Genomic DNA, 72,089 nt, shown 5'->3' on the forward strand with positions numbered 1-72,089 from the left:
TACAGCCTGTTGCATAGCCTTGCATCATTAATGAGAGAGTGAGAGAAAGAGAGAGGAGAGAGAGAGAGAGAGAGAGAGAGAGAGAGAGAGAGAGAGAGAGCTGTTCACCCACTGTAAAACGGAAATGTTCAGTGTGATGAGAACAGCTTTCATGTCTCACTCTAACAACTCACTATCTTATTTTTCAACATGGTAGTGGTTTGGTAATTCTGAAAATTTTACCTGCCTTTTTTCCCTTTAGCTTTCATCATTTTTTATCTTTTTTGCTCTCTTCTCTCTCTCTGTTTTTTCTCTCTCTTCTCTCTCTGTCCCCCCTCTCTTTCTCTCTCTCTCTTTCTGTCTGTCTCTCTCTCTCTGCCCCTCTCCCTTCTCTGTCCTTCATTACTTTTTTGGGGAAGTGAATGAGGATTGGACTGGTTGTTTTCAGAAAAAGGAACTGTATCAATACACAGATCAGTAGCAGTAGCATCCTTGTTGGAGTGGCTGTCACATGAATTCTTCGGAGACTTATGAAGAAAAGAGAAAGAAACTGAAACGGTAGGTTCAAAATTGTTAATGTATAATTAGTTCTCACATGTGCCTTTCACCCTTGGTATCCAGAATTGAACTGTTGGCATCAGGTTCTAGCAATCTGTCAGATCTAAATAGTTACAAGTAGAACGAACTTGAACCATCCACAAAGGTAATTTCCTTGGAGTTTGCACATGCACAAATAATCATATGGTTTTCTGCTTCAGGTGGGAGGAGGAATATTACCTTGAACTTGGCAAAATGTAAGTTGGTATTGGAATGTTTCTTTTTATTGTAATGTATTTAGCTCAACTGATATCAAACAAAATAGAACAGTGAATATTTGTAATTTAGCCTAACTTGCATTAAGGAAGGTTACTGGGTGATTTTTTATCTACACTTTGCTATAATATTTTGGTGATAATATTTCTAAAACTGTTGAATGATTAAAATAGTTGGTCCCTTTCAAAATGCTTTACAAAATGAGAACTACAATATTTCAAGACTTTAATGAGTGTGAATTCATTTTCCTTTGTGTATGAGTTATGTGTTTTTATTGCAAAAGTGAATTGTAGTTAATAGTAACTATAAAGATTCTACTATCAAAAAGGCAGTCTGGAAGAGAAAGCATGCATGCTTATGTGTGAGAGGAAGAAAATAAGACAAGCAGGCACAGCTTTTCTGATTCTCTTAGATAAGCTATGTTTATCAGAGCAAGCAATCAGTACAATAAAAAACAATAGAGAATATAATTTGGGGTTTAATTTACATTTCTGATCACTATAATTGACTTAATATGTTTCTACAAAATGTAAGGGGGATTGTTTTAAGCTCTGTGTCCTTTTTTCTTTTATGGGAATATTAAGAAAGATGCCATAAATTTAAGCAAATAAAAAGCTGTCACTGCCATGTAACTCCTAGGAGCTGTGTTTAAAGATTAAAAGAGGTAAGGGCAGGGATGAAGAGGGATTTGCTTTTATACTTGGATAATTTTCCATGGAAGGAAAGATATAATTATATTGAACAAGAAGAAATGGCTACTTCAGAGAGCTTGGGTCATTCAGCAAAGAGTATTTCTTTCCTCCAGCTGCTGTAAAGTTGAGATAGGCAAGAAATACATTAATTTTATAAGATCTTGTAGCCTAAGCAGATGATATGTTAGTCTCATAGCCAAATATTTACATTATATAAAAGCCAACCTTCAAGAAGTCTGTGGTGATTGTAGAAAATTTGTTTTGTTCTTGGGCATACATGACCTTTCCCTTTTTGCCTATATGTTTGCAGTAATTTTATTTGATGAATGCATCTAATGTATCCTCTCTGGTGGAGACTGTGTAATATGGTAGTATAAAAGCAGAAAAAGAACTTTAGGAAACATGAAGTAGGACATTACCTGTTCTAAATTTCTCTAGAAGACTTTTAAGAATGAATGGATTTAGTGCCTTTTCTGCTAAGTAGCTGAAATGCATGGGAAAAAAGAATATGTCTTTTCTCTTCTTTTGATATAGTACTGTCTCCTTTCATATAGTACTGTCTCCTTTCATATCAATCAAATGACTTACAAGCAGAAATAGAATTTAACTCCTTTCTATGTCTGCTATGCAGTCCCGAGAAATGTAGTACAGACAGTCCTATTTCCTTTGCCTATTAAAATAAATTTCCTTTTAAGGCTGGTCTCTCAAAAATCAGTCTCCTAGGAAGAAAATAAAAAATTCATGGGAATGTTCCCTTGGCCATTTGTGGGAACGAGTGGGGCTTCTTGTTGTTTTTGAGAAGGAAAACTGCTTACATTTTACAATTGGAAAAACTCATGCTCAAAGAACTGAAGTGACTAGGCCAAGTACTTCTTTTCTTTGACAGAGAAAATGCTAAATTCTAGGTCTCTTGGCAGCTTATCTAGTGTTCATTTTACTTCCTCCTGCTGCCTAACAAAGCTAGTGGATTAAGTTTCATGCATTATTCATTGGAAATGTTAAAAGATGTGATTTTGAAATCACTCAAGAACCTCTCAATATCATGAAGCACTTCAAGTTTCCCCAAGGGCTTCGTGATGTAACAGACTGATTTTCTGGGCTTTCCCAGTATTTCTTTGTGAAATAGTAAAGAACTATCCCTACTCTGCCTGTATAGAAAATTATAATAAAATGCAAATCGATACTAAGTGCTTTAATAAAATAATAATATTGTGTGGAAATTGTGTGGTCAACACAGAAGGGAAATAAAGTATTAAGGAAGTTTTGAGATATAGGCATTCCAGATATGGAAAGGCAGTGGAGACTTCAGTATGTCTACCTGGTTAAGACAAGAGTGTGACAAGGCTGGATAATGAGGGTAATTGTTAGGGAGTGGATCCAAAAGTGGACATTCTAGTTAGTTGTTGGATTATTATTAACATTTATCATATACCCAGGCACCATTTGGGATTTGAAAATTGAAGTGAATGTTGTTAGTATAGTCTTTGTAAGCCAAGTGAAAGAGGGCAGTGTACTTCTCTGGCAGAGTTTACATGTACACCACAGCTACACTTGCATTAGCCAACAACCAAGATGCAAACAGAGTGTCCCTGAAGTAGGACTGTAAGATATTAACCAAAATCAACTCTGTACAGATGCTAGAAACTGGGAGCTAGATAAGGAACCCCATTAACTCACATTATTTAGTATGGAAGTTTAAGTTGATTTATTGCCCCAGGCAGTTGTGAGTTACATAGAATCACTCTCTATACTCAGAACAGAAACATGGGCTTCTAATTCAAGGTCAGCTTGAATCCTGTACAGTACAGTCACTTTCTTACTGGGAACAAATCTATACGTCAGCGTCTACAACCAAGTAAAAGAAAAAAATTCACTCATTGCTTTTTTATGCTTTTATAAATTTTTTAAAAATATTTTTTCATACAACAAGAATATGATAGAATCATATTCTTTTCCCTCCCCAGCTCTTGTTCCTCCCTGCCTCCCTACCCACCCAACTCATTTTTTAATTTCAGACAATGCATTTGCTTCTTCAAAAGACATATGTTCAGTGTATAATAGGTACAGGAGACACTATCAGAATTCAGCCACAGATGGATGTCTTTAATATAATAATTACAAACATTTACCTAAAATTATTTTTTGTTTAATTTGACAGATCAGATCCAAATCGTTTTTAAAAGCTGGTGGTGGTTTGCAGCGAGATATTTCTTATAAGTAAGTGATTTGTTTATTACGTTATAAAATAATTCTTATCAAAAGACAAAAGCAATGACAATGACTTACTACTTGGTGCAGTTTTCTTCTCTTAGGTAATGCTAGGTGGTTTATAAGGTTGTATTTTCCTAAAGGTCTTATCTCTTTGGAGGGATAGGCTAAACAGTGTGCTCAAAATGCAAACAGTGTGGGAAGAATAGACTTAGATGTGATTTTGCAGTTAAATATTGTTACAAGTTTGAATAAACGAAGAAAATGCTCATAGAGAGGAGTTTTCAAACATCTGCTTTATTTTAATCTGTATCTGTCTAGATCCCTTTAATTCTTATATCAAGGGTCTTCTTATTTAATCTTGTAAAATACACCCATACTTGTCTGTGATGATAGCACCTTAATTCTACATTCTCAAGTGTGCTTTCAGTTGGAATCTTTCCTTTCACTCATTTTATCTTTTTAACCCTAAAATATTCTGATTCTGAAGTCATTTCTCTTTCTTCCAAGATAACTGTAGATAAAGCCAAGACAGGTTTATTTTTCTACATGCCATAGGATTCTGTATAGTGAAAACTTCAGCCACTTTGTATAGTAGTACCAGCTTCTCTGAGGAAGAGCTACTAAGAATGGTTGGTTTTTTTATCGAGTAGGTATAGCCCACATCAAGGTTGTATGACTTCTGCTCTCAAACACTATGACCTCCAAACATTCACAAAACTTAAAAGAAAAATCTATCTAGATGCAGCAGTACAAATAATGCTACTCTTAGTTTTGAATTGGAAGGTCTAGATAACTAATGTAGGACTGGAACCAATAGTATTCTGAGTGCTTCCCATACCTTGGGGTTGGAGCTCCTCTTGTCTCTGGCCACCTGGCAAAAAGATCCTTTTAGTTGTGGGCACTAGTGTTAACACCCCTCAATGTAAACTCTAAGAAGATAGTTATGACTCTGCAGAGGGAACTAAACTGTTTTTCCAAACACAATTTGACATGTTCATAGTTGATGTAGAATTCATTCTTAATACCCTCTGTAGTTCTACATTTCAGTATTAAAAAATCACACATTGCAAAAAATCTCTGTGTCTGTTTTAGCCTTACCTAGAGAAAAATCAGAGCAAATTTAAAACTGCCTGGCTTTGGGGAATCATTAAATTAGAAAATTCTGTGATGTAGTCCAATAGGCAAGAGATATTAAATTTGATTACCTTAGGTTATAAGTTACTGTCGGACTGGGATGTGGGCCAGTCACATATGGCTACAGTAAAACCACAGGCTAAGTGAATACCTGGATATGTGATATGTGTATGATAGATGTGCATGATGGCTTGGTTATGCTGAATACAGACACTGTCTTTCTTCTTTTCATTTACTGACATTTGGTTATAGACATGAGTAGGAAATTGGAACTATTTGTACACACATTCAAATTCAGTGCTAAGTCATCCTAGTACATAGTACTGTATGATGCTACCTTGACAATTTAAAGTCTAATATTAACAACTTCATGCATTAGCTCATGTGTCATGTTTGGTCAAAGGATAAGAAATGCTGTTTTAAAGAAGTGGTGAGTAGTCCATTTTATTTTTCTGTAAAACTTCAGTGTATTAGTCAAGAGGTTTATTTTATTTTCATATCTAGAAGTTGGTTCACAACAAACAATTTTAATTTCACACAGGCTTTTTTTTTATTGATGTGGAGTTAAAATTACACTTGAAAAAATGGGTAGGAAGTAATGAGGTTTGACTTGATCATTTTCAATCCTAATTGTACTAACTTCATGGTGTTTATGAAGATTCCCAAGTCATTGCTCATTGTCTCTTCCCTTGGCTCTAGGAGTCTATCTGTTTCTTTAACAAAGGGAAAACATTCAGAGCTTTGCCAAAGTAGCTTAGGGTTTTGGAAGCATCTGTGACTTCTCAGTTCCTAATGGTTCAGGATACTGGCTTCAAAGGAAGGCAAAAATTTCACCAGGTTCACACAGTTTCCAAGCTTTGATTGTTCTCATACAAAATGTATCTCCATGGTAACATATGTTCTTAACAACAATTTTAAGTTAAATTAGTAAATATTTAAGCAGCTACCGAGAATCCGGATTTAGCAGATCATTAGTACCTATCTACTACTAACCCTAAATTTTATCTTGAATTTTTAATCATCAAAACCTATTACAACCCTTCCTTATTGTGGAGTATAATGTACTAAAACATTGGGGAAAATATATTACATGTTTGCATCCAATTATTTTCCTTCATTTTAGAAATGAAGAAATTTATACTGGCCAGGTGTTGGTGGCACATGCCTTTAATCCCAGCACTTGGTAGGCAGAGGCAGGGTGATTTCTGTGAGTTCAAAGCCAGCCTGGTCTACACAGTGAGTTCCAGCACAGGATACAAAGCAATACAGAGAAACCCTGTTTCAAAAAAGAAAGGACGGAAGGAAGGTAGAAAGAAATTTATACTAAAGAAGTGAAAAAAACTTGCTCAAGTTATACCAGTTGTCTTGGTTCTGCTGCCTTTTCTGAAAAACTACCTCATTAAAGTATGATTGCTATTTGAAAGTTTTGTGCATTTTTAATTCAAACCAAGTTATTTTGCAGGTTAGAGTTCTTTCCATTACTCTGTTGTCTCCATATATGAAAAAGCCAAAATTTACTATCTTGTTTGAACCTTTTCACTTAGGGATCAAGAAGATTTATAATAATAGAGAGAGTCTAAATGTATAAACAATTTCAAAACAGTCAATTTATGCTTATTGAACTTGGGAAGGGTCGATACTACCTATATAAAGGGCACCAATAAATAAAATGGGGGATTATATGATAAGCATTATTTCAATTTTTTCAATCAAACTTGATAGTGTATTTATGTTTCCTGGGTAAAATGAGTAACAAAAGGAGGCATATAAAAAAAAACTCTTATTTCAATGAAGCAAATTTGAGTGGGGAAGATAAGCCACACATATGACTATAAAAATGTAATATATGATACTCTTTGCCAAAAAAGAGATTTAATACACTGCTTTTTAAATATTTAATATTTGTTTTTAATTGTTTTGAAACTACTGCCTTCAATGAAGCTGGTATGATCTGAAAGGTAGATTATGTCAGGGACACTAGAAATTTCATAAAGTTTGCTTGGTTGTGCCTAAGCTATGACATCACCAGGGTTTAAGTGCAATGACATTACTAGGGTTTAAATGCAAAGGTCCTATATTATATCTTTAAGGCTCTGTGAGATATTAAAACAAAATATGTGATTCTATATGTAATACAAACATAAGGGAAAGGCCTGGAAAAAATTCTACCTAAATCTCCTCTAAATAGAGCTTAGAGACTAATTTTATTTTTGTATGTGTTTGATTTATGACCTCTCATTGAACTATGTGCATTATGATGCTCAAGAATTGGTGGGAGGAAGTGGACATTATCTTCCATGAAGAAAACCATGGAGAAACGGAAACTGTGAAAGGAGATAATTGAGCAAGTTTTGTGCCTTTGAGTAAATTGTTGCATTAGCAATAAGGAAGGGAGTTCCCTGTTTCAGGTGCATATAACAGTCTATGACTACATTAGAAAAAATAACTGGACTCTGACATTCTTTAGTTTAGGAGGTCATTGTTGGAGTAATCTTGTCATCTCTGAGCTCAGATGTTAACACAATATTATACAATACATGAAGAAGATCTTAGATCATCTTCTCTCAGTATAAATTAGTCTGAATCATTTACTCCTGCTCACATTGTACTTAATTACATGTTGACATTTCCTATCTAAGAAAAAAACAGAGAAATAGAGGAATCATCTCTGTTTCTGAACACTGTTATAAATCATAAAAAAAACATTGCTGGAGTTTTAAGTCATGTTCCTTTATGGGTTATAAAAATGAACAAAAAAACTAAGCTTCCTCATGTCCCAGTATAGAAAACAGTATGAGTGAGAACACTTCCCTTTGGTAAATGAACAGACATTTAAAAAAAAAAAAAAAAACTGGTCTGAGTTCCTCTGTACACTTTCCAAAATACCATGTTATTGCCTTGCTCACACTGGGAAAACTGAGTCTCACCTAACTTTTCCTTGATAGATTTTCATCAGCACACAGAAGCAATATGCTCGGTTAAGCTTGCAGCTTGAAATGCTTATGCACAGCAATAGTTGCACCTGAATAAATGGAAAAGAGTAACATGAGGATTATGGATCAGGGAAATCACTGACTTTGGACATGCCTTGTGATTGTTTAACTGCCTTGAAATTTATTGTGGGTGTGTATCCCAAATCTGTGGCCCTCTTCTATAGGTCTTCACATTTTACCTATTCAATTTAGAAATTGATTTTGTATATTTCTTGTGACTGGCAGGTTATTGCTGTGAGGCAATACATTTTTCTGGACAGGGCATACATAATTTTTGCATGAGATCTAATGGGCTGACTTGGTTTGTAAACAAAGTGTTATTTATTTTACCGCTGTACCCCTTGTTTTGTGGTCACTTGTTTATCCCATTGTGACATTAGAAAAACAGTTAAAGAATCGCATTTCCAGTTTTGAATGCCAATGAAAATGGATAAACTAATGTAAAGAATGTGCATATGTCTGTGATCCTCTATGGGGGCAGAGAGAACAGGATGTTGATGAAAGAAGTGCGAATGTGTAGCTGTTTCTTCTGCACATCCTAAGGCAGTGTCCAGGATATTGAAGAAAGTGTGGTGATACTGAGTTTGCTGATTTGTATGTGGTTGTCTGATTTACAGAATTAATATCTCTTAATAATGTAATAATGTAAACCCCACCTTCAAATGATGTGACTGTATGAAAGGGGAATTATCTACACATAGATAATGTAGGAATAATAGAAGGAAAAAAATAGGCTTTTGCAGTAAGACAGGTTTCAGGCCCAGCAATGAATTAACTTATATAGTAAAGAATTAATCCTTTAAGATAACTACTTCAGTGATCTTGTTTTTAAAGCCAAATTATTAATGGATTCTAACACCCTATCAGCAGAGTTTTAATAAAGGGTTAATAAAGTCTAAAGTTTACTATCTGTTTTGATAGTAAATTGGAAGTCACGATAATATTTGCGAGTTATTGTCACCATCAGATATCAGATATACAATTTAATCATCATGCTATCCCAAGTGCTGCCTGTACATGAATTGACTTCAGTTGTAGAGTCTTCCTGGGAAGGTTTCATTTATTATACAAAGCATTGGGAGCTGGCTATAACCTATCTACCCATGGAGATGGGCCTGAATCCATAATGGCTCCCGTAGTTTTTGCAAGTAACTGGTAAAAATATGCTTCCTGTGAAGATCATGGAGATTGCCTTCAGTTCTATCCTTAATGCATTAGTTTAAATTCACTTATGAATTACAGTAGATTTTACTTTCAAAGTAAAAGCATCAGTTCGAAGGAGATGAAAAAGCAATTAGAAACCAACAAAAGCTCTGATCTCTGTTTATATTAGTGATGTGAAAAGGGCAAACCAACCCTGCTTAGCTCAGTGAAGTAGTTAAGTGTCTTCCTATCTATCCCTTAGGACTGATAACTTTGAATTCTGAAGTCTCTGGTGATGCCTTTTTATAACTCATCCTCTTTGGGAGTCCTTTTATTCCACTTTTTTTTTGAGACAGGTTTTCTCTGTATTGCTTTGTAGGCTGTCTTGGAACTAGCTCTGTAGACCACGCTGGCCTCGAACTCAAAGAGGTCTGCCTGCCTCTACCTCCCAAATGCTGGGGTGCTGGGGTGCTGGGGTTAAAGGTGTGCACCACCAATGCCTGGCTTATTCTGTGTTTTTGTTTGTTTGTTTGTTTTGTTTTGTTGGCTGCTCACTGTACAGCTCAGGTGTTCCTCAAACTTCTGATTCTCCCGCCTCTACCTCCCGACTGTTAGATTCTGTTCCTGTGTCACCACAGCCAGTAGAACAAAATAATCAAAACAAACCTGCAATCAGTTTTTCTGAAGCATTTGTTGAGATTCTCCTGTGTTTCTTGAGCATAGAGGCAAAACAAAGCATTGACAGTATTTACTGAGCACCTATTAATGATAAGCCCCATTAATCTCACTGAGTTTTACTTGAAAGATCTCTTGTAATCTTGATGGTGCATCTAAAAGTGGGCTTCATCTATTCTACTAACTTCCTAAGATGAAGAAATTGAGAATATGAGACCAGGTGACATGGGGAGAACAAAAGAGGAAAGGGTGATTGATTTAAGCTTCTCCTAGAGAAAGTTTCAATCCATGACTTCAGTAGGAAGAGTTTTCAGTATATATGATGTTAAAAGGACAAACCTGAGGCTCGTTGCGTAGGTGGGGACTATCACATTGTTTGCTTTCCTGCTATATTTCATTCATGCCCTCTCCTCCCAATTGTAAGGGCCTTCACAACACCCATGGTGCAATATAATGGCTATCAGGTAACTCTACTGCTAGCCCAGGAAATATTGTCTCCCACCATGTTCTTTTCTTTCTTTCTTTCTTTCTTTCTTTCTTTCTTTCTTTCTTTCTTTCTTCCTTTCTTTCTTTCTTTCTTTCTTTCTTTCTTTTGTGTTTTTTTATTTAGTATTTTTTTCTTATTTTACATATCGATCCCAGTTCCCTCTCCCTCTCTCCTTCCCTCCCTCTATCCCATGCCCCCCAACCCCCTCCCATCCCATTCCCTCCCCCTCAGCAGGAAGGGTGATATCTTCCAGGAGGAATCATCAAAATCTGTCAAGTCATGTGGAGTAGGGTTTAGGCCCTACCTTCTGCCTCTAGGCTACGGGGGTAACCCTCCATTGATCTCTCTGTGTTCTTTTACTTCATTCTTTTAACAAGTAAGGTATACCTCTTTAGATTCTATCCCCTTGAATTTCTAAATAAAATTTTGTACTTGCCCTTTATTGTAGTTAAAAGTATGCTGTCTAGCTTGGCAGTGGAGGTGTATATCTTTAATCTCTGCACTTGGGAGGAAGAGTTAGGTGGATCTTTATGGGTTTGAGGCCAGCCTGATCTACTGAGTGAGTTCCAGGACAGCCAGGGCTATTATACAAAGAAACCCTGTTTCAAACAACAACAACAACAAAAGTGTAATGTCTAACAAACCCTTGCAGATCTCACTTTATTAGGAGAATCTTGGAAACACGGTGCCTATAAGGACTGGATGTGTAACAGGTTATTTCAGACAAGTTGGCATGCCTTAGCAAGTGATCACAATATAAAAGTTAAATTCAGAAAGATGAGGTGTAATCATTGGTTTCCATACTCACCTTACATAGAAGCAACATACAAGCATGTCAAGGGCACATGTAAGGCAGCTCAGGGAAAGAAATATGACTTCTAGCAACAGCAAGGCTTATAATCAGTGGCCAGCTCAGTCTCCTTCCTTGTGTGTTACTAGGAAGTAAGACAACTGCAGTGAGTAGAACCTCTCAGAAACTGCTGACAGAGGAAAAGAAAACTGCTTCCCTCCAATCATGCTGTGAGTTTGACTAGAGAATGTGGGATTTTTCTAGGATAACTCATCAATGTTGAGAGCACCTTGTGACCAGGGAGTGACTTGTGAAGCCTGCCAGTGGCATTCCTATCTTCTCTTACTCTTTTCATAGGCTGCCAGGTCCAACGAAATGTCAGATGGTAAAAGGACTGCTACACACTCTACTTTGCAACCACTAAAGGCCAGATGTAATCATCTGTTCATTCCCTTTTGCCTCTGGTAATCCATTTTGATGTCTCATTATGCATGGCCTCTAAAACTTCCTAGTTCTCCATGCTGCGTTTGATCACTACTTTTTTTTTCCTTTAGGCATGCATGAATTAATCATCGCAGTTATCACAGCATCTGCAAGGGACCTCATTGGAGTGATTAAGAGCTTCTATCAGCACTGGATAAAACAGTAGGTACTTAAACATTATTTTGACTTTTGTTTCGGCATCCCTCCCCCAAGGTTACTCTTTTACCCAGATGTAACCAGGCAGGTACTGAGAGCCTCTACTAGATATCTGCTGCAGGTTTGCTGTTCTGTATAGTAAATCATCATGTAGTGTAAAGGCAACAACAGTTCAATGATGTAGCCTTGCATCACATGAAAGAATTTGTAGGATTTGGTAAAGCATGGTTTTTAATTTTTGCTTTTTGGGACAATGTAAGAGCCTGGCAAAACTAAAATTCATAATTATCCAATTTTTAATTGCTATTTAGATATATTATGTCCATTTTCAATATTTTTGATATTGTAAAACATATTACATTATATTACTGCTTACATTTGTTACTGGTTTTTCCAGCCACTTAAATCAAAGGGATTACTTAAGTCATTCCATTATAATCCTGTCTCTATTTGTCTGAACTGTTTATTTCATAGTGTTAAAAAAGAAACTAGAAATCAGGGTACCTAGTCTTTACTTATATTTGAAATTAAATTTGTAATGATTATGTAAACATTTTCAACATTACACACATACACATATGCCACACACTTGCCTCTGTGCATACACAAAATAAATGTTGAGAAAGAATATGACATTTTCTAAAAGGTAAACTTATAGTGAGCATAAACAAATTATGTAAATATTATACGAGTATTTACTCATTTGCTGACAAGTCTATGGTTGGACACATAATAAAAAAAGGTATAGAATTCAGAATGAGAAGTGTAGGTACTTTTTCCCTCTTCTTATTCCAGTGCTGATCTCAGAATTATATTACTCAAGCACCAATATAGATATATAATCACTATTAGGAGATATGCATAGTGCTTACAGCTTGAAATGTAGACATTTTTAAGTTAAGAAAAGGAGCAAAATAGAAAGTGGCTTTTGGATAGATGGAGGCCTGAGAAAGGGTAATAAGAGCTGGGAGTGATCAAAAATTGGTATACAGGTGTATGTATGAAGTGGCCACGGAATAATAAATAAATAATGAGCAAAATAATTGCATAGATAAATTGAATGTGGTTGTACCCCTGCTGATATACCCTGATAAAACAAATTATATCCTTAACCAGGACATTACCTGTTTAATAACCACTTTTTCTACTGTAGTACACATGTCCTCTGTAGGGGAATTTGATTATATTTATCGGAATGTATTTCAATAGTATTCAATTTTTGCATCTGGAAGCCACATTCAAGTTATTGAACCAGTTGTTTATTTTTCTTTTTAAATTTCATTTTACATTCCAACAACAGTTCTCCCCTCCCACCACTTCATCCCACCCTCCCCTAAACTGATCCTACCTGCCTTCACCACACTGCAGCACCCCTGCTGCCTCACCCCACCCCTGTCCACTCCCACTCCTCCTAACATGTAAGGGCTCCCATGAGGAGTCAAAGTCTGGCACAATAGGTCTGGTCAGGCCCCCCTCCCATCCATTAAGGCTGAGCATGGCAGCCCACCATGGGGAATGGGCTCCAACAAGTTACCAGGTTTGTAGTTTCTTTCTAGTTGCATATTATCCTAGAAGAGGAAAGATTTTTTTTTCTTGAGACTTTTTTTCTAATATAGTGAGTAACAAGAGACAGGATAAATAAAGTCAGCCATCTGTTCACAACATATTATATATTACTGATACATGATAAAATAGTCTATATAGCAAATGGCATGTATCTATCATCAAAAATGACCATCTATTAGCTTAAATAATGTACTATACATGTATTGAAAGTATTAATGGATGAAGGTAATATGTGATCTTTGTGGTTTTGTGGCAATATGAAACAGGGACAAATTTGAATTTATTAATTTCATACAGTGTGTTTTAATCATGTTCACACACACCCCAACTCTTCCCTGATTTCCTTCCCTTCCTTACCCACCCAACTTTGTGTTCTTCAAAAAAAAAATTTCAAGATAATTTTGCAGGTCAAATATGCTTGATTGTGTGATGTGTGGTGTTTCATTGGAAACTTACCAGGGTACACTCTGAGAGAAAACTATCTTTCTCTCTTCCAGCAGCTAATAGTTTTATGGCTTCTCATGGAATTGTGTGTCAAACTCTGTTATCCATGATAGAATTGTATCATGATAGAATTGTATAGGTTTTGTGGGTGCTGTTGAAAACCACTGTTTGTATGTGCAGTTGTCCTGCTGTGTCTAGAAAATAATGTTTCCTTGTGTTCACCTACTCCAGGCTCTTATACCCTTTCCTCCTACTACTCTATAATTATTACTGAGCCTGTGCAGGGGGATATGCTCCCTTTATGGCTGAGAATTATATACTCTGTTATTTTATGCATGTTGACAAGTTATGGTTTTCTGTGTTATTCACTATCTACTGCAGATAAAAGCTTCTCTGATGACTGTTGGGAGATGTATTAATCTATGGGTATAAAGATAAGTCATTGGGAGTCAGTTTAACAATGTGCCCAATTAACAGCTAAAAGTAGTAGGCTCTCCCATACAGTCTATGACCTGTCTAACCATAAGTTCTTAGTCTGATAATAGTGCCAGGTATGGGTTTTATCTCATGGTACAGGCCGTACATCCTATCAGAAAGTTGGTGGTTGCTCCATGATGTTTATATTATGTCTGTGGGTATGTCTCCCCCATTCAGTCATTATTGCAGTTCACAGTGTTCACAGTTGGGTAAGACTGATTATTACATCTCTTTCTGGTAGCAAGCACAGCATCATCTAGCATTATGAAAGATAGACAGTGGAGGTGATGTTTCCAGGTCTATACCAGCTTGATATCTTCATGTCCTGTGATTCAGTCATGTGATATCTTCAGCAAAATAGTCTTACTGTTAAGTTCTGGAGAGTGACAAGGAGCAATAGCAAAAGCTTGCAATGTTTGTTGGTCTATTGGACCTCAGTGGTCAACATTTATCCTCTAGTAGGGATATTAATAGAGAGAGAGAGAGAGAGAGGAGAGAGAGAAGATAACAAAAACAAAACAAAACAAAAAAACACCAATGATAGATACTTTTTTTTTTTTTTTTACAATTGCTGGCATATATATAGGTGTGTGTGTGTGTGTGCATGTATGTGTTCAAAACTTTTCCCGCACTCCCTCTTCTGTCCTATCTCCCAAACCCAGGTTAACATTTTCTCTTCCACTATTCCATTTAACCCTTTATAGATGGAAATTCTATCCCCCTCCCTTAAAAGCCCTTCTCCATAGCCCCTTAATATTTTCCTGGCCTCTATGGGCAGTCCTAGTGAAACACACATGTCTGAAAAAGAGTTCAATATTTGAATTTCTGGGTCAGGGTTACCTCACTTATTAGGATTGTTTCCAGTTCCATTCATTTACTTGAAATTTCACAATTTCATTTTCTTAATAGCTGAATAATAGTCAAATGTGTAAACATACCATAGTTTTATTATCCATTCATCACTTGATAGACCTCTAGACTCTCTCCATTTCATGGTGATTCTGAATACAGCAGCAATAAACTCGGACAAGCTGGCATCTATACAGTATGATGTGGAGTCTTTTGGGTATATGTCTAAGAATGGTATAGCTGTGTCATGTATTTTTAACTTTTTGAGACTTCACACTAATTTGTATAGACCAGTGTGTAATCCCATCAGCAGCGAATCACTGTACCCCTTTCCCCACATCTGGACCACCATTTGTCATTGTTTTGTGTGTGTGTGTGTGTGTGTGTGTGTGTGTGTGTGTATACTAAATGTTAAGCTTATGTATTGTTGATTTTAGATACTTTGTCTATATCATAATGAAAAGAGGTTTTTTATTTTATTAATGTAATATTTTCATATGTTCTTCAATATTTACATACATGTACATACATGTATACATATATTTTTATCTTATCCATACTCACCTCTCCAACTCCCCCCACATCAATAACCCCCTTTTAACACTGAAGAAAATTGACTGTCCCTCCCACCATAGACATCAATTGCAAATAGTTCCTCATCTAGGTGGCCTCACTCTGATCCATGCTAGAATTGTGATTGGCTTGATCTTGTGCAAGTCTTGCATTGACAACTACCCAGATGCTGTGAGTACATGAGTCCTGTTACATCCAGAAGATAACTACTTTTCAGACATCTCGCATATCCAAAGTCTGGCTATTGCAATCTTTCAATCCTTGTTCTGCATAGTTAGTCCCCTTGATCTGTGGAGGAGGATGTGGGATATAAATGTCTCATTGAGTACTGAGAACCATCTAGTTATTGATTCTTTGCACTTTATCAGTTGTCAGTTCCTGTATCAGCCACTATCAACTGAAAAGAGAAGCTTTGCTGATGAGCTTAAAGTTAGCCATCCTGACTGGGGTGAGATGAAAACTCAAAGTGCTTTTAACTTGCATTTCCCTAATGGCTAAAGGTGTTGAACATTTTAAAAATGTTTCTCAGTTTCATCTTTTCAGAACTCTCTGTTTAGATCTATGCCCTAATTTTTAAACCAGTTACTTGTTTACTCATTCTTTCCTTTTTTGAGTACTTCATATATTCTAGATACTAACTTTCTGTTCAATGTATAACTGGTAAGTTTTTTTTTTACCTGTTCTATAAGCTGTCTTATCACTCATTTGCTGTACAGCTATTTTTGTTTCATGAAGTTCCATTTATTGATTTATTACCAATAATTGAACAGAAAACAAATAAAGCCATCCAACAAACAAAACTCTTAAGAAACCATTTTGAATGGAGAGTTAGTTGAAATGCATGACAAAAAAGATAATGTTTATATTTCTAAAGCCATATCAAATCCGATATTAAGACTATCAGTGGCCTTCTGAGTTCAAGGACTTTCAAGGGAGGGGAGAAAAAATGTAGGCCTATAAAGGGTTAAAAGGAAGTAACAGGACAGGAAGGGCAAAACTGGGGTAAGTGAATGGAGGGTAGAGCAGGGAGTAAAAGGAGGGATAAACAACACTTGTATGGAAGATAATTATCACGATTTTAAATAAATTTACTCTTAGGGTTGCTTCCTTTTTAATATTATGGTAATCCCATCAGTAAATACTTATATAAATGATGGCTAGAAAGATATAGAAATAGATTAATTGATCAGGGGCCAATTGTAGAGCAAATAATAGGTATACCTAACCACTGTTTATTTTAAAATAAACACAGTCAGACTTCTCAAATCTGGAATTACATGGTCTCTGACATAATCGCTGAAATAATTAATTGTACCCCAAGTTCTCAATGAGCTATGTATCCAATATTTTCTCATCTAATATATAACTAAGATGGTAAGTATATAGATGCTATATGAATTCAAACATTTGCTGCAAATTAGAAATGTCATTAAAATGTTATAAAGTATAAAGGTAGAAATTTTAATGAACTCCTTCTAAATGAGTCTCAAAATGTGATTAATCAGTTTTCATTCCAATGAAATTGGTGTCTCATATTAAACAAATATAAATAATAGCCTTCACTGAAAATACCTTGTTTTAGTTCCACACTTTTGTTTAATAATCTTTTCTTTCTTTAGTATCTCATAACTTGTATTTAAGAGACTAAAACTTTAAATTAACAAATGGGAAGTGAGTGCCCAAATTATATATAAAACTCACCCTAATCTAAATTAAATCCACAAGCTTACTGTGGTAACTCAGAGTCCTGGTTTGCATTCGGAATGGACAAGGTATAGAATTAAATATTTATATTTATTCTATGGAATAATTTTAGAAAGTAAGTCAACATTTGAGCTAAATTAAGAGACAGAAATATGCATTCTGGAATGCTTTGTAATAGCATAGTCTTGCATGGTAGAAGCCTAGGTGAGCAGAAAGAGATCAGGCTGAAAGAAAAGAGATCAGTGTTTTCTTTCTCTCTCTCTTTCTTTCTTCTTCCCTTCCTTTCTACCTTTCTGTTTTTTCTTCTTTTGGTTTTCTGAAACAGGGTTTCTCTGTATTGCTTTGGAGCCTATCCTGGAACTAGCTCTGTAGACCAAGCTGGGCTCAAACTCACAGAGATACACCTGCCTCTGCCTCCCCAGTGCTGAGATTAAAGGTGTGCATCACCAATACCCGGCCAAGATCAGTGTTTTTAATGTTGTATTTTCAGGCCTTTGCAGTATAGATATGTGAAACATTTTCAAATTGCAAGGAGATATTTTAGCTTGAATCTGATAAAAAAAAACTGTAGGCAAGTCACTCTAAAATTAGAAAGTCATATTATTTGGCAAAACAAAAGGGAAGCAGGGTTAATACACTTGTAAAAATGTTGTAAATAGATAAAATACGAATATTTGCTCACTTCTGAAATCCAGTTGAGTATTACTGGGCATGTTGCTTCAAAATCATAAAAAGTTGTATTTGTCAGTGATGATCCTTTATTTTCTTGTTGTTCATCTTAGGTAGAAGAGATCCTTAATTATTTGAGCCATTGAGTCTCTACTCTGTATTTGATATAAATGCTATTGGCCAGTTACTTGTTTCTTATTGGCTAGCTCTGTCTTAAATATTAACCTATTTCTATTAATCTAAGTATTTCCACACGGTCTCATTTTACCGGAGAGAGGGGCTGGCATTCTTCTCTCCGTCCTCCATCTTGGATCTCCTCCCTACTACTTCCTCTCTCCTCCTTGTCTCCTAGTCCAGCTTATCTTGCTTTCCTATTGGCCAACAGTGCTTTATTCATTAACCAATACGAAAAACATATTTACAGAATGACATCTCCCATCACTGAATGATAAGTTACTTGAACTATACAAATGTCATAATCATTGCCACCTATTGAAAACTTATTCAGTAACACAACATTATTCAATACATAAATATGTAAAATTCCAGTCAAAGATTGCCTTTGCATCAAATTCTGAGACCTGGCCTGACTCCTAGCAGTAATTGTGATGACCTCTATGATCCTTTAGGAAACATCATCTCTGCCCTGCCTAAAAGATCAATTGTGTAAAGGACACATCTGACACAGTTTATCATTAATGGATCATTTTTTTGTTGGATGCGTTCTCATGCAAATTTATCAAAAATTTCACTGAAGATCTACAGTTTTATTTGGTGACAGATATTTTATATATGGGTGTACCCATTACAGACCTGGAGTGGGATAGCATCCAAGAGAGTATGCCATTATTTGGATATTTGAAAAGTGGTTACAATGTATGTGTAATGAGAGTCTTTGTTGTAAGGTTAATCTTGTATTCTCTTCATCTTACTTCTGTATCTTTCTTTGTAGATGGATCAGGGCAATGAGTCATCATTTTTTATTTGACTTATTTTACTGGATTTTAAATGAAAATTGCTTGGTAGGAAGTACACTAGAGATGGTGAACTGCTCTATTCTTCTACCTAAGTCAAGGATATTGTTCTCCACACAGAACTATTACTGGTGGAAAGTCAATCAACTAACCTACTCATCTTTATTTTTTTGAGGCAGTTTCTATGTACCTGAGACTATCCTCATATTTACAATCTTCCTGTGTCTACCTCCAAGTGCTAGAACCATAGGCATATAAGCCATACACAGCTTCCCATCTTGAACTTTAATTACTGTCAGTTTAGTGGCAGGAAACAAAAGATGATAGTGAGAACCAAGATCTGATAAAAAAAAAACAAAAACCAACAATCAAAAAACAAAACACTTTTATTTGATTTAATGCTGCTATAAAGGAGTATGTATGATCACAATATTGTTTTCTGGTGTGTTGTCCCACCCAAGGAGACTAGGAGTTTTGCCTTAGTTATTTTTCTATTGAAATAAAAGCAAAATGATCAATGCAACTTGTAAAATAAATAATTGAGCTATGATTTAAAAAAGTTAAAGTAAATGATGACAGAGTGAATGCATGCAAGCAGAAACAGCTGACAACTCACATTTTAAAAGAGAGAGAGAGAGAGAGAGAGAGAGAGAGAGAGAGAGAGAGAGAGAGAACTGAAAATGGCTGAAAGCTTTTGAAGTCTCAAGCTTGCCCCAGTGACACATTTCCAAAACAAGGCCACAACTAACCCTTCCTAATTTCACCAACTGAGGATGAAGTATTCAAACATATGAGCCTATAGGGGCCAGTCTCTCCAGACTTTCTGAAGTATGTTCATCTGAACTCTTATTTAGTTGGTAGTACTCACTCTGAAACCACAGAAATAATGGTATTAGGGCAGGAGAGATGGCTCAGTCACTAAAGGCTAGGCTCACAACCAAAAATACAAGGAATCATGGTATTCGATAAAATACTAGAATACCTTTCTCTTGGTGTATCAGAGAGGCCATGCCACCAAGATCCAGAAAATTACATTTAGTTCAGCAAAGGCAAAGCTGTGTCACTGGGGAAAACTGAAGCTCTTTTAAAATGGCAGTATTCTCTGTTGTGTACCTCCCTCCTTTACTTCTCTTAAAGCCTATATAAAAGCATCATCTGCCATTTAAAATACAAGAATGGTAAGATCGTCATATTTTAAATGGATGCCATGATCTTGGGGTACAGTTTTCTTTCCCTTACAAAAATTTGAGTGCAATTACTGAGCAGTATATATTTTGTTGGTGGTGGTAGTATTAACCTTAAACTTTAAGTCACTTTCCATGACCACTCCTCTTTCTGGAATAACTGAAGACATCAGTGTCTGTCTCTGAAGCAGTGGTCCTCAACTTTCCTAGTGCTACAACTCTTTAATGCAGTTTTGTTTTGGTGACCTTTCACCTATAAAATTATTTTTTCTGCTACTTCATAACTGTAACTTTGTTACTCTTATGAATTGTAATCGAAATATCTGATATGTAGGATGTGTTATTCAATGCCTGTGAAAACATCATTTGGCCTCCAAAGTGGTTGAGAACCTTTGCCTTAGAGACTTCTCCATTATTCTTTGCTATTTAAAACAAAATCCTATAAAGTTTGGACAAAATGGAAAATAGTACCCCAAATCTAAATGAACCACAAATAACCACAGAGGAGAAAACATACTAATAAAGAAGACAGGGACATGCTGATATAGTGAATGAGCTGTAACGCAAAGGCTACAAAAGCTTTGGGACCTATAACATACATCCAGAAATTGTGAGCTTGTTAAGGTGTCAACATTCCTTTGAGAAAGTTGTCAGGTTTGAATTCTTGAATGCAGTTCCTAAAGGTGGGAGTCTGACATTTCCAGCCTAAATGTTTTCCACAGAGAAGATAGCTTACCCTTATGAAGAAGGAAGATTAGGTCCCAGTCAAAAAATAGGAAATAGTTTTCTTTTTCTTTTTGGTCCCTTAAAAGTCATACCACGTAGATAGCCACCTACACACAAATCATGGCCAATCCTCGGGTGAGGCCCTGGGGACTGGTTTATTTTCCACTCTACCCTTGCTCTTTCTACCAGACCCCATAAGATTGGTTTCCTCTTTTACTTTCACAGGCTATTAATCCTGTGAAGCAGTGGATAGGGCACACACTCAAAGAGAAAATTTTGAGAAGGACGTCAAAAATATGAAAAGAGCCAGAAGGATGTGATTATGTTGGATGTTAGTTTATTTTATGTAAGCTTGGAAGCTCATAACTTTCCTATAAAAAAAATCCTCTCTTCTTGTACAAATGCTCATGTCTGGTCTGAGACACAAGGTGAACATTCAGAAACGCTGAGGAAAATCCCCACAGCCCCGTCAGCACTGAGAACAGGAAATGCATACAGTTTTCCCACTGCAGTGTAACTTGTGATTGCCTCATCACTTCTACAAAGTCAAAGTATTCAAGAATTAATGTGTAAAATGTGACTTTGTGGAGTAGTGGCTTGTCCTTTAAAAGAAAAGAGTTGGGGAACACAAACACAGAGTTGCAAATACCCAAGACAATGATAGCTGTATTTGGGCTAAACGTAATTTGAAATTGTTTCTTTATTATTTTAGAGTACCATTCAAAAAGCAAGTTAATACTTTCACTACTGTTTTAATCATGCATCAGTATAAAAGTGCTTGAGTTCCACTTTAAATGAATTCCAAGTTAAACAGCAGTCAAGAAATGGAGAGTTGTCAAATTGTTTACAAAAGATTGTAGTTTACAAGAAAGATAAATGAATCTTAACAGGAGATTATCGTTTGGTCTAGATGTTCAATAAACTTTCATACTTTTGAGATTCAGATACACAAAAATACAGCTGGGCCTTGAAAGATACTATACTTCGGTAGATAAAGATGGACTAGAAGTAGAGCTATTGAAACAAAATGGTACTCCAGAATACAAAAGTAAAAGAGACAGGGACGATTTTATGGAAAATCAATCAAACAAACAAACAAACGACTTTGAGCTTTATGTTATTGCTTTTATGCTCAGGACATTCTCAAATTTGCTTGTATATTGAACTTGTAGGTACCTTCTTTCAACTTTTTGTTGACTATTATTCATTTCATGCAAGATTATATACTTTAAACACACACTGTAGTTATTCTGGGAACTAGAATTTTAGAGAATTCACAGAACTGGGAAATAATAAAGATAGATTAGCAAAATGATAAGAAGCTCTTTAAGAACAATTGGCCTTATCATTTATGTATAGAAAAGGCAAGGGGTTCTGATATTGTTAGTGGTCAGTACAGACAGGCTTGAAAAGTCATTGGGAGTTTGCATTCTCCATGAAAATTGATATGTACTCTCCAAAATAAAAAGTAATTACAAACTAGTATGTCTAAGGTAATAGCAATGTGGCTGGGCTTTAGTCACTGATAATGTGAGGCTGATTGACCCTTTCCATGCTCTGTCCAAGTACCTGAGGTTCTTCTAGAGCTGAGAAACAGGATGAGTTATCTGCTGCAGAGAAAGCGGCCTTCAAATCTCAGCAGAGACATGTGTCTCAGCTCAGTGAAGGAATGACATTGCTCACAAAGATTCCACTGTCTGACTGTGGGCATTTTTCCTCCTTTCATGAACTTTCATGAACATGTCCTAATATGTGGTGAAGCTTCTAGAAATGGCACTCTGGCAGAATACACTTCTTTATAATAAAAAGGCTAGTGTAACATATAGTGGGCCTGACCAAATTAGCAAACTCTCTAGGATAATTAACCACAGAATCATTTTTCCAAAATATTTGCTTTTCCCCATGTAGCATTAACCAAACAGCTTTCCCATGGAATTTATGAGATATTTAACTTTGAAAAGTTTTCAGAAATCAAAAGACTTGGAGATTCTCAGTGCATGCTGACCAGAATCTATAAGAAACTTTTCTGCTCTTTTCTCCCTAGAGATGTATCATACTCATGTATCATAATGTTATAAGTGTTTCCAATACACAGGCACACAGCTGCTCAGTCTCACATGGTTTGCAGGTGCTTGTGGAGGCAGTCTATATTATCTTGGCTGGTTAGTATGCATCTAACTAGAACTCTAAAATTAAATTGGCTTTTCTGCATGCGATTGTGTATAACTTGGTATTAAAAGGTTTGGTTTTTTTTGTTTGTTTGTTTGCTGTTGTTTTGCAAAACTCACACCACAAAATAGCATCTATTGAAAATATATCTTAAAAACTACAATTTGTAATTAGATCATTTGATTTCTTTGTATGTCATAATGCTAACTCTCTTCAATGGCTGTAGGAAATATTTTCTGACCTGCATAGGGCCTTCTCTCTCTACCCTTCCCCCCCCCTTTGAGGAAGGATAGGCTCCTAAAATAAGGAAAAGGGGTTTTGAAAAGTCTGGCATGGTGCTTCAAATATCTCATTTAAATTCAGGGTGTTTGTTTATATACATGTTACAGTGTGGGTTCATTCTTGTGAAAGGATCATTGCTATGAAAAATTTCATGTGTTGAAACAAATGTCCCTTTTCATTTCTGTCCATACAACCCTACATGAGTAATACTTGTGTTTAGAATAGAACAGATGACTTAAGGTTTTCCAGTGATTAGAAGTTTCATTCAACTTTTGCCACTAGAAAATAATGATGACTAGTGAAGGGAAAAGTATCATCGGCTGTGCTGTGGGGAATATCAATAAGAGAGATACTCAAGAACATTCTTGGGTTTTAGGATGAAATGTAGAGATGGAAATTCATCAGATATAATTAGCTTATATAATGTACCAAAGTATCATAATTAGATACACTGTTTTGTACAACAGTTACACACTAATAAAAATTGTAGCCAGTGGTGCAAGAATAAAGACAGAAGGAGTATAGACTTTAGGAGTATGTAGTCTTGACTTTCAGTTTAATTTACTTCAGAAAACAGCAAATATGTCCTTTCTTATTTACAATTTTAAATGTTGGGATTGTAAATTTAAGTACATTTCTCCCTTCCCTTTCTTTCATCCAAAGACCACCTGTCCCACCCAAAGCTTTCCTTAGTTGCCTGTAGTTTTTCTGTGTAGGATTGAAGCCACATGGGCTTTTTTCAGTCCAGTTTAGCTTTGTCCAATTTTGTTGTCCTTGTTCAGCTCATGTTGGGTGGTTCTGTTGGTGAAACTTTATGGATATAACTTCTGACATTACTAGGAGACACACTCTCACAGCAAACTTCCAGATCTTCTGTCTCTTACAATCTTCCCTTCCTCTCATTGAAAATGCCACATGGGCCTTATGTGTGGAAGTATTTTGTAGATCTATCCATTGGGGCTGAGCTCAACACCTCTGCATTTTGATGGGGTGTGGTCTCTTTAGTGGTTTTTGTTGCAAAGTGCAGTTTCCTTAGTGAGGGCTGAAGAGTGCACTTATTTGTAGGTATAAGGGCAAACATTTATAGTTTGTTGTCAGATATTATGCTGGTTTAGTTAATTCGTAATTATAAGTTCTCCTCTATTACATGTTTCCCTTCTTACATGTAATATGTTTATTATCTATGAGCACATTCTTACACACTGTATGATGACTCTTATTCTTTTCCATTGGATTTTAGGTTTAACAAGAGAAAGGTCACACAGATTTTTATGTTGTCTATCAATACAGCACCTGGCAAGCTGTAGGTGCTGAGTAAATATTGGGTCAGTAAATATTTGATGAATATACCAAGCCAGGGTCTTAGAACCTAGAGGACTCAAAAGTACACAAAACTCAGTTGATAATTTCAAGGAATTTTGGGGTGAGTTGGAGTTGGGTATAAAGGGCAGGAGGACAAGAGCATAAATAATGCACACATAATTAGCAAATGAAAGAGGAAGTTGGGTTTTATAAAAAGTTACAAAAGAGATTAGAAGATGGCAGCTAGCATAACAGTGTTGTTTTAACCACAAAATGTGTCAAGATGAACAGGAAACTTGAGAAAGGAAAGAAAGAAAGAAAGAAAGAGGGAAGGAGGGAGGGAGGGAGGGAAGAAGGGAGGGAGAGCAGGAGGGAGGGAGGAAGGAGGGAAAGAAGGAAGGAAGGAAAGGGAGGAAGAAAGAAAGAAAGAAGAAAGACAAAATAGACAAAGAGACGCTGCAGGCTAAGGCAACATCACTGTCACTGCTGTCTTTGAAAACAAAGATGTCGTTCTGAAGATTATGACCATTAGAATTGTGTTTTCAGCCTGCTAGAAAATAGCAGAAAATTAATCTTTACAAAGGTACATGAAACTGTTGTAAAGACTGATTTCCATGCCATACAGCTTCTGATTTGTAGATAACATATAGCTTTAGAGAGCTAATCTAGAAAAAATAATGAAAACCTTATGTAAAATGGAGAAGAATAAAAATGGACAAGGAAATTAAGTAATGAAGACCTAAACTGGGATAAAAGTTGCATATTTTAAAATGGGTGGTAATAAGACTGCCTTAGCAGAAAAGTCACTTAAAATAACTAATGTTCATTGAGTACTTATTGCATACTCACAATGTACTAAATGTATTATACATATTAGCGCTGTAAATTCTTTTGTTTTATAAGAGAAACATATTTACAGAATGACATCTCATACCATTGTGATCACATAACATGTAAAAAGATCTTGCAGATTTGAAAAGAAAACTTGAGAAGAATCATGTTTATAAAACAATATCAATGAGATATATTTTCATGGACTTAAAGATATATTCAAAAGTAAAGTCATGGGAATGGTTTGAAGTGCTATTTGAATGCAGTAAAAGTACAGAAATAAAATAAATCTTTACCTCATATTGTGAATTCATAATAAAAGTATTTATATAAGAGTTTCACTTTCAAAAATTAATTGCATTTATTTATTTTTCTTATTTTACATATCGATCCAAGTTCCCTCTCCCTCCTTCCCTCCTTCCCTCCCTCTCTCCCACTCTCCCATGTCCCCTGAGCACTCTCCCATCCCACCCCCCCAATCCATAAGTGGAGTGATGCCTTCAAGGAGGGGTCATGTAAATCTGTCAAGTCATTTGGAGTAGTGACTAGGCCCTCCCTCCTGCCTCTAGGTTAAGGGAGTATCCCTCCATGGGGAATGTGCTCCCAAAGTCCTTTTGTAGCACTGTAAATTCTTATACTGACTCTTCAAGTTTGGTATCATGATAGTTGTCATTTTTAATGTACATGAGCTCCTATTCTATGTATCTGTGCCTGGCTTCATAACTTGCTTAACATATTTCCCCCCTGATTAATCAGTTTTGTTGCAAATGACAGCATTTCCTTTTTTCCAAATGCTGAATAATAGTCAGTTGTGTGCATGCATCAATGTGTCTTTTATATACTCATTGTTGATGACTACATAGATTCATTCTGTATGTTCTCTCAAAGAAATGATGCTGAAATGAACATGGGAGGGGAAAGGTTTCTTGAAAATACTGATTTTATTTCATTTAGATAGATACACAGAGTAGGGATATTGAATCATGTGGTGGATATATTTTTTATTTTTTAGGAACCACAATCCACCTTTTGCAATGTGGTACCAATTTATGTTCTTAAGATAGAAAAGATTACATTTCCCTACATCTTCACCAGCACTTGTTTTCTTTTGAATTGTTATAAAGGGCCTTCTTAATAGTGTGAGTGATAGTCAATAGTGGCTTATAATTAAGCCTGGTTATTAGTAATGTTATCATCTCTTCATATACTCCTTATTTGTCTCCTAAATTTCTCTATTGCCGAATCAAAATCACCATCTCTTTTCAGAATTGGACTATCAATAGTGTTCTTTAAGACTAATACATAAATGTTATAATGTTGTAATACCAAGTTTCTGTACCTTCCTTATTTGAGAAATGTCAAATATTTAACATCCTCAAACTAAATACCTTTTAAAGAAAGTGGGATCCACATTTTTAGACAAAACGTGATATTTTACTTACCCGGAAATTTACTAACCAGGCAAAATAACAATAATTCCTTCAAGGGCTGAATCATGCACACTTCAAACCACATGGAGTTGATAATCCAAACCAGGATGTTTCATAATTCTCTTTTCATTTTTATTCTTCCCACGTATCTTTAAAGTTAGTTAAATCCTTCTAGATTTCAGCAGCCTTGAGGCAACTATCCAAGTCCCTAAGCTAAAATTTGTTTACCTCAGAAGAAGGGTCATGGACCCAGCTGAGTCAGCCTTTGGGGGATTTGATTCTCTGTTCTGGTGCTCTGCTCTCTTGTCTTGGATAATTAAGAGGTGACTAAATGGCCCATGTAAATGGAAATATTTAAAGAGGGGCTGTTTGCCCACTTGTTTTCCCAACATCTGGGAAGGATTTGAATAAAGTCACTGGCCCCTAAATGATGCTTCAAGGACAAATGCAGTGCTGAGTACATTAGAATCATATGGAAAGCCTTTTGAAATACAAATTTCTGGCCTCACCTAAAACATATTGACTCAAAATCTCTGGAGGAAACACCTGAAAAGCTGTAGTGTTAAATTTTTGTTGTTTTAAAGAAGAAGTCTTTCTCACATGAGTCTGTAGATCTGCTAAGTTCATGAAACCATGCTAGAGATCAGAGTTACCAAAGACTCAGCTGAATGTAATTGTTAAAATGCACATTTTGATTCTGCAGGTCCCGAGGGCAGAGCTGAGATTCTTCTGAATTTCTAAGAGGCTCCCATATTTGTTGGCTCAGATTTTTAGTAACAAAATAATATATTACTTTTCAAGGTCCTTCTACTTTTATTTTTGTGCACATTGTAGAACAATGGTTCTCAGCCTTCCTAGTACTGAGACCATTTAATACAGTTCCTCATGTTATGGTGACCCCCAACCTTAGCATTATTTCACTGCTACTTCATAGCTGTAATTTCACTACTGTTATGAATCATAATGTAAATATCTGTGTTTTCTGGTGGTCTTAGATGACCCCCGTGAAAGGGTTGTTTGACCCCCCAAAGGAGTCAAAACTAACAGTTTGAAAATCATTAGTATATTAATCCTCACTCAAATTCTATTAAAACTAATATATTTTTATACACAGGCTTTATTTTTTATTTATATACAATGGATTTTGATCATATCTATGTCCCATTCCATCTTTCCTTCTCCAGACCTCTTCAATATGTTCACTTTCCAACTTTATATCCTCTCCTGTTTTTAAATAACCCACTGAGTACATTGAGAGCTGCCTATATGTGCATGTGTGTGGGGCCATCCCCTGAAGTATGGACAACCTCATCAGTGGCTACACCCCAAAGAAAAATGTGCCTCAAGTTGGACCAATCATTGGTTGGTCATCCCCACAAGTTCTGCACAACAATTACCCCAGCACATCTTGCAGGCAGGGGAGATTTCAGGTCTAAGGTTTTGTGGCTGGGTTGATGTCCCTGTCCCACTGCTGAATGCTTTGACTGACTGTACAAGATAGCCAGTTCAGGCTTTGTATCCTCCATTACTAGGAGTCTTCACTTGAGTCACTTTCAAAGATTTCAGGAAGTTTTCAAATCACCCCCAAGTCCCTCCCCCCCCAATTCTGATTGTCTCTTGCAGTACTCTCTTCCTCCATCCCTCTCTCCATGTTCCTCTGTTTTCCATCCCCACTTGCAAAATATATTGTATTTCCCCCTTCCCAGAGAGATCCATATGTCCCCTCTAGAGCCCTTCTTGTTACTTGGTCTTTCTGAGTCTTTGAATTGTGGCATGATTGTTCTTTACTTTACAACTAATATCAACTTATAAGTGAGTATATAACAAGTTTGCCTTTCATGGACTGGATTGTCTTACTCAGGATGTTTTTTTCTTGTTCAATCCACTGACCTGCAAATTTTAAGATGCCATTTTTTAAACACATGAGTAATACTCCGTTGTGTAAACGTACCATGTTTTCTTTATCCATTCCTCAGTTTGAGAGACATTTGGGTGGTACTTAGTTAGTAGTTATCAGGAACAAAGCTGCTATGAACATAGTTGAGCAAGTGTCCTCGTGGTATGATGAAGTGTCCTTTGGGTGTAGGCCCAGGAGTGGTATGGCTGAATCTTCGGAAGATCAATTCCAAATTTTGTGAGGAACCACAATATTGATTTCCATAGTAACTGTACAAGTTTGCACTCCCATCAACAATGGGACAGTACTTCTGCATAGCCATCTTTCATTGTGTCATGTGATTTTTTGTAGGTCTATGGAGGAAAAAAGACATCAATGCCCCTCTCCAGTACTGGAGACTCTAATATATAATACTAACCTGACAAAAAAAGATGTGCCCACTGGTGAAGTAGTGGCACAAATGTTGGGGAGCTAAACAACTGCATTCTAATTGGGGTTGAGGCCTGTTTCCTGGGAGAAAATTCTTGACAATGCACTGCAAACCTTAACAAAAGCCTCTGGCTAGGAAGGCCAGCAGTCCTCGAGGGGAATCTACTTTGTTGTTTGCTAAATGATCATGTTGTCAAAATGCCTTCTAAATATTTGTGTATATCACAGATCTGTGCTGTTTTCAACCTTTGTCAGGAAAGCCTCTTTTGTAATAGGAAGCAATAAATGCAGAGCCTCATAACTGACTAGTAACATATCTATATCATCCACACAGTGAGGCTCAGGAAATATTGGTGAAAAGGAGACTAAAGAATGTGAGAGCTAGAGTATGGGGAGGACTTTTGTAAAATATTCTGTTCTGGACACAGCCTGACTATGGAACACAGGGTTTCCTCTTTCAAAAGTATCATATATAATCATATAATGAGCTTTGTTTTTTTTTTTTTTTTTACTTTCAGGTTTGTCATTTTTTCGAGTCCTTCAATTTCAATACAGATCTGAAAGGGTCTAAGAAAACAAGACCTACCAACGTAAATCATCCTGGAATAGTGCACTGAAGGAAATCTTTCTTCTGTGTGAGCCAGGCCAAAAATAAACCCCCGGAAATTTCCTTCCAAACACCTGTAAAGTGATGATTATCATATGGGAATTTGAGAAGCTGATGCATGACATAATTCGGAACCAAATGGAAGATATCCAACTGCCAAGATGTCCAAAAAGCCTTTCTACAAAATATACAAGAGAAGAAAAATTTGCCAATGTTTTATGTGTGCTTGCAGACTAGATTTCTCTAGTTATTGTTGACAAGTCTAAGACAAACACACAACCCTTTTTTTAAAGTTCCCAAATCATATGTAGAAACTAACAATTATGGCAAGAGGTTGTTTTATACTCTGTCTTTTTTACCAGTTATCTGTGGAAAGTACAGCAGTTACTTATGTATTTAGATTTTGAATGACAATTATTTAGCCAAAGACAATTTCTCTAGAAATAATCATGATTGATAATTATACATGTAACAAGACTGATGGAGACAATATAGATTTTCGGTACTTCATTTATGCAGTGACATACACTGTTATTCTTGTGCCAGGTCTCATAGGAAACATATTAGCCTTGTGGGTATTTTATGGCTACATGAAAGAAACCAAAAGGGCTGTAGTATTTATGATAAATTTAGCCATTGCTGATTTATTACAAATTCTTTCTCTGCCACTGAGGATCTTTTACTATTTGAACCATGACTGGCCATTTGGCCCTGGTCTCTGCATGTTTTGTTTCTATCTGAAATATGTTAACATGTATGCAAGCATCTACTTCTTGGTCTGCATCAGTGTACGAAGATTTTGGTTTCTCATGTACCCCTTTCGTTTCAATGACTGCAAGCAGAAATATGACTTGTATATCAGCATTATTGGCTGGCTGATCATCTGCCTTGCTTGCCTACTCTTTCCTCTCCTCAGAACCAATGACGATACCCTAGGCAACAGAACCAAATGCTTCGTGGATCTTCCTACGAGGAATGTCAATCTGACCCAATCTGTTGCCATGATAACTGTTGGAGAGTTGGTTGGGTTTGTTACTCCTCTTATGATTGTTATATACTGTACCTGGAAAACAGCTTTATCATTACAAAATAAATACCCCATTTCTCAACATCTTGGAGAGAAAAAGAAAGCACTGAAGATGATTCTGACCTGTGCAGGGGTATTTCTAATTTGCTTTGGACCTTATCACTTCAGTTTTCCTTTAGATTTCCTGGTTAAGTCCAATGAAATTAAGAGCTGCCTAGCCAGAAGAGTAATTCTAATATTTCATTCTGTGGCCCTGTGTCTGGCAAGTCTGAATTCCTGCCTTGACCCAATCATATATTATTTCACCACTAATGAGTTCAGAAGACGTCTTTCAAGACAAGATTTGCCTGAGAGCATCCAACTCCATACAAAATCATACAAAATTGTGAGTAACAATACCACTTCTACAATGGGAACTGACCTATGCTAAATAAAATCCAGAACTAAATGTGGCCTTGAATAGAATTACAAGAACACATTTTCAATACTCCAGATAGTACTCACAGAAAGTAGTCACAACTTTTAAATGTGCTCTACATTACTTGAGTAGGGAATTCACATATTTATGGTAGGACCTAGTTAGAATACTATGTTTCATCATCATTGCTGGTGACAAGCCTGTGCAACAATGTATGACCAAGTCTTTAGACTTAAGTGGTAAAATTTTGATAACACTCTACACACATATGCTCTAAGCTAGAGTCATCAGCATTATCTGTGAACCTAAGTCACAAAGAGATTACTAGCTCATGCTCATCCTAAGTACTGAGTTTTCTTAGATCAGATGATGAATATATGTTTAGAGTGAGTGCAATTGTCTATTGATAGTAGTGATCAAAATTTGCATTCCAACAACATGTTTAAAGTGTGATGGACAATACTTTATGTACACATAACATTACAAAAATAGGATGATTTTTATCTCTGAGGTATGTTCCACTCCATGATTTGAAACTCCTATGTTTGGTTTCTTTGGTTAGTGTCAATATGAAATATCATCTGTCAAATCATTGAACAAAATTATGAAATCATGCTTTGGTATGTTTAAGCTAAGAACAACAAAACAGTCATGACACGCAATAATCCTCTGTGATTATATAAAATTCTACATTGAATATTTCCAAGGCAGATAGTTTTCTAGAGTCAACATAATATGACTCACATGGCCTCTAGGCTTAAGAGAAAGGAAACAGGTGACAAACACAGTTCTGGCTCTCTTAAACTAGTTCCAAAGAACACCTTCAGAAATGTATGAACTTGTATAGTAGAGGGATTGTTTTCATCATGTTTTAGAATTACAATGGGGAAATCTAACAGGCTACTGCACTTACTGAGTCTATGGAAGTAAGAGTGTTTAGACCAGAGTGAAAAGATGAGCCAAAGTAAAGCATGTCTCTTGAAACCATCACTACTGTCCTTCATTCCCCAAGCAAAGTGGTGCCTGTCATAGCCTCTACAAAAGCCAGAACAGGGCTTGAAGACGCTGTTCATGTGGACTTTCAAGTCTATATTTTTTTTCAGTTAAGTTTTATGAATATAAAACTTATTACCTCTTAGAAACTGTTGAAAATAATTATTTTACTTTTGAGAAATGTATAGATCATTTCATCAGCCTTAGATACTCCTAACAAAAGCTTTGCTTATTACCTACTTGGTACTAGTTGGCAAGAAAAATTGGGGTATGTGGCTATAAGGACTAGAATTGTATGAACCATGATATACATTATAAATAACATTACTTTTTAAAATGTTTGAACAAGAAATGGAAATAGAACACACTCTTCTTTACATTGAGAAAATAGAGAAACCAAGGAAATATTTTTATATCCAAAAAATAGGGTAGTATTAGGCATATAGTTAATTATACTATGTATGTGTGGGGGAAACTTGTTAAATATGAATTTTAACTATCAATGCTACTGGAAAACTTGGAAAGTTTTGCCTGAGCAAGTATTGATTATGCTTGTACATTTTAATAATAATAATACTGGATTAGGAAAATGACTTTGTGCTGCTAGCAACAGTATATTTATGTATTTCCTAGTTATTCCTTGTAATGTACATATGTCTTGTTGTATTAAATAAGTGTAAGTGTTACATTTTGTTTTCAAAAGAAAATTATAACTGTGTTTGGTCTGTTTAAAGTGATTTCTGTTTGAATGTAGTTTGTGTTGTAATGAGATTACAAGTAATCATCCGTGGAACTATGAAACAACTGTGGGTGCTTGGAATAGAACTCTCTCTTATATACACTTACTATTTTTTGTAGCATGGATTACACTTCTTAAAGTCACTTTGGGAGATCATTGTTTGAAATTTTTCTAACATTGATTTCACTATAATCATACTACTTTTAAAGGGGAAATATTTCTAGGATACTATTGGCAATCTTGGAGTGGTTGAAGGTATATAGCTCACTTTTTTAGGCAGTCCTTTTACATTACTAGGTAAAAGACAAGTGTGTAATGATTTTGTGCTATTTATCTACTCAGACATGTCCATATAGTTTTGTATTTAGCATCTGTTTTCCTGATTCTTCATCTTCCTCATCAATACATTTGAATTTTGCTCTATTCCCTTCCCCTTCTGATGAACTTATTCACAGTAAGGAGCTAAATGTTAATGTTAACTTCATATTAATTTGCTAAGAAACACCTGAGGTTCATATGATAGGAATAGGCATTAACATGAAGTAGTTATATTCAATGGAGGGATTGCAGGCTCAGGAAGATGAGCTGGGAGGGAAGACACTTTAAAGAGTCTTATAAATATCCTGTCATATAATGCATTACAGATGACAATCTACTTTGCTTACCATTATGAGGATGCTAAATTCCAAGAAATATCTCCATGAACATGGATATAAATTTCCAAGGTTTTTCTCAAAATTTAATCTTTCTCTCTCTCTCTCTCTCTCTCTCTCTCTCTCTCTCTCTCTCTCTCTCTCTCTCTCTTTCTCTGCTTCCAGAGAAAAATATAATGTAGGAAAGAAATAGTATTTCAGTTACTACTAAGCAGTTGCCTCTTTTGTGATGTTCTACTCTCTTTGAAAAGTCCTTCTTCAGATCTCCTATTTATCATTTTGAATTCTATTTGTTCAAATACAAGAGTCTTAATTGTGATAGTGTATACTTAAAGATAAATCATCTCATATTTCTTTCATAAAGATTTTAAAGTTCAGCTCAAAATTAAGCAAATTATTTGAATATAAACAGAGCATTTTGTGCTATTAATATTGTCTTTTTACTGCTTATATTAGTTTAATGAAATGTTTTGCGGGTTATGTATTTTCATTGTCATGCAATAAAACAGCAAATCCTATTAGCTGGTGGTTATGAAGAGGAATTCTTAGTCCTACAAACAACCATGCTCTCTGTAAAGATTCGTCAGTGGAACTCCACACAAATTCATTTTTATGCCTCCTTTTGGGTTACCTTCAAGATACTGTGAAATGTTATATCTGGAGTTTATTTATGGCTTTTATTTATCATATGAATTTCAATAATAAAAGTTTGTCTCCAATTAAATAGAAATTTTCAGACTCTATATCATTGTGTGATCAGTTCTTTCAGAAAACTAGAAGACTTGAGGACTGCTAGTGGGATCACATACATAGGCTTATGTTCTTTGGGTCTATTCTTTCTTTTAACCTACTAGAGTGGTAGATTCCTTTTTCAAAGAGCAACATGAGTTATACCTAAGGCCTCATCTAAGTCTGACTTTTTTGTCTAGTAATTTGCTACTCATCATGTGTATACCCTTAGACTGCTTTTGAAACCTAATATCTTCAGAAATAATCAAACTGTTATGAAGTATACACTTTAGCTGTTCCAGAGAGACCTTCTTAGGAATTATACAAGAACATTTTCAAAATTGAAACATCTGATGCTTTGGTAGAGCTGAAGAAAATAATAGAATTATAAATAAATGACCTGCCTCATGCTTCAGGTACCCTCAAACCACTTAGAAATCTTTCCTATGACCCTGTGAAACCATATAAGAAGTAACTTCATTACCTTCAAAAACCATATTCTGCTATAGTAATGGTATGTGGAAAAAAAGTGAGAGATGAACTTGTAAGAAAATGTGGCTGCTTAAGCATACACATTTCTTCAGTTTTTAAAGGATGTGGTCTGTGTGGAGGGGGTAGGAGACTATATGGGCACACTTTCTTGAACTTCAGACCATTTCATTTCCTCAACAGAACCTCTTTAGTTTTAACTATTTTGCCAAGACTACATAGTTTCTTGTTGTCAATTATATTCATTTCTCCTCACTTCTCACTTTTTTTTTAAAAAAAAATTTCATTTTACATTCCAACCATGGTTCTCCCTCTCACCCCCCTTCACCTCTCCCCATCCCAGTCCACTTCTCCTCATGGGTTACATCTCCCATGAGGAGTCAACATAGTCTGGCATAATAGTTTAGGGCAGAGCCAGGCCCCTCTCCCATGCATTAAGGCTGAACATTGCATCCCACCATAGGGAATGGGCTCCAACAAGCTAGCTCATGTATGGGGGTTATTTGTGGTCCTACTGCTACTGAGCATGGCTTCCCACCATGGGGAGTGGGCTCCAATAAGCTACATCATGTACCAGGTTTGTATCATGGCTCTACTGTCAAGGGCCCCTCAGCTTATCCAAGTTTCACAACTGTCTTCCACATAGCCCCTCAGCTTATCTAAGTTTCACAAATGTCTTCCACATACAGCGGACCTACTTCTGTCCCCTGGAGTCTGTGACACATCTACAGGCACAACCCCCATTTAAGTCCTATGCTTACCTTCTTGTGCATATTCAAAGAATAACTGAATAACTTTTCCATAGGTAGACCTGCTTGGCCATGAAATCTCAGTGTGCTTTTTTTTTTAAAAGAATCTTTTCAGTTATACTTGGGGACATAATGGTATGGTAAGTATAAGTTTTCAGACCTTTACAATGTTTCATATCCAAAATTTATAAGAATACAAATAGCAGTAAAAGTAAGCCAAGTAAGATAATCAAAAGTAAAAGTTTGAAAAATATTGTGGTTTTACGAAGTGTGAACATAAAGCAATCGTACTATAAACTTCCTATTCTGTATTTAAATAATGTAAAAGATATAATACCAAGCAAAAATTATCTGAATCGCATTATTGTCTTTCATTTTGCCATTCTACTATGGAGAAGTTCAAATATATTGAAAGAAGACAGGATCTAATAAACCTCTACTATTCAGCTTCAAAGAATGATTCTTCTTCCCCAGATTTTGTTAAAATATATTTCAGATATTACAAAATTCCATTTGACAACACTTAAGTAAGTAAGAGTAGTACTTAAATGAACTATCTGATATATAGAAAAAGGTAATTAATAGAAGCCAAATTTAAATACTTTTCAGTAATGTTATCAAACATTAGATTTCAGTAAGTAAAATTCCTTTTGATGAATCCAAAACAATCCCAATGTATTAGCCTGGTTCTACTTCATTGATGTGGATCTTCTCTCTATTGCAAAAGTGTTATTGAGACAAATGCTGATTTTGGTTCATGTATTCCTGGCTCCAAGCATATTATAATAACAAACTATAGCCATTAGGAGAAGTAGTCCAATACTGTGAGAATCTTTGAATGTAAAAATGCTAGTATTGGCAGACTGCATTTCTACCTTTTAAGGAAAACTGAATATTAGAATTTATTTTTGTAGATATACACCCTGTATTTTTTTTCTGAAAACTATGGCATAATTATGTGAACTTTATGACCTACTTTATTTCTTAAAATCTATTCTGATAACACAGTATTAAGTTCCTGTGATTCAGATAATGTTAATGATTCTGTGGCCTGAACTACATAAAAGTACAGATGCAGTTTTTTCATATAAAATTCTTAACCTGTATGGTGGTTTTACTTTGTGGAGGGTTTGGGAATTCAGACTTTTCTCTTATAGCATCAATATTTCTTGGATTCTTTTCTAGCCTGAATCATGACAGGTGTTGTTTTTCTGCAAAGGAAAATCTATTTTTTTTATTGCTTGACAGTTCTATTCATTTTGACAGTTCTATTCATTTATGTTATGAACTTTTGCCATTTTTACCTCCCATTCCCTTCTGATACTACTACTCATGCTAGAACCCTTTTTCTCAACAAGTCCCAATCCATGTCTTCAGTGGTAAAGTCACTGAACCTTTATTCTTACTCCAATAACTGCACCTAATCCTAAATCTCCTTCTACTTCTTTTCATCCTTTGGTCACTTCCAGATGCAAACCAATCTACAACTTCCACATTGCCAAATTCTAGCAATACACCACTTTTCGTATCATTTCCTCTGGGGGCAATTTGTAGAAGACATGAGATCATTTCCCTGAAATGCATGAAATGTAAATGATGATTTCCTTCCACCATGAGAGGCACTCACATTAAGAGCATCTTCATATTTTTAGCTTCTTTACAAACAAGGAAATAATATTTTCTTCTTTCCTTCCTCCCTCTCTGTCCTCTCCAGTGTTTTAAAATAATTTTCATTTTGTATATCTTCCATGCGTGCAAAAACACAACCAATGTTATAACAAAAACTAGTTTAACTTAAATTATTCCTCTTGAAAAAGAAAAGATCAGCTCTGTAGCATGTAGAAACTATAATTTAAAACTTATTACAACTTAGTGTTGTGTTCAGTTGTGATTTCCAATGATGTTCTCCATTCACTGTACAGAGAGGTATTTTTGATGAAGTGTAGCTACACTTATGAGGATAAGATTTAGAATGTAGTAAGGAATTATGTTGGTCTAGGAAAGAGGTGATAGTTAATTTTATTTTTAATTCCGGGTCCTCACTTTTCCCAGGAATGATTTTCAGGTATGATTTCCTTCTTGTTGAGTGGGCTCTAAATCCAATTACGTAACTGTGGGTTACCACCCACATCAAGTATCACTTAATTTGCCTTTATGTATATATCGCCTTGTTGGTCATTGTCCTGATTCATAGATGTCAAAGCTGGGTAGGAGTGTTTAATTGTTTCCCTACCTTGACAACTTTCATGAAATTTTCTGGAACCATGGAAATTAGACCCCACAAAACTGGTTTTCATGTTAGATCTAGCTTGAATCATCTGAGTCCTGTGTTCTGAGTATTTGATCCCTTTAACAATAGGAGCCCAGCCTCAACCCTGAGTCAAGGGCTACATCAGTAGTCTGTTTTGTTTGGGAACTTACCTTAACTACCCTATCCAACATTTTTAAAGATATTTCTTATGCCTGGTACAATTATTGTGGAGAGCATTGTTAGCCCAAGTTGTTTAACTTCTTTTAAGTTATGAGAATACATATATGCATGAGTGACTCTTTCTCCCCCCCCCCGTGTGTTTGTGTGTGTGTGTGTATCCTTATGAGTCTGTTTTTGTTGTTTGTGTGCATTTGGTTTCAGGACTGGCCACTTTTCTGATATTGGAAAACCAGTAACATGCTTCATCCAGAGTAGAGGCTAATCCTCTTTCTATCATCAATCATTAGTTGCATGTAGTGCTTTGTCTAGGGGTGAACTTCAAAATCCTCCCTTAACATTAATATATCCATTGATGCTGCCATTGTTCCAGTCTCATTTATACAACAGTTTCTAGAAGAAACTGTTTCACTGCATACTTTTCGATATTTTGACCCTTAATGATTCTTTCCACCTTCTCTTTCCGGATATGCCCTGAGCAATAGTTAAAAGAATAATGAATGCTCAAATAAAAAAAAGTAGGCTTTGGGGTACTAGAGAAATGGTTCCAGGGTTGAAGGCATTTCCACTCTTGCAGTGGACCTATATTCAGTTCTTAGGACCCATAAAGTGGCTCAGAAATGTCTGCAACTCCACTTTCAGGAAATCTGATGCCCTTGACTTCCTTGTGCTCCTGTATGGACGGGTGGACATAAGTTGAGGCAGGCAAATAAAAATAAACATTAAATAAAAAGTAAATCTCCTTTTAATAAAATAGTTACACTTTCTTTGGTCTTATTATCTCATCTAAGTCATTTTTTTCTCTCTGAAATTCACAAGCTATCTGAATAGGCACAGGCACTTCTCAAAAGAAAACTACAAATCTCTAGGAAATACATGAAAATTTACCACCATAATTATTGATCATAAGGCAGAAATGAAGCTCATAATGTGATATCTTCTTACCTATGGTTGAATTTTGAAAATTAAAAAAAAATAGTAGTGAAAAGATAGTAAAACTGTGGAGATGAACCTTTTATATATTGTCAGTGATGATGTGATCTAGTATGTCATTAAGAAGAATAGTATGAAAGTTCCTCAGTAGATTACAAATAATAGCTCTATCATATGATTTGACTTCTAGATATATATATATATATATATATATATATATATATACATGTTTTATATATAATAACAATACCAAAATAAGTATATATGCCTATGTTTAATACAACATGGTTTACAATTTATAAGATGTGGATACGCTTATGTGTATATGAACAGATGGATGAAGAAAACGTGGCATATGTGCACATGTTTTACTTTCTTGAAGAAGCCTACATTTATAATCTCCATTTGGTCCTGTCTTGTAAGGACCTATTTCTGGCTTAAAAATTGTCTATATTGGATAACTTTGAACACTATTTCCAGCTTTACTTCATTATAACTGTGAGTCTTAAAATTCTTTTCAGTGTCAAATCCATGATTCACCCTTTGGCTTGAGTGTAAGTTCCTAAAAGACTAAGGGAACTTCTTAGGCTGTTGAAGGTAGCATTGTGGAACCAAGTTACTTTCCCCTCACTACTGACATGAAGTTTAATTGAGATCAGGCTTTGTAAAATATAAGAGATTTTCTTTCAGATTATCAATGCAATGGGTAATTAAGGTCCCCTCAGGAATGTTAAGATTGCATTTTTGTAGGTTTTTATTATTTTTATGTCAGTGGAATTTCAAAGGATGTTAGATCGGCTGTCTAGATCACTTTGCAAAATAGCCATTTCACAATATAAATTTTAGCATAGGCATTGGAGATCCATCTTCTACCTTCTACTGTTTTCTACACTTTCTTCATTGTGTTAAAGAATTTGTTGTAGAGGCCTTTCATCTCACTCTTTTACTGTTTAGATTTATTTCAAGGTTTGTTTGTGTGGTTATGTTTTTTGTTTGTTTGTTTTGGGTTTTTTTTTTTTTTGCTATTGGGAATATTAGAGAAAGACATAAAGACAATTAAATGAACCAAGAGAGACCTTCCCCACATCCCCACAGAGAAACATCAGGGATCATCTGTCAATGGTCCTTCAACTGTGTTAAATTTCTTATACTAAGCAAGGATAAATGGCAACTATCAGGAAAGTGCTCTCCCATCGTGGGCACACATGTGTAAGGAGAACATCCAGCTGGAGAGAGAATGACTTGGCTATATAGAATCAAACAGGAGGAGGCCACATCATGGGCACAGAGAAGGCCGCAATAGTGCAGGTTGTGCAGCTAGAGGAAGAAGGGAATCACAAAAACTCTTTTATTGCTGTTAAATAAGGATCAGGATAAATAAATAGGCCGAATAGATGTTTATTCAGGGAGGAATAACTTACAACCTAGACAGATGAACACCAACAAATTCCACCGGATGCTCCCCTGTCCGATGTAGTGGCAAACACCTTTTTTTTTTTTTTTTTTTTTTTTTTTTTTTTAATTTTATATAACAAAGTCCAATTAAATGAAAACAAACATTTATACACAATATTTGGGAATTTGGCCGTCGTTCTTTCCAAACTACTTCCTGCTGGTAAGGGGCGCTGTCATGGGGGATTCGAAGAAGATTCAGAAATCCTGGCTATAGTCTGTAGGGCTGTTTTGTCCAGCTGTTTTGAATGTAGGATCACCTGGTACTCTGTTTCAGGCGGTCTGGTGTGATCAAACCACATTAGTCTGGAAGGAATCCACATCTTTTCATTTTCTGTGGAAACAAAAATAGAAATCCTTTTCCCCAGTAACTTGTCCTTCAACTTAAATTTTGGAGTCAAAGCATTTTTTTTTAATTTAATTTATTATTTTACATGTCGATCCCAGTTCCCTCTCCCTCTCTCCCTCCCTCCCCCCAGCCCTCCCTCCCTCCTTCCCTCCCATTTACCCTCTCTGCCCTCTCACATGCACTCTAAACACCCTCCCCTCCCATCCCCCCACCCCAATTCCATATGTAGGGGAATGCCCTCCAGCTGGGGTCATGTAGATCTGAGAGGTCCTGTGAAGTAGGGACTAGGGCTTCTCTCCTGTCTCTAGATTAAGGCAGTTATCCCTCCATGGGGGATATGTGTGCAAAGTCCTTTTGTGTACCAGGGATACTTCCTGGCTCCACTGTCTGTGGTCTCTTAGACTGCTCAGTCCTTCTGGCTGAGACCCATATTCAGGGGGGCCTGAGTCAGTCCCATGCTGGCTTCCCAGCTATCAGTCTAGTGGCTGTTAGCTCCTCCTTGTTCAGGTAAGCTGTCTCTATGTGTTTCTGCCGCATGGTCTTGTCCTCTCCATCTGCTACTGGGTTCTAATTCGACTCAGTGTTTATGTATGGGTGTTTGCTCCTATTTTCAACAGGCATTAGTTGAGGGCTCCATGGAGAAGTTAGTTGTTGCTCTCACTCTCCGGGAAGGGCATTTATGATAGCCTTTCCACGGAAGCTGAGATTGTTAGTTGGGAGCAGTCTTGTAGTTCTCTAGACCTTTCTTTGTGTTCAATTTTATCTCATACTTCTCTCTCCATTCGCTGTCCCCCCCCCACTTCACCTGAGCTCTGGGGGACGTGTCCCTTCCCAGTTCTGTGAGGGACTTTATATGAATCTCTTAGAATACACCTTGTATCCTAGTTCGTCTGGGCACACACCTTTAATCCCAACACTAGGGAGACAGAGGCAAGCAGATCTCTGTGATTGCAAAGTAAACCTGGTATGCAGAGTAAATTCCAGGACAGATAAAATTTACACAGAGAAACCCTGTCTCAAAAAATGAAAAAATAGAATTAAAAAACAGAGTAATAATAAAGCCACGTAAAATGGAAAGCTCAGAGAAAATCTGGATACTGTATGGTGTTATATTGTCTTTGTATCTTTTGACTGCTGAGGAAATAACAACAACTGTTAAAACAAATGCTGCTAGATCAATTCAATTTATATATTTTAAAAATGCTTTGACTCCAAAATTTAAGTCTAAGGACAAGTTACTGGGGAAAAGGATTTCTATTTTTGTTTCCACAGAAAATGAAAAGCTGTGGATTCCTTCCAGACTAATGTGGTTTGAGCAAGCCAGACCCCCTGAAACAGAGGACCAGGTGATCCTACCTTCAAAACAGCTGGACAAAGCAGCCTTGCAGACAACAGCCAGGATTTCTGCATCTTCTTAGAATCCCCCATGACAGCGACCCTTACCAGCAGGAAGTAGTTTGGAAACAACAATGCCCAAATTCCCAAATATTGTTTAGTTTATAAATGTTTGTTTTCATTTAAATGGGCTGGGTTATAAATGCTTAATGACAACAAGCTATCTTTATAAAGGTAAAAAGGGGATTATTGGATAGATATGAATACTTTGTTTTGGAATGGATTTTCATTTATTAATACAATTTAAGGTCAATTTTGTGATATGTGTATTTCTCCTCTTATTTAGGTATTGTGTTTTTATAGCTCATTTAGAAATGTAATATATAATTTAATGCAGATTATAGATAGTTATCTATAACAGTCAAAACTTATAGTTAAGTTAGTTAGGATTTCTAGATATACAGACATGTATTTAAAGTGAATAAGTATTCTGCAAACCTACAGAATATGGCATTTAAAATGGTTTAGAGTTTTCGTGACAGTGAGACATAAATGCTCCTGGCAACACCACCTGAGTCAGAAAGGAAGATGAAGATGGACATTGAAGAAACTCATTATTGAATTTACTTCCAATATGGCAAGACTAGCCATTTGGACAAGATACTGCTCTTGTTTGGACTGTTTGACTTTATGCTGTATAAACTGGACATGCAGGACCCACAGAAAAGTGACTGCTGATTCAAGATGGACATTGCTACAGAGTTCCTGCTTCATGGAAGAGTCTGCCAGACAGTCTGCAGTACATAAAGAAAAGTGACTGACAAACTGCCAATACAAGAAGACAGTTTAAACTTTCTTGCTTTGCTGAAGAGTCTGCAAGACACACTATGGCCTATGGGCTGAAGATGGAAGATTACAGAAGAACTTCAGGTGACTGAAAAGACAAGATGTCTCTGTCATTTCTAGAGTTTATATACTATCCTTCTGTGGTCTTTGAAGGAGTTGAAGACAGATAGTTATGGTCATAGTTTTCCTTAGTTAGGCTTAAAGATAAGTTACATATAGGACTTTAGACACAAAGATAGGATAAATGATGGAATATTTTCTTCAAATCTTGCTAAATGTTAATGGACTAAATATTGTTAACTGTGATTCTTACTTGATAAGTGTGATATATTTTGCTATGTTAAGGATAAAACCCTTCTTTTTATTTAGACAGAAAAGAGGAGATGATGGGAGATGTCATTCTGTATATGTTCCTCATATTGGTTAATGAATAAAGCACTGTTGGCCAATACGAAAGGAAGATAGGAGGGACTAGGAGACAAGGAGGAAATAGGAAGTAGGAAGGAGGAGCCAAGATGGAGAGTCAAGAGAGGCAGAACTGCCAGCCGCTCTCACTGGTAAGACCACGTGAAAATACATAGATCAGCAGAAATGGGTTAATAATTAGAGCTAGCCGATAAGAAACTAGTACCTGGCCAACAGATTATATCAAATACAGAGTCTCTGTGCATTATTTGGGGCTGGCGCGGCGGCGGGTGGAAAAATCATACTCCTTACACTCTTTTCCACTAGTCTATAGTGTATAGCTTCAGAAAGAACCACATCTGCCACAGCTAGACTTGCAAGAACAGAGAAGAACAAGGATTGTGCCAAATAGTCTTCCTGAGCATTAGAAGTAGATTTAGCACCTTGGAAGAGACTATCCAAGGACTGATAAAACACATGTAGATGGTATTTCTCTCTGCTTGGTTCATTTATTCATTAACTAATAAGAGAAACATACATACAGAAGAACATTCCCCATCAAACACAAGTGAACAGGCCTGCCACACTCCCTCAAAACTTAAATGGATGTCAGTTGTAGAAATCTCAGTGTGGAAAATTTGATCCCTTAGATACCAGAGATGAACTTATAAGTAGAAATCTATTTTTACCCATCTCCTTCTTCAGTTTTCTCTGTAAGATTAGCCTGTTTTACTATTATTTTTTTAATCCTGACTCTTCTTTTTCACCAGGTTGTACATTGCCAGCTTCTAATCCATCAACTAACCCAAAGTCTCTTTTTAATCATGTGCTTTGTTTTATATGTGATTTAAAGAGCCTTGCAGAATTCTTATTGATATAAATGAACTAGAAATTGAGGCAAACACTTGCTCAGTTCATTCATATATATATATATATATATATATATATATATATGTATGTATGTATGTATGTATATATATATATATATATATATATATCCATCCATCCCAGGTTTATTATACAACAACAACTAACTAGTTTAACATATGATATGCCTTGGAGAATATGTATTCTTATCTTATACAAGTATGTCTACTCTATAACTAATTTGTAGATGTCAAACCTTTGATTAGTCCTACAGAGCCCATTTTATATTCTGTTAACCATGTTTGCTCATATGACAATGAGGAACGAAGTGTGCTTCTCTACGATACACATAGCCCAAACCAACTGCAAGTCAGTTTGAAGATTAGAGGTAAACATAATAATATCTAATGACAATATCATCTGACATCATAGATTTGGTTAACCAAAGATGTTTTGTTTTGCTCATTAGTATAAAGAAGCTTGTAACATGTAAGGGCAAAATATTGGAGATGGTAGAAGTGAGAGTTACAGGTAATTATAGTTCTTGTTCATGTTCCCTTACATAGTTCTTGTTACACCATTTGATACATTCATGCATGGTCAGTTTCATTTGGAAAGGCTGTTAAATTGATCATTGCCAGTCATCTACATATTTCAGTACAGACATGGTCTCTCATTACATTTCTGGCAGTTGGGAAGCAAAAAAAAAAAGAGAGAGAGAGAGAGAGAGAGAGAGAGAGAGAGAGAGAGAGAGAGAGAGAGAGATAACAAGAACAGGAACAGACGATTGGTGATTCCAGTTACTCTGAAAAGTAATTTGTTAATTTATTTGTTTTTAGAAGGTCTTGTTGAGTATTACTAAGCGAATAAGTGGGTTTTTAAGAGGAACACATGGAAAAAAAAACGATCTCTTCATGCTGTGGAGAAAAAGAAACATGAACATAACTACTTTATGTTAAAGCTAAAAAAAAACATTTGCTTTAAAGGAATTTTCTTTTTAAGAGCGATTGATGTGTTGCCCACATTCATAAGCAACTTGTGGCAATATTTTACTAAGTGCAAGAGACATTGAGATTGCTGTGAGCAGTTTTGGAGACTGTATTTCTTAAATATCACCACTATATGCAGGGTAGCCCCTGTTTAATGTCACTGAAACCACAGTATGATAAAGGCAGACTATGCTGCCCTTGTGTAGCTCCTTCAGAGTCGTTTGGTTATATTCTTCTGAAGAAACAGAGGAACTTTTATGACAGAAAACCTGCTATTCCTTCAGATGTAGGTAACAACCAAAGTTGAGCATCTGAAAGATCAACTTATTACTTGAAACGTCAGAGTGTGAATCTTTACATACAAAATTAGCAGTAAATTTTTCACTGACTTTCATATGTTTTCTCTAGTTAGGTACAAATTTCAACAGATCATGAAATACTACTTATTATTAGCTGTTTATAGCATGTCTAGTTTCAAAGGCATTGAAACAATTAAAAATTGAATGCATACTGCAACATATGCATCTATAAAACCATTAGTCAAAAGATATCAGGTTAGTATGTGCTTGAAATATTTACTGAGTGACTTATGTAGAAATGAAAACAAGGACATTAATTACCAGTAAATGTAAGGTAATGATTATTTTTACCACAAAACCCTCATCTAAAGCTCCATGAAGGACAAGATGAAAGACAAAATATAATGAATTCTATACATAATTTCTTCATTGTGTGTCTGTGTCTGTGTATGTGTGTATGTCAGAGAGAGAGAAAGAGAGAGAAAGAGACAGAGATCTATATGTGTGTATGCATATACGCATGCAGGTGACTTTGTCTGTAGAGGACACAGCTACACTTTGGACTTCTTCCTTAATCACCTTTCACTTTATTTTTTGAGACATGGTGCATCACTGCAACTGTATTCACTGTTTTGGCTAGACCAATTGGCCTGCAGGCTCCAAGAATTATCTTGCCCCTATCTAATCCCTAGTAGTAGATTTTATGTGGGTGCTGAGGATCTGAACTCAGAGCTTTATTCTTGTACAAGTGCTTTACCCATTCCGCCATCTTCTCAGCCCTTAAGTCTGATAAAGAAAAACAAATGAGATTTCAAAGACATTTCTTAAATTCTCAGCATCAGTGAGAATTTAAGAGAGCTCTGTGGTTTTTATTTTTTGTGTGCTGCAGGTGTGGGGTACATTCCTACTATTTATTCTTAGTCTTTGCGTTTTGTGTAAAACTCTCAATCTTTGTTCTTTTCTTAGAAGTGCCTCTAAATCCAATTTTGATCCATCATTTTGTTTGTTGGTTGTTTTTTTTTTTCTATCACTATGACTCAGTACTTAATTCAGAGATGGTCACATTAATAAGACAAACCACTGTGATTTTTAAGAATGATGGGGAAATATTTTTCTAAACTTTCAGGCAGACAAACAGCAAACTGGTATTTATGAAGAAAACAATGGCAAGTTGGAAGTTTAGAATGATTAAAAATGGCAATATGATTAAGAAATTTAAAGCAAATTATAGATTTTGTAATTCACATTTTCTCTAGAAGTAAAATTTAAGGTATAATAAAAGGCTGAATTTGTTTTCTAATTGAGAAATATTCAAATGGGGCATACACAATCACAAAAAATAAATATTCTTATGTGGAAAAAAATATTAAATTCTCTACATGCAATTGTTTTTATCCCAGTTTATCTATATTTAAGAAAGGTATTTTGCCTATATTTAACATAGGAATTAACAATGCTAGGAGCTAAAAATCATTCTGAGTGCAATTCACCTAGGCCATATACAGGAGTGACTTTGAAATGATATTTAAGAAGAAGCACTCCAAATCTCTGCTTCCTTACCCTACCACTTCTGCCCATTTCTGGTAATGCTTTGAGGAATCAAAGGGCTGTTTGCCACAGAGATTAATGTGTTACATCCAGGAAGTTTTACTTCCATGTGTCAGTCTAGGATATTTATATTCCCTCAACTAATGCAATAATCATCTCAAATTCTTCTTGCATGTTATTAAACATATCACAATGGGAGTTGCTGAACATTTGATTGTTCTGAATATTTCAGTGTATATAAAAGGAGCATCAGCAGGTCTTTGTGGTTTACAGAAGAACTGGTTTTGATTCCCAGAACCGATGTGTTAACTCCAATACCAGGGGATAATCTACTCTCTTCTGAGCTCCCCTTGCACTGTATATACATGGTGCTTATCTATACATGCAGTCAAAATCTCCCCACACATAAAATGATAATGCAGAAACATTTCTTTAAAAATCATTAGCAAGCTTACTCCCCTTTCAACCATAATATAGGAGTTTTCTTCAATAATTTGAACTTATAGAACAAAGCACAGTGACATATTGGAAACAAATGTTTTCTCAGGGGTATTTTCCTGTGTGACTTCTGTTGTTAAATGCCCATGTTCCCACTTTATTTCCTTAGAGACTAGTTTTAGTTGCCATGAAGAATGGATGAAAACCTTGTAAAGTTTTAGGCAAAGTTTATTACTTTAAGATGGAATGATCAGTGAAGGAATAAAAACAGAAACTATGATTATCAAACAATTATAGTTATATAGATAGTATATATTCTAGTTTTCTACAGGCCATAGGTTATCCTACAAAATTTCAACTCCACTACCTACCATAACATTAAAGCATGGCAGATAAATAATCCTGACTACTTTTCAACAAAATATTATTACTATAAAAATCCCACCACAAAATAAGGCATTCCATTAAGTCATTTGGCAACTCTTGTGCTAGAGTCAGCAAAATTCTGCTTTGTCCAATAATATGGCTAATCGTTTATTCAACCTGGCAATTCTATATTGAAGACGAAGCCCAGAACTCTGAATGAGCATTTAATAGTAATGTTGATATTAATTTATGATATGTAATTACAATAGGAAAATATTATTTAAGCTTTATTTATTAGACAGAAAAGCGGAAGAAAATATTCTGACCCTGGACAAATTACCTGGGAACCGTGCCATTTTTGCTTGATGTTTACTTGAAACTTTCTCACTAGTTTACCCTGTCCTTACCCAAACAAGAGGGATTTGTCCTCTGATTTTCATTCACTACTAGGGTCAAAGAGGGCATAAGGCATGAGCAATGCAATAGTAATGGCGGGGAAGGCATGAACTTGGGAAATCTGGCTTTCTTAAGTACCTGGTATTAGATATTACAGCAAACAAAGCTTCCTTTGCATCTGTCAAATGGAATTTCAGGTTCAAGGATAAATATCACCCTGACTCTAAATATCTCTGCTAACATCTTACTTGAACGTTAGGGAGCAGTTTTCCCAGTTAACCTGTTGTACATATATAGATATATTTGTATATATACATGTTACCTGATAGAGCGCAATGATTTTCTCAAATTCTTCAGAGTAACTGGGGTTATTAGAATATTTTACTTCTGATAAGAAGACCAGAGAGGACGTAAAAGATGAAATATGACCTGCAGTCTGGCTTCTTTTCGATTTTCCCACAGGCCAGGAAATCCTGAGAGAGCCAGGGTTCTAAAGTCATTCCTCTCTTGTGTCCATCTGCCTCTCCTTCTCAACAGAATCTGTTATCTGTCATATCATCTGTGAACTGTGCAGTTCCAACTGTGCCTATTCTGTTCTGCTTTCCATGCTTCCATAATCAATTGCTCCACAGGCATTTGAGCTAAAGAACCATGAAAACTCTTTATGTCCACCTGGTGCTTCAGACCACCTGCCAGAGATATGTACTGTGAGCTGTGTTATAAATTGCCAGCTGGGAGTGGAAGCTAAGAGGCATAAAAGTTGTAATTCCAAGCAGTGTCAAAGATGCTTTGGGTGGTTAAAAGTTTCACTTTACACTGGCATATACACAACACCTGTGAGGACTAATTTCTGTTGAGCCAATAATGAAAACAAAGTGGATTTTGAACATGAAAAGCAAAATACTGGGAAACATGGTATTTTCTGCCTTAGAGGCATAATAGCCACCTGGATTTTGTCATTGTCTTACTGGATAGTCTTTTGAATGTTCTGTGAACCTCAGTGTTACCATCTGCAACATGGAGATGTTGGGATAAATCATTATGTTGTCTCTGCTGTTCTAATAGTCTCTGGTATTAAAACATGTTCAAATTGAGACTGTGGCATAATTTTGCTTATCTTATGAAAGTTGTTCTAAAGCAAACAACCTAAGGATTTAAACTTAATGTTTCTCATAATTTAAAGGACAAATCACCTTATTAATTCACACTAAGAAGTATGATATGTAATGCTTTTGGGAGCATTTACTCATAAATTTTCCATCTCTCCTGGACTCTAACGCTAGCTATCTACTGAAATATTTTGACACCCTGAATTTCTTTTTAATCTTTTGGCTTACTTTTGATTGGTAAAATATTATATTGGAGTAAAGATTTTAGAATGCTCTCTTTTCCATAAAAATAGTTGAAACAAACTTCAGATCTCTGAAAATGAAAACCAAATGTTGGAAATACCACAAGAGACTTGTTATTTTTCATTTATTTTTCTTCAGACAATATATTCTGATAATAGTTTCTCCTCCCTCTTCTCCCAGATCCTTCTGATCTCCCCAACCATTCAAATGTCAATACAAATACCCTTTATGTTGACTTTATCTAATTCTCAGTAACACACACACACACACGTATACATATACATATATATGTGTGTGTGTATATATATGTATATATATATATATATATATATATATGTGTGTGTACGTGGTTATGTCTATATTTCCTTGGTATATTTCTTGAAAGTAGTAATTGTTGAACTTACAGTAGCATGGGGTGAATCTATTAGTTGAATTAAAAAGAAATCTGAGAAAATAAAAGAAAAAAGAAAAAGAAAAGCCCAAAGAATTTATACTTCTGTGTACATATATAGTAGTACTGTACACATGCCTGAGCATGTATGTATGCTCAATAAAGGCCCTATGCTCTAACATTTGGCTGATGTTCTGATTATGCAAAAGCAGAACTTAAAAACCAATACCAAAACACATCTAAGAAGTTTAAGGAATCTACCTAGGGTAAATTCAAAGACACCTAAACTGATATACATTATAATAAACTTACAAATGCCAAAGACAAGGAAAGAAACTTGCAAACATCAAGGAAAGTTGGCTGATATTTCATCAGAATTTCAATAGATGAATTCTATTGAAAATGTGTAGAATGTGCCTAACAACACAATTATACACAGAATCATAAATTAAAGATTTGCAGGAAGAAATGTTCAACTCAAGAATAATTGTCAGTGATGTCATTATCCTACATTCTATCATGAGCAGAACAATTAGAAACACAGCAAACAAGAGAATTGATTATTAAACCATGTGTCATTTGGTATTTTTATAGTGATGCTTAGACTCAAAGCCTGACCTTGCATATTCCAGAGAGATGTTCATCACTGAACTAGATCACAAACCATTTCAACAACACTATCATTGTATATAATTATAGAAAATTTCTGCACAACAAGAAAATATATACATTTCTACAGTTGTTATATCCTTCTCAAGGGATTTGCGAGTTTCTCCAGAATTTATTTGCAAATTAGACATTTAATATTTTTGTTATACAATCAAATGCAGTATATTCTGTGACTCCATTGGGATGAAATTATAAATTAATAACAGGGAAAATTGGTATTCTTATGGGATTCCTGAGTGTGTGAATGAGTGTGTCTCTGATTCTTTTGCCTTCTCTTGTTCTTTACCTTTAATTTGTATTGTTTAACTTTAAGCTGGTAGTTTTACTTTTATCTTACTAAATTTTATTTTGCTACATTTTCATAAAATGAATGAATGAAAACTTAGCCACCAGGATAAAGTTTTACAACTAACTGAACTGCCATTTATACCTACTGGTAGAGGGAAAATCAGTTTTCATCAGTAGAGTGACACTGGGTATATCCACCACTCCAGGACAAGCCCCTGGTAAAGAGAGTTAACCAACTCCTACCTCCCTCCCCATCTGCTCCTCCTCCATCTCCATTCAGAAAGGTGCAGGCCTCCCATGGGTTTGAACAAAGCATGACACATAAAGAAGATGCAACTATTTTTGTATGTTGATTTTATAAAGCACAATATTGCTACAGTTATTTATTATTTCTAATGAAATTTTGTGAACTCGAGTTATCTTACATATAGGATTACGTTATTTGGAAATAGAAATAATCTTATTTCTTCCTTACTTTGATGCCTTTTGTTATTATGATGTAATTGCTGTTGCTAAAAGTCGAGAAAGTAAGCATTTTAACTTGCACTGAGTATAAATGGGAATGCAAATTTTATGGCAGCTATTACCAAAAAGTCATAACAGGAGTGCTGTGTTTATGGAGAAAGAGGAACTCTTGTATACTGTTGATATAATGTATATTGGAATATGTATTAGGAAAAGCTAAAATGTTTTATGAAGAGATTAAAAATAAAGCTGCAGTATCATATCTTGTTATATATGCAAAATTAATAAAGTAATTATTTTCTGCCAAAGAGGAAGGCTGAGGCCCCACATCTTTCTGAGGGATTACTGACAGTTAATGTGGCTGGGGAAGTTATGTCATTTTCTTCAGTAGCATAACCGCTAATAAGTTGCTTCTGCCCTAGTAAATAACCTCCAACCCATGCTTTCCCCCTAATTACATTCAGTGGGTATCGCCACACACTCACACATATGCACACACACACACACACACACACACACACACACACACACCTGTAGCAACTGATAAACTTGTATATGTATACACTAAGAACATAAGAAATGATATGTATAAAGATGTAGAAAAATGATACTTAGGCCAAACAGAAGACAGAGCTCAAGTGGTAATGGGACACAAGATAAATATTACAGGAATAATAGGCTTAGTGATATTATAACATGAGGGCTACATGTAATAAATTTATAGTGTATATGGATGAGATTTATGTTGGGATTTAGTTGTTCTGCCTATAAAAAGTTAAAAATTTGCAAGTATATAAAATAATGGAAGTATTACTTTTCAGTTTCTACTTTTCATATAAATTTATATTCACAACATATCTCAGAGCATTGTTTTATACATTAAATACATAGAGTAAAAATTTATGGTGTGTGTGTCCCACTGAGTGTCACTAAGTTTGGCTGACTCAAAAAAATTAGGAAAGAAACTTTTTGAGATGGAAAATGCTTTCATCAGGAGAAAGAGTGGGAATGAGAGGGAACAGGAGATGAGAAGGACTTAAATTCATTATATACATTGATGAAACTATCAAAGTATACAAAATTTTAAAACTCATAGAACCAAATCACAGTGCAGTTAAAATAGGGACTGTCTCACTCAAAAATGGTGAATCAAAGAAAGACTCTAAGAAACTAAGGAACTCATCAGAATTATCACTGAATAAGCAAATAGAACTGGAGATAGATTGAGTTTTACATTATTAAAGTGTTCTTTCCTTCACACTTTTAAATTTTATGAATCAGAACATGTAAAATACAGTCAAGTTATGAAGTTATAAATACACAACAATGTATTACTCTTTAGTAATAGCAAAAGTAGAAGACAAACACAGAAGAAAATGTCAGCAAAGACAGAACACAAAGAAGAAAAATAGGCTTCAAATTAAGTGCTTTCAACTTTATAAAATCTTCCTTATGGATAGTTTACTGATCACAACTTATTGAGGATAACAAGATTCCCGATTGTGGAAACCTTGTTGTGTATTTTATTACTGAACTGTTAAGTAATGGCCCTTCTTTTTCAAATGTATTCCTGAAGTTATGTAGTAATCATCTTTACATTATCTTTAATTTCTTTGACTTGATTTGGACAAATAAGAGTACTCATGTCTAAAGATGAAAGAAAACTTGAATAAAAAAGTATACAAATTATCTCTCAGAGAACAAAAAAAGAACTTTCTACAAGATCAGGATGAAAATAAAAATAGTAACCATAGAGTTGAAAGACCTTTACCATGAAATTTACAAAACTCCAAAAAAGAGATGAAAAAGACACAAGAATGTGAAAAGATCATACCACACCTATGGACTGACAAAACTGATGTTCTGAAAGTGGTCACATTTGCCATCTATGGATAGACTACAAGTGCCATCAAAATCCCCGTAATATTCTTCAAAGGAACAGAGAAAATCCTAAACTGCATATGGAAGCAAAAGTTCCTAAATAAATAAAGATATGTTTACTTTTTAAAAAGGTTCTTAAAATAGGCTTGCAATATGGTTTAGTGACTAAAGGCCTTTGTCCTTAGTCTGATAACCCGAGTTCAATCCCTGGAAATTACATTGGTAAAGGAGAATGAACTCCCCCACAAGTTGTCCCCTTACCTCTACACACAAGTCATGGAATACACATACCTCTACATAAATAAATAAATTTAATAAAAATAATATATACATGGTAACAAATTTTAAATTCAAATTATATTACACAGGCAAAGTAACAAAACAGCGTGGAAATGGTCCCCCAGAAAAGGACATCCAGATCCATGGACTTTATGACAATTCATGAAAATACAACCACTTGATTCTCAGTAAAGGTGCTAAAACATTCCTGTGGCAGGAGGAAAGAAGGGAAGCTTATCTATTCTTAAATGTAAGAACAAACACAGAGACCCACAACCAAACATTACATAGAGAGGTATTGGAACACATAACTATAAATGGGATGTCTCCATCAAATCCTTCTCCTCAAAACTCCGGGAACCCTGATGAAGAGGAGGTGGAAAGAGGATAAAAAGCCAGTGGAGATGAAAAACACCAAGAAAACAAGGCTTTCTAAATCAACATGATCAATGCATACATGAATTCACAGATACTGGGGAGCAGAGGGCCTGCATAGGTCTGCACAAAACCCTGTGTATATATTATAGCTTCAAAATGGTTGTTATTATGGGATTCCAGAGTGTGGGAATGAATGGATCTCTGATTCTTGTGCCTTCTCTTGGGCTCCTTTCCTTCTGTTTAACTTGTCCAACATCAATGTGATGGTTTTGTTTAATCTTACTGTATTTTATTTTGTTGTTACCTTTTAGAAGCCCATTCTTTTTTTAATGAGAGACAGAAAGGTAGTAGATCCAGATGGAAAAGGAGGTGGGAGGAACTGGGCAAAGTGAGGAGGGGGTAACTTGCAATCAGAATATATAAGAAAATTATATTTTCAATGAAGAGAAAATAAAATAAATATGAAAAAAATTAAATTAGGATAGAATAGATAGGTACCTTAACAAACAGTGCTGAGTAAATTTATTCATATGTACAAGGGGTTAAATGAATCTCTGCCTCCTGCCCTATAAATTAAAGCTGAATTAGAGACTTCAGTGTAAACCCTGAAACCACAAGAGAACAGAAGAACCACTTCAAGAATCAGGTATAAGCAATTAATTTCTGAACAGGATTCTAACAACTTAGGCAGTATTAGCAAAAAAACTGGGTGCATCAAATAAAAAAGTTTCTACACACCAAAGAAAAATATCTAAGCAATGATGTTTTTAGAATAGCATTGTGGTAGCTTGAATGTAATTGGCCCCTATAAGCTCATAGGGCATGGAACATTAGGAGGTGTGGCTTTGTTAGCTTGGTATGTCCTTGTTGAAGGAAGTGTATCACTGTAGGGGGAGGGTTTTGAGTTTTCCTATGCTCAAGATAATGTCCAGTGTGACAGACTGCTTCTTGTTGACTTCAACATGTTAGACTCTCAGCTTCCTCTCCAGCACCATGTCTGCCTGCACAAGGCCAAGTCCTGCCATGATTGCACCAGGGGGCACAATCTGGAAGGTTGGTTATATTGCTGAATTTCCCCTCACAGAAGACTAAATACCATTTCCTGGCACTTTTGTGTGCTAGATAGCAGGGAAGGACCCTCCTGTTCACTTCCAGCCAGATTTTTCTATGTCCTGAAACCATGGTGTGTGGTGTATCTAAAAATAGGAATTTACCATTTAGTTCTGGTAGGAAAGCAGGAACAGTTAGTAATAAGCTGTGTTGTTTTGGGAGCATTTGGGCTTTCTTAACTGCAACTCATAGGATAGCATTCCACAACTGTCATGGCTCCAGGGCTTTGTATTATGAACTAATGTAGGGCACGTGTGTGTGTGTGTGTGTGTGTGTGTGTGTGTGTGTGTGTGTGTGTGTGTGTGATTCAACCCTCTTCAGGCTAATTCCTTCTAGCCCCATTTTATATTTCTAGAATGACAATAATCTTATCATGGGTGCATTACCCTTTTAAAGCTCAATTTCTTCTTCATGACTCCATCTCTACATAGCATCACATTAAATACTAAGGCTAAATTTATGAATTCTGAGAGAACACAGACATTCAATCTGCAGAAAAAGGCAAAGTATTAACAGGGACCACATTTTCTTTGACATGAGTACAGAGTGTTCCAGTTTTTTGTTTGTTTGTTTTGTTTTGTTTTTTGAGGCAAGGTTTCTCTGTGTAGCTTCAGAGCCTTTCCTGGCACTTGCTCTGTATACCAACCTGGCCTCAAACTCATGGAGATCCACCTGCCTCTGCCCCTAAGTGCTGGGATTAAAGGCATGCACCACCAATGCCCAGCTTTCAGTTGTTTTTAAATGATAAGAACTCCTGCAAAGATTCAGGGATCCACAGCTAAGCACTGGGCCAAACTACCAGAATCCAGTCATAGAGAAGGAGGAGGGATAATATTAGCAAAGGGATCAAGACCATGATGGCGAAACCCACAGAAACAGCTTACCTGTACTAGTGGGAGCTTATTGACTATGAACTGACAGCTGGGGAAATGCATAGGACCAAACTAGGCCCTCTGAATGTGGATAACAGGTGTGTGGCTTGGGCAGTCTTGGGGCCACTGGTAATGGATTTATCCCTAGTGCTTGAAGTTGCTTTTTGAGGCCCATTCCCTGTGGAGGGATACCTATCTCAGCTTCTATACAGGGGGAGGGCCTTGTTCCTGCCTCAACTTGAAGTGACAGACTTTACTGACTCAACATGGGAGGTCTCACCTTCTCTGAGGAGTGGATGAGGGATGAGGCATGGTAAGGTGGTGGAAGCTGGAGGAGAGGAGGGAGGGGGGACTGGGAATGATAAGTAAATTATAAAAATATTGTTTTAAAAATAAAAGAATGAAGAATCTTCCATAAAAAGGAACTCCTCAACAGTCATTGATCTGTGTATGTGGGGAGTGAGGGAGTATATTTACCTCATTCTATCATTGTCTTTCAAATTCTACAGGCTGTTTCCATTGGAAATGCAAGCTATTTAATTTTCTCTGAAGGCTGGAATTCTCTTTAATAACAAATGTGTAACGAATATTTCTATCCCAAGAAATGATATATATGTGTCTTATTTTTGGCTATGAATTTTTATATTTTATGTCAAGTAACTTCTATGACGGAGAATAATTGCAGTGACCTCTAGAAGAGCATATTTTGGCTGTGACATAGCAACAGATAAAATTCTTTATCATAGTCATTGTTTTATAGCTGTGGCGATAACACCATGATGATGGCAACGTAGGAAGGAAAGGGTTGGTTTGGCTTAATCTTCCATATTACATTTTATCCTAAAAGGAAGTCAGGACAGGAACTCAAACAGGACAGGAACCTGGATGCAGGAATTGATGCCAAGGCCATTGGGAGGTTCTGCTTACTGGCTTGCTTTCTTATAGAACCCAGTGCCACACAAGGATAGCACCACCTAAAATGGGCTGGTTCTCTCCAATCAAAAACCAATTAAGAAAAATCTCTTACAGCCTGATCTTATGTAGGTATTTTCACAATTGTGGTTCTCTCCTTTCAGATAACTCTAGTTTGTGTAAAGTTAACCTAAAACTAGCCATCAAATTCCTTTTTGACCCAGAGCACTTTAGGGTACAGCTATGGGCCTCCCCTTCCTGCAAAGTGCAAAGAGATGTATCTCTGAAACACATATACAAGTAACATTACACAGACTTAGCAGGTTTTATTTAGTAATATATATGTATATACTCATACATATATGAAGGTAACAGCAGTTAATGAATAAAGAGTCCATAAACTTAAAAAGGAGCAGGAAGAGGCTTATAGGAGGGCTAGGGACTCAGGGTCTATCAGGAAGGAAGAAAACATCTAATTACATTATAATCTCAAAAATAAAATAAAGAAGTAATAGAAACTATTGCCTAGCTCTAGAGTTTTGGCTCTGTGTTAATTATGGGGATGATGGGCATAAGTTCTCAGTGTCTTGAACAACTTAAGATTCCTTTGCACTGCAACAGGAAAATTGAACTGATCTTCTGAGAGCATCACTATTTTGAGAACTTAGTAAGTATAAAATAATTGGTGAAGAAATTCTATTACTACAGACAACTTGGACTATACTCAGTCATGGCTAAGAAAGAAGTAGTGTGAGCTTTTACTTTAGACTTTACATAACTCCATGAAAGAGGCACACACTTGCTAGCTTTCACAACTTTTAAATCAACCATAAGCATTTATTTTCACTCTTGAGTTCTTACGGAACTTTAGAGGCAGCCATGCTCACTGGAAATCAGTATATTTTAGAATTTTTTTTGCAATGCTTATATCTCATAATCATCAACTCATAGGAAAATCCAAAATAAAGAATAGAAGTTATTATTTGGCTTCCCTGGATAGTAACACAGATGTTAGTGATGATGCTCTTGAAAGAGATGACAGTGATGGGACTATTTAATTTTTAAAATCTTACTATCTTGCTTTGGACCAAGTATGTGTCATAATTCATTAAATTTCCACATGGTCCTATAACATATCTGGTCTGGTGTTATAATAATTTTATGAATAAAATGTTTTTAAAAGAAACAAATTTTTAGTGTACTACTTATTTGTATGTGCAACTACTAGTGATCAGAGCTGTTATTAAGATCCTAGGCACCGTCTGCCTCTCACAATCTTATGTACCACATTAGTTAGTGCTAATATTTAGCTAAACCTGAACTCAAGAATGAGTTCTTAACTACAGTGTTAATGTTTTTGCTCTTTTATTTTTTTAATTATTTTGGCCGCTCCAGGCATATTCTTGTACTATGAAAGAAATTTAGTGACTACTTTTAAAAGTTTGTGTGCAAAGATACCACGTTTTTATGGAGATAGGTGGGTTGTTACAGACTGCAGCAGCAAAACCTGCTCTTAACAACTGTATCCTCAGAACCACACAACTCAGTAAAGGGAATAGCACTAGATCAAGCAGTGTTGGGGGAGAACTTAAAGGCGAGTTTTTAGTCAGAATGACCACTTGACATACACAAAGAGTTGTCATTTGTCATTGCAGGAGGAAGGCAGAGGTAGAACACCTCTTTACAAGTTGGTTTCTCTATGTCTCATCTCAAAATCACTTAAGCGGCTGTTTCCAAAGACACCCACACTTCAGTTTCCCGGCTTAACCACATTCAAACAAGATTACAGGGCTGACTTGCAGCAGCTGCAAACCATTTTACCATGTGTCTTACAGGCATGGCTTATCTACCTTCTATGTATGCAGCAGGATTGAAGGGTTTTCAAAAAAAAAAACCTGTAATGAGACATTACCTGAAAGACTCCTAGGAGTTACACACACACACACACACACACACACACACACACACACACACACACACACACACACGGCAAAAAAAAATGAGAAGAAAGGAGGAGCAACTGTTTTCTGTCTTGGGCTGTTGAGTGGGGGTAGTGCTTGACTGTTCCACAAGTGCAAAATGAAAGCACAAGCTTTTGTTCTCTGGCTGAGACAGACCTTGGGTCCCTGGGAACCCATGGGGGTAGGTGGTAGGTATTGTGTAGGAGTCTGTGAATATACTGAAATACACTGAAAGACACCTAAAAAAGGTTAAAGAATGTTCAGCCTGGAAACTGTTTTCAAATTTGAACTTGTAACTAACAACAACCAATTTAAGTTTTAATCAAGCATGGTCTAAAATTACTTGCATATTGAAAATTTGTGGAAATGTTAGTGCTTATGGTTCCATGTACAGAAAACTGGTAACAATCATCTAAAAGGTTAGGTGGCTGTTTTGAAAATATACTCTCTCTGTTTGTCTCTGTGTTTCTGGCTGGCTGGCTGGCTCTGTCTCTCTCCTCCCTTCCCCCTCCCTTCACTTCCCTATCTACCTCCCTCCCCAGTCTATGAAACCTCTGTGCATACCCAGAATAGAAAACATGATGAGTTGTGCACACCCCAATGAATACAACAAATACACAAGTGTGGAAGGATCCCTTTAGTTCAATGCAACCAACCAAACAAACAAACAAATAAAAGTCCCCAACTCAGATGAAAACTGGTTTTATGATGACAAATTCTGTGCCTGAAAATGATACAATCATTAACAAACTTACATCCTAGGGTCTATTATTACCTTTTACAGATAAAGAAATGGAGGCATAAAGACATTGGATGACTTCACAGAGTCACAACTAAAATAATTTGAAAGAATTTTTGACTGCAGAGAATCTGGTACCAAAGTTGGGGCTTTTAACCACTAAAATTAATGATAACTCTGAATCTAGGAGGAAAAAAAGTGGGTGCTCATATATCTTGAGGCTTTCTTTTCCTCTACTAAATGTATAGAGTTGTTTTTCAAGATATTGTTCTTTGTGCATGGGTAAAAAATAAGGATTTTATATATTGGAAATTTCATATTTTAAATAGTGTATATAGGTGGCTTGAAAAGCAACCACTATTTGATGAGACAATGAAACATTTGTAATAAAGTCAGCAGAGACTATTCCTCTGGCTTTAGCCAGCACTGTTATAAAAATGCATGGTCTTGCTAACACTGCAGTCAAACACTAGGTGGAGCCAGGGGAATTCTACAGAAGAGGGGGCGGGAGGATTGCAGGGGCCAGGGTTGTGGAGGACACCAGAACCCAGCTCACAGACTCAACTAAGCAGGACTCCTGGTTCTCACAGAGACTGCAGTGACAAGCACGGACCCTTTATGAATCTGAGTTAGGTCCTCAACACAGACCTTATGGTTGTGTAGCTGGGTGTTCTTGTGAAACGCCTAACAGTAGCAGTGAGAGCTGTCTCTGACTCTTACCTGCTCTTGGGACCCTTTTCCTCCTCTTACCAGGTTGCCTCCTCCAGCCTTGATATGAGGGTTTGTACCTATTCTTATTGTAACTTGTTAGGCAATGTTATGATATTCCTGGGAAACCTGTTCTTTTTTTTTTGGGGGGGGGTACAAGAGGAAGAGTGAATCTGGGGGAGAGGGGAGGTGTGGGGTGAGGACTGAGAAGAGTGGAGGAAAAGGAAACTTGTGGTGGAGATGTATTATTTGAGAGAAGAATAAAATATAAAATAAAATAAATAGATCATACTTTAGAATGTACCTCTTCAAACTGAGAAAGTGATGTTCAGGATACTTTTTGAATACTCAACCAAGTCTTTGAGATGTGTTTTCCCTTGGTTATTATTTCCTCGCACATGAAAAGAACAGCCACTGTCTTCTACAAAAGGCTGGAACAAATTTTTGACTGTAATATTTGTATTCCATGAGTGCAAAAGTTGGTGGATTACAATTTAATGTAGACAGAATAAGGTATTATTTTACTTTCATGATTTTATGTTCAAGTACTGCATACACATCATTTCCACCCTTGCACTTTCCCTTTTCAACTTTGCACCCAGGCCCTCAAGTCCTTCTCACATCTGTAATTTCTTGTTTGTTCATTTGTCTGTTATGCCCAAGGAAACTGTCCTCTGCCAGTGGAACTTCTACAAATTGACATGCCCCTTCTTAAAGCATAATTCTTGACAAGCAAAAAGTTACCACTTTTCACTAAAGTTGTCTTTTAAAAAATATGGTCAAAGAGAATAAAATGTGTGAGCTAAATACAGTTAGATTTTCATTTCAATACTTAACGAAGAAGTACAGTAAAATTATAAATTCAATGAAAACCTAGAGTACTCAGGATAAAGGCAATTCATTTTGTTAGACCTTTCCCCCATCTGAATTATAAGTGTAATGCTCAAAATAGTTGGGGTAAGTTACTATTGTTTAAGGGTCAGCTTCATTGTTTTTATAATTGGTATGAACCATTTTCTTATATATGGTATTTGATCATAACAATAAAACTGTGAAATGACTAACACATTTCTTATTTTAACATCTATTTTAGTCTATTAATGACATTTGAAACCCAAAGAAGGGAGAAATGGGACTATTTTTAAAGTTGTATGATTTAAATGTCAATCAAAACATAAGAGGTTGATAACAGGCACATGCAAGTTAAGAAGAGTGTGGTGATAGAGCGTGCTTTAGTGTAGAGGCCAAATGAACACCTCTTGCTCTGAGGCAGAGACCTCCTCCACATCTTACGGGTATAGTTATGAGGAGGCTTGTTAATAATGTTGAGCTCTTAATGAGTTAAGATCTCGATTGTAAATATTTAAGCACCTGACAATGGCTGGGAAGTTGCAGTATTTAGATACGTGGAAGAATTTTTGTGAATACTAAAACATTAAGACAAATTACTTATGTTGGCTAAAAGTTTGAAAATAACATAAAAATGCTGAGCCCTTGAGTATCAAATGAATGTTGACAAGCAGATTCTTATATGTTGTATTACCAGTAATGTGAAACATATATTTTGTTTTAATTTTATTTGTTTGCTTGTTTTGAGATAGAGTTTCATTCTGTAGCCCAGGCTGGACTATTGCTTAATGTGTATCCCAGGCTCGCCTTGACCTTGCTGCAATCCCTTTGTCTTAGCTGAAAATTACACGTGTGAGCCATCACATCCATCTCCACATACACACTTTTAATGGAGAAAAAACCCATAAAATCCCTGGAGGCTCAATTTACAAAACTCAGCTAAACTAAGCCCAGTGCCCCAAGAATGTTTTACATTCTCGCATGCTCTCCGTTGCTGTGGATGAAATGTGAATCTGATCAAGTGCCTAGGCCACTCCAGGTTGAGGGATTCCATGTCTTCATATTTCAGTCACACTTAAGAGAGGAATGGGAACTGGCAGACATTGAAAGACTAGGATTCAAGTCAGGGATTAAGAGTGAAAGAGAAGTCAGGAAAATGCAAGGAAGGGAAAGGGGAAGGTGTGACATGGGAGGGGAACTTGATAACTTGCCAATAGTGTTAGTCAGACTTTCCCTGGTTCCTCACACAAATTGGTTACTATTTTAAGATCCCCATCACTAAACACTGCATAGTGAGGCTGCTGTGGAAATATTGTAGAAAATAATACATAAGGAACATGCACTATACTTAAACAGCCTTACAAAGGAGTGTATTAACAAAGTAATTTAAAGTGTTAGGTTCCAGTTGGAAATTGCTGTACCTATGGACATCAGCCACATTAGCACTTACTCATGTCTTTCCCTGAACCAACTCTCTTCACTGAAATTTAAAAACATAGGAAATAGAGGGGATTTAAGAAGTGACAGGCATAGCTGCAGTGTTGAGAAAGCTTTAAAAATGTATACCATGAGATGTATGAAAATATTTTCCCTAGAGTTAGGCAACAGTGGGTGGCACTATTTACCCTTAGTGGAAACTGAGAAATGACCAGAGGAGCATTAACATGCATACTTACCTTAAAGTGCCAATGAGCCCATTTCTTTCTTTTCTTTTCTTTATTTTTTTCTCCTTCTAGGCTACAAATAATGCAAAACAGCATGTCCATAGGTGGTTTGTTTAGTCAGACAGAAGTGAGCTACACATTGTGTCATTTGACTACCATTCTATTTATATTTTAAGAAGCATTTATACATCACAAAATATGGTAAAATTCTTTTTTTAGAAGTTATCATTATGTGCTTTTCATTTTTTCCATGACAAGACTTCTACAAATGACCTTTATGTACTGCACCCACATTTTTATGCCCCAGTCTTTCCTAAAACTGGTTTACACATTTTTCTAAAAAAAAAAAAAAAACAACGCTCTGTTGAGGGTCCCTAGAGACTTCTAAGTATGTAAAGTGATATTTAAGTGTTTATTATCCCTGATCTCTTCAAAATGCTTGACACTGTTGCCTGCCATCTTTGGAAACTTTGTATCTGGGTTTTCTTGACTAAATAGCCAACTTGATTATCTTCCAAAGCCCATATCTGTTCCATTTTGTTCTCTTTCCTTTATCAGCTCTACCTTTGTCAGCTATTAAACATTATTAGTCGCCAGGCTACATTCTAGAACCATATCTATTCTCATGTTCCCTATTCACAGCAAGGAAGCACATAATCTACAACTTATACATTAATGATTCCTAAAACTGTACTTATGGCCATATTTTCTTGGTCTTTTGTCTTCTAATGATATTCTCAAATCTATTCTGATCAGAGACAAAGGGATAACTGGAAATAGGTCATTCTTAGGCCCCCTGGCTTTAGCAATGTGGAGGGAATTTATGTCATATTTCATGAGATTGAAAGTGAAAATTTAAGGTTTAGTCACTTGGATACAAAAGAAAAATTATATTCAGTATTGTATTCATGCATCTTCTCAGCACTGACAGACAAGTATTTTGTGGTTTTATAAATCCCAGGTGACCTCCTTCTGCAGCTTTTTACCAGGGCAGTAGAACAACTTCTTTGAGAAGTTCTTACCAATCAAGGTAGGTTGTGAGTAGGAGTTTTTAACATGTCATTAAAAAGATAAATGAACAGTGACAGCTGAGGTCAGGACATTATCACTCTTTTTGCTTCATGCTCTATTTTTCTAACCTACTGCTTCTTACAGTGACAATAAAACCCCAATTCATACAGAACTTTACAAGAGGAAAAAGGGCCTTGGTTCTACAAGTGCATTACCTTCTCTGCTATTAATACACAACATAATTTGAATTGTCTTCCCTGCTAGTTCTCAATTTCCTCTTGTCTAAGATAGAGATAATGTCTGCTTTTTCTGGATTACTGCATTTTGTTGGCTCAAATTGTTAGCAGATTGTAGATGATAATTATGTACAGGAGAACTTCACTAATAAGAAATGTCCAAACTGATATCAAAAAAATTTATGTTGGTATGACTTGAAACTCATAGGTTCCAAGGCATGATAAAGTGGTAAAGGGTTCCATTCACCAAACTCTAATGGGAATAATCTCATAAAAAAATTGAAATTACTTTTCTGTGATAGCTACTACTGATCTTTTGTTTAGGATTTGGGTTTATGTTTGCTTTATTCTGAGTTGAAATGTTAAAGTAGTTCTTTGACATGTTTGATATGCATCCCCTGTGATGGAAGGAATCTGTATCTGAGCGTTATAAAAGAAGCATGAACACAGTCTACACTGCTATTTGAGGCTTCCTTTTACCATCATTCATAGATGACATTTTGATGAACATTCAGAATGAAATGAGTATGCTTGCCTTGTCTCCTTTGCTGTTTTGGCACCTTTTGAAAAGTGTATGTTTACCAATGTGTGGCAGTAATTTCTGAGAAGAGCATTGCAGCCATGTGGTAAGATAGTCTTTCATCTGAGAGACAAGAGATCACGCCTTGAGAACAAATATGCACTCAGCAGATTAAGCACATGGCACAGAGTAATGAAAAGAGAATACAGAGCTAGAGAAAAGATGATTTCATAATTTAGTCTTTCGTTTAGCCACCACTGATGAAATCACAAAGTCTAAGAACTGATGACAACCTTGAGTTTATCTGGCTCTATGATTTTTCAAATATTTTACTTCTGGCATACTTTTTCAATAACTACTTATCCTTGCTTAATGGTCTGCATATTTCTCTTTGGTGTACTAAAATTACTTTTTATTTAAAATCATTCACTTCTTCTTTGAAAAGTAAATAATTTTATTACCATGTATTTGAGATGTTATTAATTACTGACATGAAGAATTTGTTTTTGTAAAAGTTATCAAGTAATTATACTATATGTAGTAAATTAATTATTAAACAAGCTTTTTACCCAAAATATTCATATAATAATCTCGTAATCAAGTTGTGAGAAATTGGTTCAATTCTAAATTTTCTTTGTATACCTGAAATATATAAAAACCCATATTTTTCTATTCTAAGGAGGCTGGCTCCTATTTCATGTCACACCGCAGGGCTACAACAAAAATGAAGTTTACTGTTTGATAAATTCTCTACCTTTTTTTTTTTTGTATACCCCCCAAAAACAATTCCCGCATTGAGCTGCTATTTTAAGCATTTATTCCTTAATACTTACTAGATTATCACATACCATTTTCTTTCTCAATCCTGGCCAAATGAGATCTGTGACCAACTAAAAGGATGTGTTCATATAACTGTAAAAAGATGATAATTAAAATGTGAGATAAGGAATCCATAGAGTTTAGGCAGAAAAATGATAATAATGTTTACAAATGCAAGTTTTCAGTCCTTACAGACAGAAGGAAAACTAGACACTGATCATATCCCTAACAGGTGCATGAAACCTCAGAGGTCCATGAAAGAGATAGCACTAGTGTTGACTAATGAGACAGAAACATAAGGATTAATTTTAACCTTGGTGACTTCAGAGGAGTGTAGAGAGAGTCTGGCAAAAATCAAAACAAAACAAAGCAAAAAACCTCTAGATAATGCCAAAGACATGTCCAAATCAATTATTTCTAAGACAATTTTTCTAGACTTACTAAATAGGTCAATCATCAGTATTATTTTTTTTAACCTCGACATAGGAAAGAAAAAGAGGCACTGAGCTTAGTGCTTCCAAATGAAGCATAACTCTCTGTTAGTATCACAATAAATACAGTAATAGTAGGAAAATCTAAAGTTAATAATGTATTTTTGCACCATAATTGGCATTATTAATTAAAACATAACAAATTTTCAATAACTAGTTCCTTGGGTGTTTATTTCAAATAAAATATTATATATTTTTAATTTTAGTTTTGAAATTATAGTATAATTACATTTCTTTCTTTCTTTTCCTCCATCCAAATCATTCTATATACCCTTCCCTTCTCTTCTACAAATTCATGACCTGTTTGTTCATTAATTGTTTTTGGATGCACGTATGTATATCAGTACACATGTATATTCCTTAACATACCCTTTTGAATCCATATTATGTTACTTGTATGTATGTTTTCAAGGCTGACCATTTGGAACTAGACCACCAATGAATGCACTCTTCTCTGGTAAAGGTCATCTGTCTTACTCTCAACTTTCACTGATAGAGACTTGTGATTTTTCATCATCTACTTTGCCAGAGTATCAGGGATTTGCTGTGAGATTGGCTTTCTTAGTATTATATACCCACAAAGTCTCACCAACAGGACTGCCCAATTGTGAGCTGAACAAGGATGATACTAGTGAGCATTCCAAAGTATTTTGAAGTCTATATCCTTTCTCTTAAAATTCAAATTGCAGTGGTTCATGAAACAAGTTGAGGGTTTTTTATTATTATTATTATTATTATTATTCAAAACAAAACTTACTCCTGAAGTTTGTCAGTATCATTTTGGAGTTTATATAGCTTCATATTTGGGCCCTACGCCTCCATATCAAATTCAGGCCAGAAAGAAATAACCTGATGTTGCCCCAGATCTGAGGTCTAGCTCTCTGTTGAAGCACCTGGTTTGTGAATTTGAACATTTACAACTCTTACATAAGCTAGATGTTCTAAAATCTTCCTGCGCCTGGTGACTTTTACTTTATTTTGTTTTTCTTTTTAAAATGTTTTCAAAACGTCAGTTGTTTGTCCAGAAGCTTCTTTTTTCAAGAAGAGGAGCAAAGAACTGTTGTGCATCAGTGCTTGGGTTCAACAAGTTATTATCTTGTTTGTCAAATGGTCCTTGAGACAAGTTAGTATCTTGTTTGTCAAATGGTCCTTTATGTCTCAAGAAACAGAAATGTGATCTTAGAAAAACATGAAAATTGAAAACCAAAAAAAATTGAAAAACAAAACAAAACAAAACAACAACAACAAAAAAAAACCATCAAGGTAATACCATTTGGGCCACATTGCCTACTCATCTTAGATTAAACATGAAGATATGTTGTAATTTATGAATTTTCAGCTGTCATTTTTCTATCTGATTTTCTGAAGCAGAAAAACAGTTTCAAAAATGACCTGAGAGGTGTGATCCTCTCCCAATTCTAAATTTTAAGCTGCATGGAATTTTTTTTTGCTTTTCAAACAATTTGTCTTTTATGCTTTTGACAAGAGGACATCTTCTGTAATTAAGTTAGAGCATTTTACCACATGCTTTATCAGCTGTCATGTCTGTTACTCAATGGCCATGCCCCAATATGACCCTGGAATGTAAGTATGTAAAAAGTATATAATCTTTCCAGAAAATCAATATATTTTTCTATAATTAGACCCTCAATCTCCATTCTCAAGATCTGACTATTAGGATTTTGTGTCTGTATAACTAGATATTAAGTGCCAATAAGTCAATTTTTATGTTCTTTAAGTTTCAGTTCTCATTTCTTATCTATTACTTTAAAATTTAAATTCTGCTTTATTTATTAATCTCTTCCTAAGTGTGTATGTGTGTGTATATGGATATATGATGTTTTATGCTGCATAAATAAGTGTAGGCATACACAATGCAAGTGAAGTCCTGAGGACAATTTCATTTGTCAGTTCTTGCCACTTTGTGAGACAGAGTCTCTTCTTGTTTCTGATGTTCTGCATATTCCATCTTCTGGATGGGTGTCCTGTTTCTACCTGCCTTAGGAGTGCTGAATAACAGATTTGGTCTCTGAATTCAGCTTTTTGTGGGTGCCAGAATTTAATTCTGTTACTATGACTTGCATAGAGTTTTAATTCACAGATCCATCATGCTGGCCCAATAGATTGCTATTCAAATTGATTGGTCATCCTTGATAACTGTTTGTGGAGAAATGATCCAATTGTTTTGGAAGTATACCTCCAAATCAATTACATGACTAAAATGTATTGAGAAGTATGTCAGTTAATCTCTGTTGGTTTTGCTAGAACAACTTGGAGAAATGAACAGATGCAATGTAGTATAAATTCAATCCTATTTCTCTTAGAAATTAAAACCATGTTAGCACATGACAATATGCAGTTTTGGAAATGAATATGTTGTCTTAAACAAATACTTATTTGTAAAATGACATTGGAGAAAATCTCGATCAGAGTCATCATGATGGATTTTTATCAATTTTACAATCTCCATGTATTGGCATAATTTCTCATTATACAACCTTAATTCAATGTGTTACTCAGAAATGTTTTAATATGCACAGAATTAGAATGGCAAGATGAACCCTAATGGATCCATAGTTTAGCTTTACTCATTGAGAATATGTTGCAGATTTTGCATCGACCTACTCATACTTTTAATTTCTTCTATTTTTACTGAGTTAAAGATATTCATAGATAAAATGTCGTTTATGTATACGCATCATTGGTATATTAGAAGGTACAGGACAAAAACTTAGGAATCTTGGAATTTCAGCCCACCACCCTTTGTCAACATCCAACTGTGTGACTCCAGCCCTTCAGCTTCTCTTTGTTTCAAATGAAAGAGCTAAATGTAATTTCTAAGTCTTAATTAATCAACATACATTAAATTTATATAGCAAAATGATTAAGTTTTCTAGTCTGCCTTATGTTACATCTCTATTAGCTATATGGAAAAAATAGATTAGAACTCCAGTGTTTAACACTAAGTGTGCTACGATTTTTGAGTTGGAGGTAGTAACTTAAAAGTTAATATCTTTTGAACATGATTATTTTTATCGTCTGAAGAAAATTTTCCCGTAACTGCCTACGAGGGAACACCCCACAATTATTTGAAAACAATAATAATGTGGTTTCATCATTCTGACTGCCTTTCTGCTTAAAGGGCTAGCACCAACATGATAGAAAGTCTCCTGAAGCCTGCACTTGCGGCGCCCTCTTCTGACCTCTCACCTTGCAAGGTCAGTCACGGTGTCATTTCTGATTTGCCCTTGGGCTTTAGACTTTCTTTCTGCTCCCTCATCTACTATAGCTCCTTTTTGAAATAGCACGCAGGTGAAAGGCACAAATATTGTGAAAAGAAAACGGTGAGCACAAACAATATTTTATATTGTCTCATAAGCTTCCATTTTGAGATTTGGGGATTTTTACAAAGGGAGAAGAAATACCTGAAATTTGAAAGGTGGTGAAAGTCTTGTGAAAGCAAGCTTGCATAAGAAAATTACATGAATATAAGAATTAAAAAATTGCTGATGAAACTTACAGATGTCTTATGATGGAATAATTAGCATATTGAAATTCAAACCCATGGTATAAACTTTCTGCCTTTCTGCAGGAAAGCAAGAAAGGACATCATTTTAAAAAAATCACCCTAAATTTCTATATTAAGAGACAGGTCTGCAAAAAAAAAGGAATTTCCAATGTTTCTCCACTCATTCCCTTCCACCACCCACTCATGCTACATTTCTTCTCAGAATTTTTCTTAGAATATGGCTCCCTTGCTCCTTACTTTTTATGCAAGCAATTGGTACTACATTATTGTCAGGCCCATCACAAGTCTTATGTGTTTACCTTGGGTCTCACTGCCTTAGTATTAGATCCTTATCACCTCTCTGCTCTGTAACAGGATGTTTTAAAATGTTGTTTTCAGTCATCTTGTTGAGAAGCCTTGCCTTCTGGTCATCTAGGTTGATGCTATTTCTGTCTCTTGGATGATCTGCATAGTTTTATTGGTGGTTTATTTAGCACTTCTGTTTATTAAACCGAATCTGTAACTTGCTGAACCAGAAATTTCCAAAATTTCTCACTTGTGACCAAAAACAAAAACAAAAACAAAACAAAACAAACAAAAAAAAACCCGGATAAAACAAAAACCCACAAAGTAACAACTTACAAATTTGTAGGAGTGTGACAGTTTCTTAGCAAAAAACAGACACAAAAATGAAAAAAATCGAAGGCATATGTACTGTGTATAGTTCACATCTGTAAACTATTTGTCATAAGAAGAATTTGCTTTTTGTGCATTTGTTGTTGTTATAGTTGTTTATTTTTTTCTGTTTTTTATTCCTTTTGTTTTGTTTTGTTTTATGAATCCCAGTCTATTCTCAAACTGTAGGGCAATTATCTGGTCTCTGGCCTTGGCTTCCCAGGCTCTAGGTTTATAGATATTTTTTATGAATTAAATACTATTTAGAGGAATTATGGTACAATAGTAAAAAAAGTATGAACCTTAACTTCATAGACTATAGTCTATTGACAGAACACAATTGGTATAAACTACAGTGAGATGCAGAGAATTATAGGGTCATCTGCTCATAAACTATATCACTACTTTCTCTCATTCATATGTACATTAAACATCACCAACAATTTTAAATATTTTAATACAATCCCAAAAGACTATAAAATATATTTATTTTAAATCTTTTACTGTTTTAGATCTTAACAGAATGACATCATTTCCTTCCTTTTCCTACCTCCAAATCCTCCCATGCAACTCATCTTGCTCTCTTTCAAATTCATAGCCTCTTTTTTCTTTAACTGTTGATTTTTGTAACATGCTAAGTCTGTATGTTGTTACTTGTATGTATACTTTTCATCTTATTGACCTTTTTGTGAGCTCTTTTTCTCTCAGGTGACTAAGCACAATCGTCTTGCCTCCTATCAGTTTCTAGTCCGTTCTTGCTACAACATCCTAGGAATAATGCTGTTGCTTTTATGGAAAAACGCCAGCACTCTGGATCATGTAATACAAGGATTTCCATAATCTCTTCTAGGTGAAGGAGGGATTCTTACACCCTGAATTCAATATCATGCAGGACAAACTGGTAAAGGATATGAGGACCTGATACACTGAAGAACAGAATGCGGAACAATGTGTGGCATCCTCTAGATCAAACACTGGAATGATAGGATGAGCCTTCTCCTTCATCTGGTATCATCATAGCTCCTGGGACTCCATCAAAGTCTATCAGGCACAGAACAGTCAGCACCATCATCCCTGCTAAGGAGGCATACATTATAACAGCAATGTAAATTTAGATAAGTAAAAGAGTTGGCTTCTAAGATGAACTACAAGCACCATTTGGCAGTACAAATACCAGTATTATCAATAAATCCCAAGACCTATGTGGGCAATGAGTTGGGAAAGAAGTTCATCATGGAGCTAGAAAAGAAAAGTAATATGATATTAAGATGGCATTGACCCAAAAGAACAAGACAATTTTGAATTGTAACATTGATCAGTTCTGAGCTCACCCAAGGCAAAGTTTTATGAAAGAAGGATCTTGGGGGCTGACTGCAGCACACTGATGCCTCTCTTCAAATCCAATTCACTCATAGACAAAGTCAAGGTCATTGTTGAAGGTGCCAATGGGCAAACAACTCCAGAAGCTGATGAAATTTTCCTGGAAAGGAACATCATGCCATGGTTATTCCAGATCTCCATTTAAATGTTGGAGGAATGACAGTGCCTTACTTTGAGCATCTGAAGAATCTAAATCATGCCAGCTATGGCTGATTGCCTTTCAAATAGGAAAGGGATTCTAACTAGCACTTGTTCATGTCTGTTCAAGAGAGCTTAGAAAGAAATTTTGGAAAGCATGTTGGAAAACTTCAGAGTTCCAGGACTCCATTTATATCCCATCAATGGCAAATGACATTGTTCACTCTGCTTTAGCCTACATGATGAAGCATTTTGCCAGGTGCATTATGGAAAATGTGATGAAGTATAATCTTTGCACCTGGATCCAAGAATGGCTTTCTATATTAATGCATGGGGAAAGTTTTCAAGGTGAACTTCACATAGCTGCATTGTAACTCACTTCCTAACTTCCTTATTCCTCTATGCTTTCTCTTAACCTCTCACCAGTTTACATGTAAACACCAGAATCTTTGTTTTGTGACTTGCTGAATAAGTTATTGTTCTCGGATCCATCTGAATCAGTCCCTTAAGACGAAAGGATTTAGGTTATGGCATCACACATACCTACACTAGTATGAATGTAGAATTTGGTTTTAAAATAAAATATCCTCTTGGCTGTGTTTCCTTGCTCCAGGGCTCTTCCCAACAGGGTGAGGGAAACTGCCAGAGAAAATGTTCAAAAGCACTTACTCACTTT

At 35.7% G+C, this 72,089-nt stretch overlaps 1 protein-coding gene across 2 annotated transcripts; it reads left to right on the plus strand.

Moving 5' to 3' along the window:
* Positions 1 to 3,653: 3,653 nt before the first annotated feature.
* On the plus strand, positions 3,654 to 34,242 carry Gpr174 (G protein-coupled receptor 174). 2 transcript variants are annotated; one of them, XM_051178664.1, is made up of 3 exons: positions 3,654 to 3,701; positions 11,472 to 11,566; positions 29,581 to 34,242. In XM_051178664.1, the coding sequence occupies exon 3, from the start codon at positions 30,119 to 30,121 to the stop codon at positions 31,124 to 31,126; it is 1,008 nt and encodes a 335-aa protein (XP_051034621.1). In that variant the 5' UTR covers positions 3,654 to 3,701; positions 11,472 to 11,566; positions 29,581 to 30,118; the 3' UTR covers positions 31,127 to 34,242. The 2 variants fall into 2 exon arrangements, with proteins under 2 accessions (XP_051034621.1, XP_051034620.1); XM_051178663.1 differs by having other exon boundaries at positions 11,472 to 11,562.
* The last annotated feature ends 37,847 nt before the right edge of the window (positions 34,243 to 72,089 follow it).

The sequence above is a fragment of the Phodopus roborovskii genome, unplaced genomic scaffold, assembly GCF_943737965.1.
Source record: "Phodopus roborovskii unplaced genomic scaffold, PHOROB, whole genome shotgun sequence".
Taxonomy (NCBI): Eukaryota; Metazoa; Chordata; class Mammalia; order Rodentia; family Cricetidae; genus Phodopus; species Phodopus roborovskii.

Bases quoted from the DNA above. Each gene is read 5' to 3' on its own strand.
- Gpr174 (XM_051178664.1), top strand. From the start codon at position 30,119: ATGATTGATAATTATACATGTAACAAGACTGATGGAGACAATATAGAT.